General features: G+C 34.3%; 4 protein-coding genes and 1 long non-coding RNA gene across 5 annotated transcripts; all 5 read right to left on the minus strand.

Moving 5' to 3' along the window:
* Positions 1 to 20530: 20530 nt before the first annotated feature.
* LOC122601543 (NAD(P)H-quinone oxidoreductase subunit U, chloroplastic) lies at positions 20531 to 22760 on the minus strand. The gene is made up of 5 exons (XM_043774298.1): positions 22383 to 22760; positions 22207 to 22268; positions 21713 to 21802; positions 21490 to 21636; positions 20531 to 20710 (listed from the first exon to the last, which is right to left on the minus strand). The coding sequence occupies exons 1-5, from the start codon at positions 22681 to 22683 to the stop codon at positions 20615 to 20617; spliced, it is 696 nt and encodes a 231-aa protein (XP_043630233.1). The 5' UTR covers positions 22684 to 22760; the 3' UTR covers positions 20531 to 20614.
* A 345-nt stretch (positions 22761 to 23105) lies between these two features.
* On the minus strand, positions 23106 to 25592 carry LOC122601140 (receptor-like protein kinase FERONIA). Its single transcript, XM_043773909.1, has 5 exons — positions 24363 to 25592; positions 24114 to 24249; positions 23876 to 24009; positions 23646 to 23797; positions 23106 to 23499 (listed from the first exon to the last, which is right to left on the minus strand). Exon 1 carries the CDS (start codon positions 25590 to 25592, stop codon positions 24657 to 24659), a length of 936 nt encoding a protein of 311 aa, XP_043629844.1. The 3' UTR covers positions 23106 to 23499; positions 23646 to 23797; positions 23876 to 24009; positions 24114 to 24249; positions 24363 to 24656.
* On the minus strand, positions 23429 to 24552 carry LOC122601139 (serine/threonine-protein kinase PBL36-like). The gene is made up of 5 exons (XM_043773908.1): positions 24382 to 24552; positions 24114 to 24249; positions 23876 to 24009; positions 23646 to 23766; positions 23429 to 23499 (listed from the first exon to the last, which is right to left on the minus strand). The coding sequence occupies exons 1-5, from the start codon at positions 24550 to 24552 to the stop codon at positions 23429 to 23431; spliced, it is 633 nt and encodes a 210-aa protein (XP_043629843.1).
* A 17814-nt stretch (positions 25593 to 43406) lies between the features above and the next one.
* Positions 43407 to 46788, minus strand: LOC122601141 (probable serine/threonine-protein kinase PBL9). Its single transcript, XM_043773910.1, has 6 exons — positions 46076 to 46788; positions 45222 to 45988; positions 44963 to 45098; positions 44734 to 44864; positions 44482 to 44638; positions 43407 to 43672 (listed from the first exon to the last, which is right to left on the minus strand). Exons 1-6 carry the CDS (start codon positions 46485 to 46487, stop codon positions 43407 to 43409), a joined length of 1869 nt encoding a protein of 622 aa, XP_043629845.1. The 5' UTR covers positions 46488 to 46788.
* A 37-nt stretch (positions 46789 to 46825) lies between these two features.
* LOC122602315 lies at positions 46826 to 50916 on the minus strand. Its single transcript, XR_006324210.1, has 5 exons — positions 50678 to 50916; positions 50500 to 50547; positions 48917 to 49033; positions 47888 to 47941; positions 46826 to 47162 (listed from the first exon to the last, which is right to left on the minus strand). It is a non-coding gene; the product is annotated as an uncharacterized LOC122602315 (long non-coding RNA).
* Positions 50917 to 60948: the final 10032 nt, after the last annotated feature.

A 60948-nucleotide genomic window follows, 5' to 3' on the forward strand; every position in this document is an offset into this window, starting at 1 on the left:
ATCGATTGTGGAAGCACTTACAACATTGTCAAACTCCGAGTTGCAAACACTCTTCACTTAGACATCAATTCCATTCCCCAATTTGACGTTATGGTTGGAAATGGTGCCTTCATTCAATGTCAAGGTTTCTGTCCATCCGTTGATTGTCAAGTACAAAAGGCTGCGTTCTCCATTCCTGTTTATGTTTTACCAGTGGAAGGTGCTGATGTGGTTTTAGGCATCACTTGGCTGGCATCTCTGGGTCGCCTCTCCGCGGACTTTTCGATACCAGAAATTTCTTTCACTAAAGATGGCCAAAACCATACAATCCGGGGAGAAACATTGGGACGTCCTTGTTCACCTAGTTCACTCTCAACACTTCTCCGTCATGACTCCATTGCATCTCTCCATACTTTGACATGTTCCCCCACACAACCTGTTACAACTACTAATTCCTCCACACCACCACCTTCAGACCCTGTCATTCACCAGTTTCTACAACAATTTTCCAAGCTTTTTGATGAACCACACTCGCTACCACCCAACCGCACACATGACCACCACATTCCCCTATCTAACAACAATCAACCCATCAATGTTAAACCTTACCGTTATCCACATTACCAAAAGCAGATAATGTCCCAACTCATCACTGAAATGTTACAAAATGGCATTATTAGACCCAGCCAGAGTCCATTCTCTTCGCCGGTGCTGTTAGTAAAAAAGAAAGATGGTTCATGGCGTTTTTGTGTCGATTATAGAGCATTAAACGCGGTTACGGTTCGAGATCGTTTTCCTATTCCAACGATTGACGAATTATTAGACGAACTTCATGGTGCTACAATCTTTTCAAAAATCGACTTACGCTCCGGGTACCATCAAATACGGGTTTCACATGAAGATATTCATAAAACCGCCTTTCGCACCACCGATGGGCATTATGAATTTCTTGTCATGCCGTTTGGGCTCACAAACGCTCCCTCGACGTTTCAATCAGCCATGAACGATTTGTTTCGAAAGGTATTACGTCAATTTGTCTTGGTTTTCTTTGATGACATCTTGATATATAGTTCCAACCAAGCTGATCATTATGAGCATCTTAAGTTTGTCTTCACTACTCTTATTCACAATCAGTATCATGCCAAGGGATCCAAATGTGTTTTTGGGGTTCACGAGATATCATTCTTAGGTCATAGAATTTCAAGTGTTGGGGTTGCCCCGGAACCGGATAAAATTCAGGCCATACAACAGTGGCCAATGCCTTCGTCTTTCACTACTTTACGAGCCTTTTTGGGTCTAACCGGTTATTATCGTCGTTTTGTCCCTGGTTATGCTCGCATTGCTTCTCCGCTGACTGATCTTTTGAAACACAAAGAATTCACGTGGAATTCTGAAGCTACCTTAGCCTTTAATTCTCTCAAATCCCATATGAAAACACTCATCACCTTAGCCTTACCAAATTTTTCAAACCCTTTCGATGTTACAACAGATGCTTCAGGTTTTGCTATAGGTGCGGTCCTATCTCAAAACAATAAACCCATTTCATTTTTCAGCAAAAAGCTTTGTCCTACAATGCAATCCCAATCAACATATACCAAAGAGCTTTATGCTATAACCGAATCAGTGAAAAAGTGGAGACAATACCTTTTGGGCAGCCGTTTTCGAATTTATACTGATCACCACAGCTTAAAACACATTCTCACACAAACCATTCAAACTCCTGAACAGCAGAAATGGGTTACTAAGTTGATGGGATATGACTTCGAAATTCACTTTAAACCGGGTAAGGAAAATAATGTGGCAGACGCTCTTAGCCGACTTGATATTCCATCAATTTTGGCTTTTTCATATCCAACAGCAACCTGGTTAAATGAAATTCGATCTTATTTTGTTAATGATGATGTGGGTCGCCAACTGATACAAGATATCCAGGCTGATTCTGCGAGTTTTCCACATCATCGGGTTCGTGATGGTCTTGTTTATATTCATGGAAAGCTTTTGGTACCACCAGTTGCGGACATTCGACATCGTTTGTTACATGAATTTCACTCTTCTTTCACTGGTGGCCATGCTGGTATTAATTCAACAATCAAAAGGCTTTCTGGCAGTTTCACTTGGTTGGGGTTAAAAAAAAGATGTTACCGACTTTGTTAAGTCTTGTGCAGTTTGCCAAAGCATTAAAACGCCTAACCATAAACCGTATGGTTTGCTTCAGCCTTTACCGACTCCGGAACATCAGTGGCATGATATATCCATGGATTTTATTACCAATCTTCCACCATCGAAAGGGAAAACGGCTATATGGGTTATTGTTGATCGTCTATCTAAGTTTGCCCATTTTATTGCGCTTCCAGCAGGGTACACTTCTTTTTCTTTAGCTTCTATTTTCATGCGTGAGGTGTATCGTCTTCATGGGTTGCCAAAGTCTATCGTTTCTGATCGAGATCGTGTTTTCATTAGTGGTTTTTGGAAGGAGTTATTCAAGCTTATGGGTACTCAATTATTACACTCCAGTGCTTACCATCCGGAAACAGATGGACAGACTGAAGTGGTAAATCGGGGCCTCGAAATGTATCTGCGGGCATTTGTTTTCAATCAACCAAAGAAGTGGGAACGATATCTGTACTTGGCTGAATTCTCATATAATACAGCTCATCATTCGGCTATTAAAATGTCCCCATTTAAAGCTTTATATGGCAGAGATGTTTCTTCAATTCATGAGTATATCCCAGGTGAAACAAAAACAGCTTCGATTGAGACTTCTCTTCTGGAACATCAACGTATCATTGAGCAGCTCAAAGTTTCAATTGAAGCTGCTAAAGAAAAGATGGTCAAGTATGCTAACAAGAAAAGGTTAGATAAAGAGTTCAACGTTGATGATTATGTGTATTTACGACTTCAAAATTATCGTCAGTCATCAGTTGCAAGTCGCTCAAGTCACAAACTGTCAAGGCGTTTTTATGGACCTTACAAGATTCTGGAACGTATTGGCAAAGTGGCGTACAGATTGGAATTGCCTCAAAAGTCTCGCATACATCCGGTGTTTCATGTTTCTTTGCTTAAGCAATGCCACGGAAACAACTTAAGTGACAAAGGTGATTTAGACCAATTTGGCCCTGAAATTGAAGTTAGTCCTTTGCCAGAATCTATTTTGGATGTCCGCGTAGATAACAAAGGTAAAACTCAGCTGTTAATTAAATGGGAGAAGAAGTCTATTGAAGAAGCAACGTGGGAGGACAAAGAGGAGTTGGAAGGAATGTTTCCAAATTTCTCTAGCATTGCGGACAATGAAGTTTCTCAAGAGGAGGGGGATGATGCGGACCATTCCTCTATTAGCCCAGTACCAGTCCAGCCCAGTGTTCGGCCCAAGAGACAGATTACTAAACCGGCCCGTTTTCAGACCTGAAGTTTATTTGCTATTTTGTTTAGTTATCTTTCAATAGTCGTTTACTTAGTCTTGCATTGTTTACCCAGTCTTGCATGATTTCCTTGTTTCTAGCATAGTGGATGCATGTTAGTAGTAGTGGCATAGAATAAGGGTCATGGGTGGTTAATCCATTGAACTCCTGCATGTTTAAATTTCGGTTTTGCATTATGAGAATATACAGAAAATTGTCCCAAAAATGTTCTCTCTTTTCTCTCTAGTGCTTGGAGCCTAATCCCCTCTAAGGATTATCTATCACTCTAGCTCACAATTCGGGATTTCTAGTCGGTTTGTTGCGATAAAGCCCACGATTAATTTTTTAAGTTATATATTTTCCTTTTTCAAACTTCTGAATTATATTCTATTAGTTTTTTTATTCAATGGACCATTACTTTTTATTTTGATATTATCTATACTATATTATAAAGAAAATAACTCCCATTATTAAAGTTCCATGACAGAAATTGTCGAAAATATCCTTAATGGTTTAATTACACTATTAGTCCTTTGTTTTTTAAAATATATTTAGTATTCCTTTACATCATCAATTATCTACACCACTCGACGTCACTTCTACCACCAACAGTCGCCTCCACCACCACACTCTCGCCGCCATAACAACCGCCGCATTGCGCGGGTAACGTGCTAGTATATAATAGTATACGGAATAAAAATTTAGATTAGTCCATTATATAGCTATATGAACCTCAATATATATAATAATATTTAAACTCCATATCTATCTAATTAACTAGTACTAATATCCTTGCGTAATGCTCGGTTCGATTCATAAGTACCTAAATTTGTATTTCATTCTATTTATAATAAACTTTATATATAAAGTATGAACAATATAATGTGCAAGCTCAAACATATATAAATTATAATTGCATTAATTGTTATCATATTTATACACTTGGTGTTTTGACAATGAAATACAATACGTATATACATTTAGTTCTTGTTTATTAAAGAAGTAAAGGTGAATTAATATACTACGATTGTAAACTTCTTATTTGACGGGAAACAATTTATAACTTTTCTTAACATTTCTTAAACAATTTATATCATTGATTTCATGATTTGGATAGCATGTTTTTGGATTCTTTAGCTTTTCCAAATGACATAATCATAAAAACATGTTTCTCATAATTCTGTTGTTAGATTAAATCGCCAAATTCATCATGAATTCGATCCGACAAAGTGAAATTGATAATACGCCCACTTGGAAAAAAAATGTTAATAAGTATATGAAAATCATAATTGATATACCGAAAATGACAGTAAAAAAAATATCAAAAAACGCTTACTGATAATATCCTCTATGTAAAATAAGAAGTGATGGATATATATATATGGTTTGGGAAATCTCAAAATATGAGAACTCTAGAGGGAGTTGGATACTTTTAGCAACGGAAAAGGATTATTATCAAAGATCCATTCCAATATTATAATTAAATACGGATCTTATCTTATCAAGGAGGATTAGTTCAAATACAATAAGGAAATCGTTTATACTTTTTTAAAAAATAAATATCATTAAAAAGACACTTGTCACTTTAATGTATCGCCATGTGTGGTAAAAGAAGATTACAATCTTGTTTTAGTTTATTGGTAGATTATTAGTCTTTATTTATTTATTTATTGTAATTGGTTTATAAAAATTATTATTGACCAAGTAATTTGTTACGTAATATGATGCAGGCCCAAGTGTTGAAGAGAAGACTCTGTTATATAAGAGGCTCAAGATAGAACTTCTAATGTGCTTCACTAAAATGAGCATAAATTTTGCTCCAGGGCTCCAATTTCGGGCCTAAAAACGCCATTTTCTATGAGTTATGAACATTTTTTTTTATGTTTATCGAGTTTATTTGGATTTTCTTTTTGTTATTACTTTCGGCCCATTTGTTTGTTTAGGCCCGTTTCAAATTTTGCATTATTTATGTTCCTGTAAACCTAGAACATGATCGGTTTTTATGATATTACAAAAATCGATATTCTCTTTATCATTGTGTGATAGTTTGAATTAACCCTAATTTTAGGTATTCTTTTGAATCAATGAATATTAGAAGAATTGTTTATGGTATTCTTTTTTAATCAACAGGTTTGATTATCTTCTTAAATTTTCGTCTACGTCTATGGTTCTTATTTTTTTTTAACTCTGCGTATATGTAAGTAAACTACAGAGTCATATGCATATACATTGGTATGAACTTGGCAGGACATCTCAGGTTGTAAACTTTCATATTGCTGAGGTTAACTTGTCATGACGGTCGGAGATTTGCAAGATACAAATGGTGTTGGGCCAAAACAGGCTGCTATGTGATTCTCCATGGGGGCATTTTTAAGGGTACGGAGTACCCATACTTAATACAATTTAATCGACTAGATCAATCATAGGATATGCAGTATATCTAACAGAGGACATATACAAACAAAGTTTAGGAAACCCTACTAATTTAGAGTTGTTGGAGCCTGGTTAGCCCATCTTTAGAATTTGTACCACATATTGAACATTGAACAGAAGTCTATATGGAGAGAAACACTATCTATTCTTGAATCTGCATAGGTATATATAGGTAAGTAAATCTGCTAGTGTAGGCTTAATAGATAGGACTAATTTGTAATTCTTTTTAACTGAAATACTAATAAAATTTACCGTTGCATTGTTATTGTTACCTAAACGCGTTTTAACCCCCATTTATATGACCTCATTATTAGATTGTAGGATAGAATGATAGATGATGTTGGAGGTGGGAGAAGTTTTAATTCAGGAAGGGAAAGCGGAACTTCTAATCGTCTTGAGAGGGTTTCAAGGCCGACCTTGCCAGTTCATTCCGAAAAAATGAACGTTGTACATGTGGCAAAATCTGATGCTAATATTAATTGTGAGATTGTAAGACGTAGCGTACCCAGTGTATGAAATGGCAGAAGTCCAAATGGAATGAAGTCTAGTGCTAAAGAATCAGCTTCTGCTATCATTCCAGAAGCTCCAGATGCCTCGAGCACAAGGGGGTTAGACTTCAATGTAGTTGAAAAGGATCAGATTCCCAAGTCCTTGCAGCCACCTTTGTTGTCCATCCAAAATGGTTCACATGTTGTCGACCCCAGTTTGGATAACCACCCTTGTCAGATAGTAAATGAACCCCAATAAGTCACTGCTTCTGAGCAGATGACTGTGTCCGGTGCTGATTCTTATGTGGTTCCTGAAGAAGAATCTGAGTTGAAAACATCAGCTCCAAAGCTTGATGTGATGTTAGAGAAGTTGGCCATATCTTCTTATCAGCCTGTTATTTTCCATGATCAGCTTCAAGTCCCTGATAATTTTAGAGGCTTGTTCACATTTGGAAGTTTGGATGCTGCTTCTGATGATTCTAGTCCTCTATCTGTGACTGAATCTTCTCAGCAAAATGGTGAACTTATCACAGAACCTTTTTTGAGCGATCAAGATGATTTCCCAACAGCTCCGGAAGGTGAATCTCAAGATCATCCACTGCCACAACTTTCTGAACAAGTATTGCCTTTTGAAGATAACTCCTCCGATCTTCCTGTAGAACACGAGAATACAGAGCTGGAGTCTACTTCCCCTACTGCAGGATTTCAAAATCCAGTTCAACTTTTGAACAAGTATTGCCTTATGAAGCTAAAATCTCTTCTGATCCTCCTGTAGAACATGATTAAAAGCTGGAGTCAACTCCCTCTACTGCAGGGTTTCAGAATCCAGCTCTACCACCAAGATTTGGTTATATGCCACATGTGATTGGTCCACATTTTGTACAACTTGATGTACCCGAGCTTCAGAGTGGGAATTCTGTAGCTGCATCTGTGTCGGGCCCAACACTCCTGTTTCTTTATTTCAGGCGACCATATCCAAGCTAGATTCCTTGTAATCCATACTTCCACATATGTATTTGCCACACAATGCTCACTTGTTGAACCATGGTGTGTTCCCTCTGCAACAACCTACTGGCAACGTACATCTACAGGCAGTGGCAGGAGGGAAGTTCACTGCTTCACAGTACAAACAAGCAAATAATGAAGATCTTAATGTATCTCAGCGAAAGGAGAACAATACTCACTCAGTTGTTCAACAGGTTGATGATCGCAAGTTTGGGGTCCAGCAGCTGGCAGGGATGCACCCATTTTAGTGCCCAACTATTTCTGCAACTTCCCTCAAGGACAACACATGGCTTTTTTTTTGTTAACAAGCGTCAAATGATTTATTATAGATAACTTAAGTTAAAATACTAGAAAATCAAAAGATGATCCATAAAGGAAGCAAATACAAAAACAATCTACATGATGCTTAATTTCCTTGAATATATGTTTGATTTTTTAACACCTAACCCATTATAACTGTAGAGCCGGCCATGGGTGTGTAGATGGCCGGGTTCAGCTTGTTCCTGTAAAAATTTGGCCAAATTAGAAAGTGTGCTTTGTGAAGAAAGGCAAACCAAACTGGATGGGTTGTAGCCAATACTGGTTTGGTTCAGGCGGTTTTGGCAGTATGAGTCGAGTTCTTTCTGGAGAATGGAGTCGTTTTCTAATCGAATCTTTTGCTCTTTTCCTTAAGGCATTGAATGCTGGCCGTCTTGTATTGTTTAACGCTAAAGCTTCTTTAGTCCTTGTTTTCTGTACTTTGAAAACTTGGTTATTGGTAGTTACTTACATCATGAAATAAGCACTGAATCATTTACGTCGATCGAATTAGCTAAGAATTGACTGATATAGACTCTTAAGTTATCATTGTCACTACTTTAATCAGTTACATACAAACAGGTTTACTAGATATATGCCCGTGTATATGTATGTACAGAGTCATATACACTTGTATGAGCTTGGAGGCTGGCATAATATGATGATCGACATCTCAGATTTGCATATTATGTCCAGGACAGATATGGAGCCGGTTGAAAACTTTGATTATGGCAAGGTTAACTTGTCACGTTGGTCGGAAATTTGCACGATACAAATGGTGTTGGCCTGTTGGGCCAAACCAGGCTGCTATGTGTTTCTACGTACTTTAAGCATTTTTTAAGCATCAGGTCAAAAGAGCTACATGACCAAAGAAGCTCACTTTTCTCGAAACGATATACTATTTGCGCATCCACTTTGGTCAAAAGTTATGATTGCATCAAAACAGGACAGTTGGAGACTAAAGACATACTTGAAGTATTTCAGACTTCAAGAAGTAAAATGGCCAAGGAATGATGATCATATGTCTCTTAGTGACTAATTCAAAAAATTACCTTTTTTCTGATAATTTTTTACATTCTCTCATTTTGGCATCAACTACATGTGTGTTTGAATGTTTGCTCTGTTAACATAGTCTTTCCTTGTCCGATTTTCTATTCATTAAGCCTATATATGTATAACGAATGCATGATAATTAGAAATTTTGGTTGCTAGCAAAGAGTTATATACTGTATATCAAATATGTGTTGAAGATGAAGGTTAAAAGAAACTAAATATTGACATTGCCTTAAAAGAGTAAATTAACCAATTAGATCAATCATATGCAGTATATTTAACTCAATTTGAACAAAATAATGAAAGAACATTGAACAGAGTTATATATACATACTAACACCATCTAATCTTGAATATATATCGAGTACAAAACTAAACATGGAAGTCGAAAAATTCCAAAACTAAAAACACAGAGTTCTTTTACGGCAAAGCGCGTTACTCCTCATCTTTTTGATCAATCTGCTGTGAGCTGGCTTCTTCATAATCTGTCGCCCAGCTTTGGGGAGGGGTCGTTGCTTCCCAAGCTCGTGCACTTCAATTACCTGAATTCTCTGTTTCTTCATGGCGTCTTCCGCTTCCTGGTATAATTCATACAACTTTCTCTTGGCCGCCTCCACTTTCCCCTCAATGCATGATTTTCCATCCGACGACTTCTCGTTAATCATATTCAACAATGGCTTCCTCTTCAAGTTTGTTTCTCCTTCACTAATCTTTACTGATGGACCGTTTGGAATAATGTTTGTTTTTATCGAATGAGTATGCTGAATCATTCTGTTAGGGTCCCCTGTAGTGATGTTTTCCTTGCCTAGATTAGCTGCAGGGACATTCTTGTACAAGATTCGAATAACTGGTCGATTATTCTTTTTGGGAAGAATCGGCAAGATTTGTTTCTGGTCAGCAGCCACTACTACATCTGATCCCCATTGTTCCAAGATGGAACCAACAAGATCCTTAACGTGTTTGAAAGGATGATCACGAAATCGATAAACAGAAGAACGGATGCCAGTGGTGTGAACAACATTAGAAGACAAACCCATAACTTCAAGTGGCAACAATTTGTTGAAAAGACCCCAAGAACCTGTAGAAATACTACTTTTATCATCGTCAAGAATTGCTTTGATCTTCAAAACTTCATTAATAACATCTTTTTCCGACTTTCGAGAATATGCATCCCGCATGCTCTGCTTCCACTCTTCCATCTTTAATTACTTAGAATTTGTAAGGAATAAAAACAGAACCCAGATATCGATTATTATGGAAATAAAGAATTAAAGTCGACAAGACAGAATTGAATTAAGATTGTGGGTTTGGTTTTGTGTAATTCGACGATTGGGGTTTTGTGTAATATCGAGACAGAATTGCGGATGACAACGAAATAGAGATCGAGACAGAATTGTAGATTGGGGTTTATGTCTACTTACTTAATTCGACGATGGAGGGTTTTTGGTTTAGTTAAAAAAGCAGAGATATATATAGGTAAGTAAAATCTGTAAGTGTATGCTTAATAATTACGGCTAATTTGTACTCGTCATTCTTTCTAACTGAAATACTAATACCAGTAAAATTTACCGTTGCATTGTTATTGTTACCAAAACGCGTTTTAACCCCCATTTAGCAGACCTCACTATTAAATTGTAGGATAATCGATTGAGTTTGTTTTAACGCTGTAATTAATTTTATTTCTCCAAATAGATTAAACAGCCACTGGATTAATTTTTATATTTATAAAAAATGAGACTTTATTATAACTATATATAGAAATACCAGCGCCATGATGCCGGCGAGTGGTTTCGGCAATGAGTATTGTATGTTAATATTGATATTGGAAAAAAATTTAGTTATTAATTCATGGGGTTTGCTAAGTACAATCTTATTAATCTGTAATAATAATTTAGGGTGATCATATAAGAATATACACACACTTTCTGCAGCCTTATTTCTCTCGATATATATATATATATCTTTTCCAATTAATCTGTAATAATAATTTCAGAGTTTGATTCTTCTTTGTAATAGAACATTCAACATATAGTTGGGTGATTCACACTTGAGTAGCAGGTGTGTTTATTGTTGATTGATTTAAATCTATTTGAGAATAGATTTAGGTTTCTGATTATATTTATGGTATTGAGAATTTGTTCAGACTTTTTGGATATGCGATTGTATGTTTAAGTACTAATTAATGTGATTTTAACAACCATATACAATACCATCGATTGACCCCCTCTTTTCCCAATATTACGTGAGAACAATGGAATTCTTTCAATTTTAGCATCATGATGTAACTTTTGTATGCTTTATTTCCTCCTTCATATGTAATCTTAGCATCTTGCTGGTTTTTACATATATTAATAAAATTCTAATGTTCAAAAACAAAAACAATATATATGTACTTATTTACTATATGTAAAAACTATTCACCCCTATTTATTAATATATAGAAATAACTACATGAAATTTAGCTGTGAATTGACCAAAATAATCTTAATGAACACATCTTTATAAAAAAAGAGTTATTAAAAAATAACCTATTTTTTTAACAACATGCAATGTTGTAAATATCGGTTGTATCGGTCGAGATATCGGATTCCTTCTCGGGATTGGGCAGTCGGAGAAGGGATGGCTGGATCGGGCCATATATCGAGTCAACGCTGGTCAACGTTGGAGAAATCGTTAGATTGGGTCAAATCTCGGAATATCGGTCAAATATCGGCTTGGATCGGGTCAAAGTAAAAAAAATATATATATTTTTTCACAAGCTACTAGCCTTTATATTCATATTTATATTTATTTATATTTTTCAATTTTTTTAAATAATTTATACAAAAGTTCAAAATATATGAGTTTTTAATATACACTAAATTTGTATTACATATATTTCCATAAGTTATTATTATTATTCACTATTCATCTAATCCGATATCTCCCCGATTTTTTATAATCTCCCCTCTTCCCACCTCACCGATCCGATACCGATCAATGAGTTCTACAACATTGACAACATGAATTACCTAATCTAATCTTAATGATTTAATTTACACCTAAAATCTTTATCCGACTAATATACCCATAGTCGCCAAAGTTACCACCCATCACTAATACAAAATGCAATCTGCAGCCACCATCATTGCATTGTGCGATACTGTGCTAGTTAATGAAGGTATAAAATGATTCTAAAATGATTAGCTCTTTGAAGTGACATGTCTTAGAGAGACTTTTTTCTTCAAATGCCCAACAATTTGGGAGTAAATTATTAGTAATACATGATCGATTAATAGCATTATGGTTCAAAAGGTCGCACTCAGTGGTCATTCTTCATAGTTTTCCAACTTTAACTGTATAGTTTAATATAATCCTTTTTCCTAAATTAAATATTTGAAGTTTATCTCTTTCATCCCCCAACCCCACCCCACCCCCTTTGTATCTTCAGAGTTAATGTTCAATATATGACACATTTGATTGATTTCACTCCAAACCAACATCAAATATCGTGATTGTACTTAAATTAGCATTGTAGATATAATATTGAGATAAGTATCTTTGAATGTAACAAATTTTGAACGAATGTCTATAGTAACTAAAGTTATGTGTATTGTATGTAAATAACTTGAAAATAATGAATATTGTATGTAAGAAAATGTATTCAATCAATTAAAATTAGACAAGTGACACCTCTATATGATTACCACGTATGTTTTCTTACATACGATAAACATTTTTTAAAGTTGTTTACATACAATACACACAACTTTAGTTATTTCCTACTATAGACATTCGTCCAAAGTTTGTTACATTCTAAGAAATTATCCCTATAATATTAGGTGTGTATATGGCCGGGTTGAGCTTGTTCCTATAATAGGTTAAGTTTGGGCCTAATTACGGCAAACCAAAATGGATGGCTGGTGGCCAAAACTGGTCTGATCAGCCGTTCAGGCGTTTTTGGCAAAACGAGCCGAGTTCTTTCTGGAGTCGTTTTCTAAGGGAGTCTTTTGGTCTTCTCCTTGAGGCATCGATTGGTGACCATCTTGTATTGTTAAACGATAAAAGCCACTTTAGTCCTCATTGTTTTGTGTACTTAAAATACTTGGTTATTGATTGACGTCGAAGTATCAATAAAAAATAAACCTAAATACCTTATACTAGATAGGATAAGTGGGTATCGTTCCCACGAGGAGCGTCTGTGGTTATAGTCAAGTTTTAACAATTTTTGATGGATTTTAAAGACAATACTAAAAGTAATTTTTGATAGATTTTAAAGACAATACTAAAAGTAATTTTAATTAACTAAAGCAAAGATAAAATTAATTAACTAAATTTAACTAATAAAACAAGACAAAATTAAGAAGAGAACTGGTAAACAATAATAAAAAGTGCATCCCTCCCGAATCCCAAAAGTCACATTAATTTACTTAATAAACTTTACCGAATAATTATTCAAAATTACATAGATATAATTTTATTACTTGACAAGAACAGTTTTGGGCACAACTTATGTTAATTATATGACCTGTCTTAATCCCTAAACTAGGTGGACTCGGCACAAATCATTAACTCACAATAAGTTGTCTTACGAAAATTCAAATCAAATAATAATGAATAAAATACTCAATCAGTCATATGAATTATAATATAAAAAGAAGAATATTTACGCAACCGAAAGTAAAAGTTCATCAAATAAATTAACTAACAATTGTTCATCGGGAGAAAATGCATAGTCGGACATAGTTTTAAAATCAATAACAGTTGACGAGTATTGCTCCATCTGTTCGTTCGTCTTTCTTTCTGTTCGTCCGCTCACCTCTCTTCGTTCGAAACTAGTTCCCTGTCGAATATTATATGTGATTGTCGAACTTGAAACCCCACCCAATTAATTGCTCCGGATATAATATGTGATATCCCCTCACGATTACAAATAAAAGAATATATATAACCTTTTGCTTGCCCACGTGAGGGATTCCTTTTCTCGAACCGACATCGACCATAAGATTAATGAATTATGGGCCTTCTTTACTTGTAATGTACATTCCAAGATAATAGGGCTACGAGAGTTGGGCTGGTTAGTGTAGCACGGCCCAAAGTAAGAAAATAGCTCACAATCCTTGTTCAATTAATAAAATGGTAACTCTTTGTTTCTTTCCATGTGCATGACTAAAGCAAATCTTCTTTGAGTCTTAGTGTTAACTGATCATGCTGAGCATGACACACAATCATCACGAGTGTACTCGAACAAATCACTAAATCACCATTTTAAACCATCTTTTAACATATATCAAAGTAAGCCTATTTAATAGAAAACTAATCTATATTATTATTTTTAGACCGTTAAATATATATCTAATTATGACTTATCAAACCTCCCTAACTTAAGCTTTGCTTGCCCTCAAACAAATCCATCTTTTAAAATTAATTATCCTTTAGGTACACAAATATGAAAAACATGACAATTAACAAAAAGAAGCTAAACCATTAAGTTGAAAAACAATTGAGAATGGTTAGGCATTTTTAATCTTAAATGAAAACTGAAATCTTTGTCAATACTCAAATGATTCTCAAGCCTCGATAGAACACGACTAAGCACCGCTCAAATGAAACGAAACAAATCTCACTATCACACTCCAACTAACAATCTATTGGGTTGTATAATGCATAATCACTCAACGCCTAGTCGTGATGCATACTATTTTACCATAGGCTTGTTCTAGAATCAAATCTCCACCGACGTGGCGTAAGCACCAGGTACAACCATCAAAAGAGGACTTTTAAAGTGTTGTGGTGTTATGAAACGGTCATTAAAAAATAAGGGATATGGAATATTTGAGAAAATTGTTGTAAAATATAAAATAAAATAGAAATTCAAAATTTAAAAACATAATTTAGTCCAACACAACCCGTGTCATTAGTTGCCATCTTATCCAACAAACCCAATAAAACGTTATCCCGACAATACAACTCAACAGACTGATAAAAACTGACACCATTGTGGTGTATTACATTCAAGACGACTTAAACAACTATAACATATCATTGTTGGCTTTAACTAACATACCAACTTACAATAACTTGACTTAAATGTAAGAAATATCAATTGACAGTCCAAGTTCATTTTTTCTCATTTTCTACTTTTTTTTTCCTTATGTTTTTTTGTTTTATTCCTTTTTTTTTGTGAACTACTTTTACCCTGCCTAAATGGTATTTCATTTGAACTTTACAACGCATTGACAAATCATACTTTCACTAGTTTGAATAATCTATACTTCAACAAAATTTATGACACCTCAACCTATACTCAAAAAGCCGAGAATATACCAAACCGACACAACTTGACAAACCCAAATGGAAACTGGAGAAAAATTGAAAGACTTTCAAACCTATTAGTCACTGCGGAGAATAAAAGATAAATATGCTGAAAGAAGGATTGTTACATGTTAATTAAAAAATTAATCCGGCTAATGTTTTCCCCAAACACCTTACTAATGTTTTCCATGAATAAACATGCTAAAAGAAGGATTGCTACATGTTAATTCGTATTTTACTAGTTTGGACGACAATTATAATAAATAAATAAGTCGAGGGGGTGATAGTGTAAATATAATGGGCGGTTATTCTTGTCGGGTTGAATATTCAAATATATATATCCCAAATCAGTTGTAAAAAGGGAATGAATATACAAAAATTAATCCCAATCTCTCTCTAGATTCTCTCTCTCTGATTTCCATCATACCAATTGGTATTAGAGCCGTCGTTCCTCGACGGTTTCCGATTCCGATTAGCGCTCCGATCATTTTATCCCGCTGAAATTCCGGTCAATGATTCAAATCTTCTTCTTCTAAAGTGAAGCAATGACGAGATCTCAACCGATTGAACCTAATCGTGTTCAACAACTAAATGCAGCTCAGGATACGATTATCGATCTCACAGCCGCTGTGGAAAAGCTTCAAGCGAGTGTAGCCGCCATGGAAGCTTAAAGACAACAATTCACTGCTCAAGCGGAGGTAAATCGATTTAGTAACAATCGCCTTACACAAATGGAGTTTCCAAAGTTTGAAGGTGATGACGTGGAAGGCTGGATGTATAGATGTGAACATTTCTTCACAATTGATAACACACCGGCGGCGAGTAAAATCCGATATGCTGCAATACACATGACTGGCCATGCTTTGAGCTGGCATCAAGCTTATATGCGTTTCAGTGGCCTAACAATGGATCAAATGGAATGGACGGAATATTCCAGGTCAATAACTGCTAGATTTGGTCAGAATCTGGTGGAGGATGCCATGGGAGCTTTAAAAGCTCTAACTCAAACAGGTGAACTCGATGATTACTGTGATGCTTTCGATTCATTACTGAATAAGGTGACTATATGCGAAGAATACTCTATTAGCATGTTTATAGAAGGACTTAAGCCATAAATTAAGTGCATAATCAAAATGTTTAAACCTAAGACACTTAAAGATACCTATACCTTAGCTAAGCTTCAAAATCAAAGTAATAAGGCTTTAGGTAGATCCAGTGGTGGTTTTAGCACTTCTTATAACTATAAGGCTACCAATAATAGGACAAATGCTCTTACTAGCCATGCCAAACAGCCTTTGCTCAATACTCTTGCCAGTGCTCCTAATTCCAATGCTATAGTGCCTAAGAGAGTGACTAATAAGTTTATGGATGAGAAAAGGGCAAAAGGAGAGTGTTTCTATTGTTAAATGAATAGATAGAAAAATGTAAGTAGGATTTCTTACCCTTTCAAAAGAGAGACTGCTACTGTTAGTGCTGTTATTTGAAATGCTGCAATTAGATAATCAATTCCCATTGTCGTTCCTAACGATGATACAAGACTTCATAGTTATGTTCGTGTAGCATATAAGGAGATCAGTAATGTTTCTAGCTGCTATAGATCATATATGATCTTGTAACGTATAAGGAGCTCAACAATACAAAGTTGAATAGGTCGCTATAATCATTCAGGTCAAATGGGTTGTAGCTAGTGGGCTTCTTAGGATCTTTTGGTTAATGTCAGAATGTTTCATAATCAAGTTATATATGTCTGTCTAAAAGGGTCGTAAAAGTGATATATATAGTTCTGGATAGGTCATATAAGCCATAACAGGTCTCATGGCCGGGTCGTTACTTATTTGGTAGTATATTGTCTTAGCTGTTTATCATTTGGTCAAAATGAGTCTCGAGTCATATTTTTGGTTAATATGTCACCTGTCAAATAAGTCATAACGTCTCATCTCCAACTGTTCAATTCATGACGGGCACATATAAGTCATTATGAGCCATCTCCTGTCGTTCAATCAGGTAGCATTAATGCTAAACAAGTAACCAGATCAATGTTAGTAGTATCTATCAATAGGATGACCTGATGAGCATGCCAATTAAGAAAAGTTACATTTTGACTCATCTGTGGACAGGACCATAACATATGAATCCCATTTGCTTAAATGTTATATATTCACAAATCTTAATAAACAACCCATATATTTGTCATGCATATTTGGTGATAACATATAATAGTATCTATCAATAGGAGATTAATGAAGGCAAGGTTTTGCAAAGATCCATTTCAACATATCATCCAACAACTAAATGACAATCTAAGCAATTGCAGGTTCCTTTTTTTCATTACATGTAAATTAACTATGCATGGATCTAATAATTATCCCATCTTCATAGAAAGCAAAAGGGGTTTAATTTCAAGAATATTATATACGAATATATGTTAAATGTAGTAAAAAAAAAGGGTAAATGAAGAAGGTTTTCGTTGTTAGATATACAAGGCCTACGCGGGTTCCCGTGACCATTTCAGATGCACCAGATCAACAAAGTACAGTTCCCATTCTTGTATTTGTGTGCAACATCAACTAGAACAAAAGGCCTAGCTTCCAGAAAACAAAACAATTAAATATTTTACATATGGACATATGGTAATGAGTGAGTTTTCTTGGATAGATAAGTAAACAAACGCCAGAGGCCTTTAACCATTGAAAACCCACTAGAAATTATTAACATTAAACTCACATGATTGAAAACCAATTTAACTTGGCATCTGGCCAATCCAAGTATTATTCAGGTTCGCCTGAGTTGGGTCTTGGTTGCAATTTATGATATGAAACTTAATTGGTCAGATTAAAGTTGAAGATTACATGAAATAAACGTGACTTCATATTTGTTTTTTTACTCTCAAATATTACATAATCACTAATTTTTAACTTGAAAGGTCAAGTTACAAAGTTTTAAACATTAAATTAAAACCAAATGAGAACATTAAATTTTTGACTTTTTATTATAGGTCTTCAAGGATTTTAGTGAGATCTTATGATGGATCATTATTGGTAGTTAGGAGAAAAAGATGAAGAATAATGAGAGGTGAGAGAGAGATGCGTGTGAGAATGAGATGAAGTAAGGAAATGAGTGAGTGAGTGTGTGTGGGTGGGGGTCGGCCTAGGTTACAATAGGGTGGGCTCTCGCTCCACTAATTTCGACCAATAGCTAAAAATTAACCATTTAAACGCTAAAACGAACTGATGTGACCAATTTATACCCATCGCCCACATCATTATTGGCCATTTATTTAAGTATTTTAGGTCGATTTTATGTGCATTTGGCGCGTTTATGGTGTTTATTAGTGTTTTCAGGCTCTAATCAGGTTACGCGTTCATTTGGTACATTTTCGGAAGAATTACCGGCCTTGAAGTTGATTTATGATATTGAGAGTTGTTTCAAGTGGAAAAGATGGCGAAGTGGGGATGTACCTAGCCCACTGCGCCGCAGTCCATATCCACGGCCTCAAAGTGAAATTACCCCACTGCGCCGCAGTGGGGGTTGCAAAGGATGACTGCGCCGCAGTCAATGGAAGAAGAATTTAGTACGTGGAATTGGACTGCGCCGCAGTGGGGGTTACCATAGCCACTGCGCCGCAGTCACATGAAAGTCAAAGTCAAACCCAGGTCACTGCGCCGCAGTGAGGGAAGGCAAAACCCCACTGCGCCGCAGTGGGTGCACGGGCGCAGTGGGGTGCACGGGGTTGAAGGGTTTCTGGACGAATTTGCATCAGAATTTTGGGAGTATAAATAGAAAAACAAACCCTATTTTTCCAACCTATCTAAAAGCTTTTTAGGAGCTGTTCTACAAGGGTTCTTCAATCTCCAAGCAAGTTTTTCTTAGGCGGATTCATTGAAGATTCACGAGCACCCATCTCGATCGTATCTACTTTTATTGTCTTGCAATTTTAATTTTTCAAACGATTGGTACATCATGTTTCTCTTTAACTTTAATCATTTTTTTTGAATTGATCATGAGTGGCTAAATGTTTAATTATCCACCTTGATAAAACTAGACGAATGATGTGATTGCAATATTTTTAATTCAAAAGGGTTTATTTAATTATCGTTGTTCAGTGATCTTGATGATTTAATTCTTTTCAATAATTATTATGATATTGGTTGCATATGAATTCTTCGTTGGTGGTACCAGTAGAATGTATACGTGATTTTAAAACGGTTGCTTGTCTATGAGTAATTATCACTAGTTCATGGTATGATAGTGAATATCATTATAATTCAAGAGTAACTTTATCAACGTAATTTATGACGGTTGGTGGTACCACGTTATTTTTACATAGGTGCAATGGATAATTCGATATTCAATAAAACTAATTGTTGGTAAAGTTGTCTTTGCTTAGGTGGTATCGGCTTGGGTAATTCAACTAGCAAATTGGGTGATTCGATAATTTGTTCACGGTTGGTGGTACCACGTGAGCACCTTAATCTTGTCACAATTATCTTTAAACTCAAACGAATTTGGTCTTAATTAAATGCAATCACATTTGAGGTCAAGTGAATTCAAGGTGGATGACTTTTATTATTATTGTTTGAAGTTCTTGTTTATTTTTATGCAATTTGTCTTTCAAATTCATTTTAATTTTATTGTCAAAAGGATTTTTAAAGCAACACCCGTTTTCCAAACCATTTCATCAAACAACTAGTCAATCCAATCCCTGAGAACGAGCACGGTCTTACCTCTTAGCTATATTACAAGCGGTCGGGTCCACTGTCTGATAGTGCGTAGTAGTGAGTTTTTAGGTAATTCTAATTTATAAATTTAAAGCTCGATTTTGTACATTACGAACCCATAATGACAAACAAACTTCAAATTATGGTAAGCCTCGACAAAACGCTCAAGAATTCTCATTAATTCATGAAAGTCATTTACATTTAGTTACATTTAATTGTAAGTTAAATGTAGTCAAATTATAAGTCGTCTCACATCACGAAGTATATCAACACGACCACATAGTCTCGTCTAGCATATAACACATTACCAAATTGTCAAACTAGTATTAAGCTATTTCATCTAACTAAATTAATTAGTTACTAGCACGTTTAATTCGACAGGTCAAAATAGATTAAATTTCATTAAATCATGTAACCTAAATTACCTTCACATTTATACACCTCAAATTTACAAGTCAATGGAGTAAAAATATGCAAACGTTAGAATATTTATATTTTCTAATGAAGTAGTATTAATGGAGTATATGTTGATCGATATTTTATTGATATATATTTTTTAATTATTTAAAGTTTTGATATATAACAAAGGTAATTTAGACAGACATACAAATCACTTTGGTAGATATCTCCATCCCAAATCAAAATAATCACTTCAAAGCCTGTATGTACTAATCAAAGCTTCTCCACTCTTCTCTCTTTAATTTCGAAACCAGAGAAAAAGCTTTCTGATATGCCAACAAAATAACTAAAACCCGCTCAGTTAAACTTTTATATGCCCAATTATACCCATTCAATAGAATAAATTACCCAATAAAACCGAATTTAGTTGATATGGGTATGCATTGCCAGGTATAGAATAAACAAATAAACAAGAATAAGAGTGATGCCAAATTATATGTGAGCAGATACATTATTTCCCAAATTTATACGATAAATAAGAAAAACAAAGCTAGCGATTAAAGGCAACAGACAAAGCGATTGATAGGATTATCCAAGTGAGCAGAAAATATCCGGTAAATCTTGTTGGTTGCACATCTTCAGGCTCCTGTATTATTATGACCAATATAACCAATTAAGCACAAATCGCCAGTTCTCAAGGGTCTTCAACCATAAAGCTTATAAAATATATAGGATTCATAGGCTTCGAGTATGACAAAAGTGACGTAAAGGACTTCTAGCAAACGATCATTGTTGGTGTACTTTGCATCAAGAATATGAAGCGATTGTGAAATGTAGATGAGCAATTTCAACCATATGTTAAGTAGTGAATGAGTCCAATTGGTTATTTGACCAAAAACTTGACCAGAGAAAATCAGAAAGTTGGAATTTGGGGACATAATTTTGGTCAACAAAAGTCAAATGTTGAATCTAGGATTTCAATCCTATACCAGTCTAAGTAGATAGTTAAACCAAGGGTATTTGATTTTACAACGAAGAATAGATGAATCTGCAAACCTCCAACATAACATAAAAACAAAGATTTGAGACAACCGCAACTCTGGAAATGCGATAAGTAGGTGAGGCTACAATGGTGGGATAAGATAGATCAAAGTTGGCCAGTTGGGAGATGAAGAAAGTGTATGGTATGTGAAAATTTAGTCTGTGTTAAAGATGACCCGAAGAAATTATGCCCAACAAGTTCACCACCAAAATCAGAGGAATGACCCGTTTGATACAGTTTCAAAAGCCAACCCATTGTGAACCTAACCCGTTACAACCCATCACCAATGCAACACATCATATGTCTCACAACTAATGTTAAACCTTTCATACACTGCCACAATTGTGTTCTGATAAACAATACATGAAGTTATATGTTAGTACCTGGGGTGGAGGAGTATCTGGCGAATCAACAGTTTGGGTGATGTCAACTTCGAAAGGCCAAGCATATCGATCTGGGTTTGCGCTCCTTGCCAAGCTCCAATCATACAACCTTCTGTCTTCAACCGACGACAATATTGTATATGCTTCCTGAAATGAGAAACAGGAAACATAAACCAAACAATATGTTATCAAACTCTTTGTCTAAATATACTCAAATACATACTTTCAAGAGATCAAGCTGCTTGGATAGCTCCTCTTGTTCCAATCCTTGGTTCATTAGTTCTTCAAGCTTTTGATCATACGCACCTTTAACCTAACCGCAACAAAAACATTGATTAAATTGAGTTTGGAAAGTATTTAATAATGAAGAGATATAAACATAGGGATTACAGCCGGCTTTAAAGTTATAAGTGGGAGCAATTGCTTTAGGCCCGCAAAACTTGAAGGCCTCAATCTTTTGTATAGTAATTAAGCTTATTATTTGGACTATGGGCTCGGTATCATTATATAGTTTGCATTACAATAACATAAATTGAGCTACCCGTTTTTGTTCCTTCTTTCTTTACTTTAGGGCAGTAGGCCCCCAAATTTGATATCATTTAAGACCAAAAAAAACCTTAAGCCGACAGGATTAGTGCCCCAGAATGTAATGAATAATACACAAGTGGTTATAAAGTGTAGCATGTACTTATATAAGATAAGATTAGATAAACTAACCTGGTCATATGGACATCCTCTTTTTAGTCCAAGTATACCATAATAATCTACATCTACAATGGCTGCACACTAAATAGAAACTCAATCCATCATCTGCCAACATTTCTCAAAACTAAAATTTTCATTCATATCTCACAAAAAGCAGAAATTCATAGAAAGTTATCTAAAAAGAGTACCAATTCCACGAAGAGCTTTTTCGACATTAAGAGCAGAAATCAAAGAAGGCGGTCCCTTTGGTACTTCAATTTGACCCTCCTCTGTCGACTCTTCAACCTCTGTTGCTGTCCCTAATTCTGGCGATGCCGGTGAACCATCAGCCGAACTCCTGACCATCAGTCTAGCATTCTGTTTTTTTGTAAAACTGATGCTATAATTGCTAGAGAAACTTGTCCCGACCACTACCACGTGTGGTCGGACGAGATAAGTACTCGCCGCCGTAGCGGAAGTGGTAGTAGTTGAAGACATTGCCGTGGACATATGTTGTGTCAAGACTTAACGTTTTATTGTTTCATTGGAGTTTGTTTTGGCGCTTGTAATGTAAATCCAAAAGATTGGGAAGTAAGAGATAACGTGAAGGTGTATAACCACCAGTCCTTTAATTTTCAACTATATTAACTATTTCAATGTTTAAGAGATATGCGAAAATGGCCCCTGTGTGTTAACACTTTTTGCAGGATGCGTCCTTTTTCAAGACTTTTTAGCCTCAGAACCATGTCACCTTACTTTCTTTGCACCCTTAATCCAATTTAACGCTTCCATCCATCATCCTCCAATATTAAAATCATCTTTTTTCTACATGGCGACATTTTTAAATATTGTTGGAGTCACGGGCCCTTACTCACACACAAGACACACTCAGTATATGTAAGTAAATATGATGAAAATTTTAACGAGAGTTAGGAAAAGGAAATTACTACTGCTTCTCACAAAATGTAAAAGCTAGGCTACATGAAAATTAACTACAACCACCTATTTATAAGCTTAAGGATAGAAAAAAAGTAATGGTAGTTCAAAACGGATTTATAAGCTAAAGGAATATTTGGACCCTGTATATATTCCATAGCACTACTCATCCAAAACCCTTACGATTTCTTCCATGAAAGGACGCTTAATTGGATCAGGACAAAGACAGTTTGAAACAAGTAAAGCGAACTTGAACGCTCCTTTTGGAGGTTTTTCTTCCTGTCGAAGTTGTGGGTCGATAATCTTTCCCAAATTCGCCTTATATATGTGTTAGTAATGGAGTAGCCCATTCTATCAAATTTGATATGTACTCATCAAATGCCTTCATCCCTGTAAGTATTTACAGCATTATCACTCCAAAAGCATTATCACAAAGACCGTGTTATGAATTGGTGTATCATGTCAAATTATGAAAATGAGTGAAGTCACGTCTTTATATATGATAAAACAATTGGAACTTTTAAAACAAAACATACCAGGTCCGCTCGAAATGACTTCAGTAGCACCACACTGCCACATACGTTGAACACTGCCACTCTGGCGAAGCGTAACATCTATCAGTGAAGTCTGAATTTTCAAATGTACAGAAGTACCCCACTTCATAATTCGAAAGCCGGGCATTAACATTCTGAAATAAACAAGAAACGACGCACTTCATAATTGAAGTAGTTGCATAATGCAATAACTTAAGGATAGTCTAATTTACCTTGTCCACCAATATAACAGCAGTCTTAAACTGTTTATACGACAATCGCTTTCTCCGATGCAAGAAAGACAGGTGTGCGGCCCCTATAGCTATCTTCAACCGGGCAACCCAAGAAAGAGGAGAGGTTCGTATCTCTGCATATACGCTAATTTAATGATTTAAGTTCTGAAAACCAACCAGCTTACATGTGGAGTAGAATGACTTCTCAGCAGAGTTAAAAGAAAAAAAATATTATTACCTCTAAAAAGAAGTTTGTCTAAACCAGCATCTGGATTTAGCTCATAGACGAGATATATACGATTACCAACACTTTGATGATATCCCAACAGGTTGACAAGATTCTGATTAATGAACTCTTCTACTTTGAAATCTACCTGCAGGTGATAGATGTCAAGTAAACTACAGTATAATATAATGAAAATTAAACATCAATATTGTACGAGGTTCATACATCTAGTTCCACATGATCGGTTTTAAATAGATATACCGTGTCTGATTGCAAGTACCTCCCATTCTCTGGTCCATGCCATCTTAACATAAATCTCCAAACCATCACCACTTTCTTCTGGGGCATATGTATTTTCATGGACCCATCCTTTGTAAATGGTTTCAAGCAATGATCTGGAATACTCTTTGTGCTGTAAATTGTTTGTTGCCTTTTTCAATTCAGCATACATGAAATTTCTTGGACTTCTGTTGTTAAATATCCTAATACCTTTCTATGAAAATGGAGCTGCCACCATGTTAGGTTTGCCTGTGTGAAAAACTCTTACCTTGTCAATTAATCCTCCTTCACCTTTCTTTGTTTTGACATAATCGACTCAAGCTTGACCACAACCTCAGACATCGTTGGACGGATTTTTGGTTGATTATGTAAACACTGTCCTGCTATGCTTATAAAATCTTTCGAGCATCTTTTTGAGATCTGTCCCACCAGCCTAGAATCGATAAGTTGGCTTAGTTTTCCTTTTTTAATTTTATCTTGAGCCCAAACTGCTAAACTCCATTGCTCTTCATCCAGGGTTGGATCGACGGCTTTCTTCCCGCACAGAACCTCAAACAGTACAACACCAAAAGCATAAACATCAGATTTTCTTGTCAGTTTACCGCTATTGGAATAACATGGATCCATATACCCAAATGTCCCTTTGAGTCCAGTGCTCACGAAAGTTCTTGTCTGATTTATTGGGCCAACTTTAGCCAATCCAAAGTCTGCAATTTTCGCATCAAAGTTTGCATCCAACAAAATATTGGAGGTCTTCACATCACGATGTATGACCCCATATCGAGTTGCTGTACCTGTGTGGAGGTAATCTAATCCACGAGCCGCGCCTATACAAATCTTTAGTCTTTGTAACCAAGATATATCTGTACGGTTGTCTTTGTGGAGATGATCATCAAGGGTTCCATTAGGCATAAATTCATAAGCCAGAATCATCTCTTCACCTTCGTTGCAATAACCAATGAGCGGCACTAGATTACCATGTCGCAGCTTAGAAAGTACCTCAACTTCAGCTTCAAATTCACCGGCTCCTTGGCTGGACTTGGAATCCAACCGCTTGATTGCAATTTCACTTGCCAACCCGATCTCCTTGCTACGACATCTATATACCTTCCCGAATCCCCCATAGCCAATAACTAATGTGTCATGGAAATTTTCAGTTGCAACTTTAATCTCAGCAAAGGTAAAACGTCTACAAGTTTGCTCTGGTAACATCATTAGATTTGAATCTTCAAAATATATCTGGTAAGAGTTTACACTTGAAAAAAAAAAAAAAATTCCTAATTATGATTATTTTTCTTTAGTTTATGAAAAGTAGATTATTAAGTCTTCTGCAAATATGTGAACTACCATGAGGTAAGAAACTGATGGCTTTCTGGATATTCATCCAAGACCAGTCATTTTATTTTAGTTTTTAAGTCAAGTTCTATGGGTCAAGTGTTTTTTCTTATCATTCATTTCAAAAATTCGACGTAGACCTCGGGGCCTAAGTCAAGTTGAATTGCAAAAAATGTAAATTTAGTTCAATGGAATCCATGAATTAGAATTTGATGCTTATATATTCAGAACTTATTTGACAAAACTTATTCAATGGGCTCTAAATATTATAATATCTCTCTTTTGTATAATTGACTCTCTTCTCTTATATCATACTGTAAAACTTTTATTCAGTAATGCTATCTATTAGTCAAAAAATATATAAACATGAAACAAAATACAATTGTGATCGTTTAATTTACACACCAATAGACTGCAGGTTATACCCATCAACCACTAGATTCTGGGTTTGATACTTTGATTCCATTGAGAACAAATAGCAAATATGTAAGGATGTATTAGTTGTCAATTTTTTGCCAAACAACTTACAAATAAAAGTTTAAAAACAAATCTTCAACCAATTAAATCAAGTCGTTTTTTTCTTTTTCTTCTCTCTCTTTGTTGATTGATTCACATTACATGCCACATGTTTCTGTAACAATTTGTTTGTAAGCATTCCTCGAATGTGAATTTGAGAAGCAGTTGGATGGATTTAGCCGAAAAGGGCCTCACGAAAGCATGAGAAATATACAGTAAGTTAACTTTTTATATGTGTTTTTATAAATAACTTATTATTTATTCTATCTACCTTTAGATCCCCAAAAAATATGAACAAGTACCATCATGCAAATAAAATATAACATCATTTTATTCAATTCATTATCTTTATACAAAGTCAAAGAGATTAACTACGAGAGGAGTTGATAACCTACGGGTTAACATTGGCAGAAAACTTCATACCCAAGGTGCAATGGTCGCCTATGGTACACATGTAGTAATGGACACCAGGGCTTAATTTAACACTAGCAGGCCCATTGGTGTACATTTGAATAGGATTAGCTCCATCACATTGCTCATAAGCTTCTTTTGTTACTTCTGCGACCGTGTGATTCCCACTGGTAAATCTAAAGTAGAGAAAATCATTAACTCGAAAATCTTGGTTCGATGCCCATACGTTATAGTAGAAGAAAACACTTGGTACGGTCCAACCTAAGGTATTGCCCACAAAAAGCTGTTTTGCGGATGATCCATGGAAATTCATGGTTGCAACCAGCATGCCCATAAGGATAAGCGAATACAACTTTAGTGTCTTCATTTCTTTGATCTCGAAATAGTAGATAGCTAGCCACTCGAAACCTAATAGAATTATGGGAGATTGAAATATGTGTTGGTTTTATAAGAACGTGAAAACTTATGGAGTTAATTACATAATTTAATGGTAATTAATGGTAGTTAATTTATATTACATAATTTAATGTTTGTAATTTGGTTTTTAATATATTACATACATAATTTAATGGTACTTAGTTGCTATTATCAGTTTTTATTAATTTGGAAAGAAATATGTTTAAAAGTTGTTAAATGCTTTAGATTTTATCTATTTATTATTATTAAGTTTATTTATGGATGGTAGTTAAATGTTTTAGATTTGTCGCCGTGTTGGTGCAACTGAATATTAATTCTGTTTTGTTTCGATAAAAAGGCTAGTACTCTCTAATCAATTAAATATGGGTCATGATTCTTCATATTGATATTGACGATGAATAAGATTAGTTTTGAATTTACCCTATTTTATCTTATAAGTTAATGTAAAAGATCTCCATAAATTATAAACATGACAAAATGAGTGTCATGTATATGTTTGAATTTGGTAATTGGTTTGAGTCTGAGTTGGGTATTATGCAACTTGACAAGATGCTATAGTCTAGAGGTTTCAGTATCGTTTTTTAATTTTAGTTTATTATGATTGGTAACTACTTGTTCACCATGTCTAGGTTAAATAAGGGTTGCCAGTCACATCAGAGATCAAGTCTGATTTTATTGTTCGGTTGAACTTGTTCTGGAGTCACTGTCAACTACTTCGTGTTAATCACTGTTTTCTACTTGAAATCAGAGCTTGTGTCCTTGTATATTGGTATTAGAGCCATTAGTATGGTCTCACGGACAATTGTTCATGTTGATGCTGACTTACAGCACTACCGTGGGGCTAATTATGCATGCTGGATAGTATTGATCAAGCAATGATAAGTATATGGGAGGAAATTCAGCCGAGTAAAGTGGTGGCATGACAGAATATTGAGATGTGTAGGGGTCTAATAGCTATTGATAAAAAACTTGTCGAACTCCTTTATTAACAAATCAAGAAAAGTTAAAGCAGCCTATGCCACAGTGTGAGCCGACCATTCCCATGTAAACCACAACTTCAATACAGCCCCAGGAGTTTGGACTTCCAAAGTAACAGGTCTTAAGTGGAATGAAGAATGAAGATGAGTTGAAAGAAATGGTGAGTAGGGTGGCACCGCACATCAGGGCCATGAACAACTAATAGGAAAGGATGGCCTTTCACTCATGCTCGTATGACATTTATACAACATGAAGTTTTATCCAATTAACAATTCCTTTTCTCTACTCAAAATGGTCGAGAAACAGACAGCTGATTATGGACTTAGAGACATACAACATATCGTTCCAAAATCTGACCTTCCATATGAGTTTATTGTTGCACCAAGTTATGTGAAACTAAAAAGACGTGTTATGAATTGGAGGCATCGCGTCCTTTCTGAGCAGCCTTGGAATGGTTTTGGACATGTTTTTGGGGCTGTTTTGGGGTCTTCCAGTCATACCCACCGATATACGAAAGAAGGAAAGATATAGGATCCTGGAATTACGCTAGGCACGACACCTTGAGGACAAGGTGTTTTTTGGGGCAAGAGTAATGATACAATGGTCGGGGATTTAGTGTCGTTTTTCAATATTAGTTTATTATTATTGGTAAATACTTATTAACCAAGTTAGGATGTTTCAACTAAATAAGGGCTACTAGCCACATTATTAGAGATTAGGTCTGATTTTATTAAGTTCAGTTGAACGTGTTTTCGAGTTTTTGAAGCTCAAATCCACTCGGTTTAATTACCCCTTGAACAGCATGATGTTTTGCACTCCAGCACCATCAAGTGCATGAAACAATCATCTTCTAATAAAGTTCCCTTAGGTTCAAAACTTCAAGTATATGAAGTGTGTAGGATAAAGGGCATTTGGCTTTCTACTTAATATGGATACCCTTTAAAAACAATCTGACTTAACAGTAAAGACTTCGATATTTATAAGCAAATGAAATAACTATAGTAGATGAACATATAAATAAGGGAGTAAAACTTAACCTCATTAAAGAGCAGTGTCTTATTGGTTAAAGAATCTGTGAAACGACTTCCGTAACATCAAGCAATTTTGCTCCAGAAAGTACACTTGGAAAGTAGTCAATACCTGTTAGAGAGAAGAAAGATAAGTATATCCATCAAAGACAGACGGTGTGAAGCAGATAATACATCTTCCATGCTAAAAAATAACAGATCAAACTTTTTGCAAATCTGTTCCGGTTTATTGTCCTGTTGTCAATTTTCAAAGTGTATGTTGACAAGGATAAAGTTGGCCAGCCAGCTACTTTAGTCTTCTCGAAATGGAAGCAGAGGACTTGATTGAGGCATGTATATAAGTATATTGTCTAGTTGACCCAGGTATTGAATGGGCAACTCTCGCGGGGATGCTTTTGAAGGTTTGAAATTATCATACCTATGTGAAACACCTTACACATTTTGCAATGACACTCATTTTTTAGATTATTTTGGAGTTCCTAATTGCAGAAATTGATGTTATCAGGATAAAATTAAAAAAAAAAAAATCTCCCAACATAAATCATAAATGAATTTATGGAACTATAGGGACAAAGAGACGGTAAGACTACTTACGTCTATCAAGTGTCCAGCCTTTGTCCCATATCTGCACGGGATTTGCTACAAAATCTGCACATATGTGATGCATGATATGTCGTGACAAAGTTGTAAAGACCTTTAACAACTAAATGGTAAATAGCTAGAAGTATCAAACTAGACCTCTACTGTTAAGCTTTACCAACTGGTAAGCTCTAATTTTGTTTATAAATGGCTAAACAATTAGGTTATTTGAACTTGATATATGAATATGATGTTCTTTGCACTTCCAGACCTGTTATATTGCGTTTTAAGCTGCACATTTTCATTGGTCAAAAGAGGATGTAAATGACCTGATGTTAGAACAAGGGGGGGACAGACAGGGCTTTTTATCTTGGAAATCTCAGGATTAAACAACTCGCTATATTTGAAGCATAGATGCAAGTTAATAGAACAGCTAAATCAGTAGTTTAGCTATAGAAAATGTCAATTTAGTTATAGAAGGATCTATTCGGGTAAATGGGTAAAACCTATCCGAAGTGTTTGTTTATGCATAAAATCTTCTAAATCGTTTACTATTTATCTAATGAAGCAAAACTATATTAACAAAAAACAACCTATAATTGTTAAAGAAAGGTGTTTCGGATTGACATTACCCACCACTGCAACTTGTAACAAAAACGATATAGTTTTTTTTAATGGCATTCTATTCTACTTCTACTCCTAAATTACACATATGCCTGGAAACCAAGACTCTCGAAAACCCCCTATTAATCCACCCACACAAATGTGAAAAGTGGGACTCAAACCCAGGTGGATCCTCCCAAGGTCAAAGACCTTACCAATGGGCCACCAATATTTTAACCCGTGAAAAAACATTACGTGTTTCATTTCAAACCCTTTTTCTCTGTTACCCACCCAGTAAAAGTGTAAAACCCATCCATTTTGTCAACCTATATACTATGAATATACAAGTGAGACTACTAATGAGACGTGTAGGAAAACGACACCTGGTGATAATTACAAGGCATTTACATGAAATCATTGAGCCAGCGGGACCTTTTTAAGCATCACATATTCAGGACCACAAGGCAACCCAATTTCCTACCCGCCTGGTATACATGAAGCCGTCTTTTACTTATTTAAGGATAGTTTTGATTCACTTAATGGACTTCACCTGCACAGATTATATGATTGTTTCAAGGTGCCTTAATATAAAGAAAGTTATACTGAGCAAAGAAAGTCAGAAGGTTCACTTCTTCAAAACATATGAACCCACAAGTAGAATTTATTAAACTAAAACAAATGAGTACTTTTGAGGTTTCTATGGATAAATTTGAAGTATTGTGGGCATAGACAGTCACTAGACAAGAAGGATTCACCGATGAATATTTGATGTCTAGTGGGCTGAAGAAAAAGTGAAAGGTGATTTTGGCTACTCTGACTAATTTCAAAGAGGTAGTAAATTAGTAATGCTAATTAAACAAACTAAATTAGCCTTCAGAATACAGAAGCAAGGCCCAATTTTGTATATATCAAGAACTCTCAAAACTATCCACAAACCACCAACTCACTAGTTAGATCATATCTTCGTTCCTACACCAATCTAATAAGTCAATTTTTAACAGCTAAAATACACCGAAACCAACTAAGAACAAAATGTTAACAAGTGCTGAATTTTCATGAATGAATAACTTAGGTACTTTGGTTCCAGTCTGACGAAAAGTGTCATCCTTGACCTTTCTATTTCCTGCACAAAATTGAAAACAACAAGACCTATCATAAAAGTTGAATAATTTTAGCCCAGTTTATTGATTTGGGTATATTAGCTATGTCGGCCGGTCACATGAATAATATTAGCTTAATTATCAAATACTAGCTGATGTAAAATAACATGGTTGCGATTAATCACATACAAGAACCACGTGGATTTAAAAAAAATCAAGAAGACCCCGACAACTATTTATGAAGACAATGCCGCTTGCTTTGCTCAGATCAAACAACACATGTCAATATTACAACACAAGTGCAAGGTTCCCACAACACGTTATCAGCACGAATTTGTCCCCCGGTTTCCTGCATGCAATCCAACGATCTTCAATCTGTTTTTCTCTAGCAATTCATCATCAACTTCCGGGTATATATATTTTCTAAATAAAAGTTTTTTCTTTACTATGAACGTGACAAAATTTAAAAAAAAAAAAAAAAAATGGCCCTAAATTATTTTTCTTAACCCTTAATGAAAATCAAATTAAAAAGGTAAAAGATTTCATGTTTGGCTCACTGAAAAAATTATTTATCTATGCAAGATTTATCAGTTTATCAGAAAGCAAAAATACAGGATATATGTATTATTCATGTTTATAATTTACTTATCTATGAGTGATTTTTATGGGTACGATCTTGGGGGTATTTGGTAGAAGTGAATCAAAGAGAATGGAAATGTAATAGAAAATGAATACAGTGAGAAAAAGAATGAGTATTTGAAAAGAGAATCGATTCCGTCGTTTGGTACAATTAGAGAATGAATATATAAAAAATACTAAATTTTAAATAATAATCAAATTTAATACATATAACATCACTGAAACAAAAAAAAAATTAAAAAATTTCCATTCCCATCAATTCTCTGGGAATGGAATCGATTCCCTATTCTCGATTCCCTTTCTCATTCTCCATTACAACCAAACATGAGAAGTGTTTCTCATTCCATTTCCACCATTTCCATTCCATTGTACCAAACACTCCTAGTTACAAGATATGAGCATAGATTGTTGAATATCAAATACAATAATTTGATTTTTTTTTCTTAGGCAAAATTCAATATAGGAAAAAACGAATTTATCATAATAATATGATCTATGGCATGTCAGGATAAAGAGAAAAAAAAAAATGTTTACAATGAAGGATTGCTTGAAACGGAAATTGGTATGGTTGAATTGCAAGGATCAAATAGGAGAGCTGCTGTTCGAGTTCATGCTGATAACGTGCTGTGAAATCCTGGTGTTGAATCAACAATTATTATTATTAACCAACTGGATCAATGGTTGGAGCTCATGCCTCTGTTGAAACACAGGTCATGGGTTCGATTCTTATGCCCAGCAAGGCTGGAGATCCTTTTCTACCTATGGTAGAACCTGGAAGCAGCCTCTCTACCTTTGGTAAGGGTAAGACTGTCTACATATCAACCTCCCAATACACTGTCGAAGACGGTATTGGGACCCAAAACCCGTAGAAGACGGCATTGGGAGTTACTATTTTGTTGATGATGGAAAATAAATAGGTTTGCAGAGGGAATTGAGAGGAAATTTAGATCTGAGAATTAATTTGTGTGTATGTTACAATGTATATATGTCTATGAAATAGTCAGTGCTTAAGAGAAATGTTAGGAGGATATTCCGGGGTGGTAGAAAGCTATACATTATGAAATGGGAAATGATATATACGAGTATCATAGTTTTTTAATACACCTTTTTAAACATATTATATAATTTTGCAAATACGAGAATTCTGCTTTATTAGTGATTTTGGATAGTTATGTAAAAAAAAAACAAAAAAGTTCAATGGGCAAATAAAATATTTCAAAGACAGAAACATTTAATAAGGAGGAGGAAGATTTGCTTTAATAAAGAGTAGAGATAGAAAATATTAAGTTTATGGATATTTTTTTTTAACAGCGAGTTACTATATACTTGATTTAATCTCGTATCAGATACACTAAGTTATTTAGGATATACTCAGTATAAGATTAACGGGGTGCTTGGTTGGATGTATTAAGCGGTAAGGAATGGAAATGATTATCGTTGATGTTGTTTGGTTTCCTTTTCACTAAGTAATCATTACCCATTACTATATAATACACCGTTCCTTACTGAATTGGGAGTAATAAAACTAAGTAATGAATAACGTCCTAATGAACCATATTTTTATGTAACTTCCGAATTCATTTTCTCACTCTCATACGGTTTATGTAACTTCCAAATGATTTATCACAATATTTCTTTAGACTCTCTATATTGCTCTCTTTACCTAAAATACTTTGTCATCATTGGTTTAGAAGAAAGAACAATACCAAAAAACCTGGCCATCAATCTCACTTTATCATCTTTAACAAGCTTAATGTCCCTCCTAGTATCCATGGCATATTCTTTGATCATCTCTTTCGCTAGTTTTTTTGAACTAAATACTTGAATCACATAGAACCTACTTTTTACCACATGGGTTGGATCATAAATATGCTTCCTTCTCAAGTGTTTCAGTTTCTTCCTTCTATCACCTTGTGCAATATCTTTATCAGGTCCACTGTCAAACTCATCAAAATCTATAGGTACAACCTCCTATTTGTGGTGTAATTGTTGTTTTGAAGATTTTGCTTCTTTTTCAAATATATACTCAAGGTTTTTGATGTCAAGTTCATAGTCATCATTTCTTTTTTCTCAAGTGCTACACCACCACCAAGTAATCATCCTCTTCACTGTCATCATCCCCAACATCCTCTCTAGTTCAAAATCACCATCCTTACTATCATTTCCCTCTGTTCTGCTTTCATAACCTTCTTCATTTGTTTCATCCTCTTCTTTATTTGTTTCATTCTCTCCTTTATTTATTTCATTATCTTCTTCATTAGTTTCATTCTCTACATCAATAGTTTTATTCTCTACGTCAATTGTTTCATCTTGTGTTACATTTTGGTCGACATTTTATGTATTTGGTTTCTTACTCTGTTCACCAGGACCCTCAATCATCAATAGTTTTCTAACCTAGAATTCTTAAACTATAGTTGTCAACTACATTCAGCTCAGTTCCAATTTCCTTTATTAAACACCCTATTTTAGGGACAACCTGATCATCAAATGTTGTAACCAAATATTCCATATACACATTAATTTCTTGAACATAGGAACATAACTTATCATCTTAAAAGTATCCCTATGTAACACCCCAACAAGGCGGAAACATGGGCCATTAGTAGAAAAGCTGAGCGTGACATGGAAATTAAGTAGAGTTATCTAAATGCATTCAAGGATTAGGGCAATCCATACATAATTCAAATACGATTACAAGTTTCGGATCGAATAATGCACAAGGAGCACAACGCCATCAATAGTTTACAAAAATATAGATCAAATGATGGCTAACGATCCTAGGCATAACCCATAAACGGGTGCAATGAATCACGGATCCACAAAAGTCCAAGCTCAATCTTATCACATGCAATGCAATCATCCATCATGTCTTTAATTCAATTGATTACCTGAAAAGTGTACTAAAATGCGTCCACATAAAGTTGGTGAGTTCGTAGGTTTTGACTATAAGAAACAAGTGTCGGGATAACAACCATTTAACCTTGATACGAACATAATTAGATCATTAAATGATCATATAACCTTGAAACCTTGATTTGGATCGATAAACGATCACACAACCTTGAAACCTTGATTGGGTCACTAAATGATCTCATAATTGGGATCGTTAAACGATCACCAAGCCTTGAAACCTTGATTGGATCATTTAATGAACCTCATAACCTTGATATGAACATATACAATCACACAACCTTGATTCAAAATTCAAACAAGCACATAATCTTGATAAACTAACCAAACAATCATACAACCTTGATTTACAATTCAAACGATCACATAACCTTGATAAACTAGCCAAACAATCATACAACCTTAGTTCACAATTCAAACAATCACATAACCTTGATAAACTAGCCAAACAATCATACAACCTTGATTACTTACATAAACGAACACATAACGATCAAACGAGACCATGAAACACGATGTACACTTTTCACTCTGAAATCATGTAAAGAAAAGGGGCTACGAACTCACCTTAGCCTTAGAAGTCGCTAGAAAGAGATTTAAGCGGGTGAGCGGAGAGCACAACGATCACAAACCTATTACATCAACATCATAGCATCACAAGGTATCATAACGATAAGGTCTAACTAGTTATACAATTTTACAATCACCATAGGTACATTAGAAGTGACTCTAGGATGTTTGGATACAAAGGAAGAGTTTTGGTCAAATACGTTTTAATGACTTAGCACCAAAAATCGACATGAAAATCAAAGTGTTTAGATTTGAGTTTAAACAATTTGTTAACCTTAGAATGATGTTATAAGACTTCCCTTGAAGTTACAAGTCGATTGAATATGGAACGAAATGGGAACTGAAAAGTATCCGGTGAGGACAGTAGAGCACGACTCTTATGCAGAACAAAGGTCGTGCTCAGCCTCTCAGAGGCCGTGCTAAGCCTCTCAGAGGTTATGCTCCCAGTGACGAGCATAAACCCTAAATTTCCAACTAAAAACTCATCTTGACCTAACAATCGACTAGGAGAAGCTTCAAGACTCAAACTTAAACATAAATGAACATAACCCATATCACAAACTCGATCGATAACACCAAATCTTGCTCAAATCGATCCTTTACCCATTTCAACCCTAATGGAACCCTAGTTTGACCCAAACTCGTTTTTGACTTGATTCTTGACCCAAAAACACTTGAATATGACTAGAAACATGATTATAAACATGAAATGGTGAATATGAGATATTTTTAACTTACCAAATCTTCCACCAAAGTGTCAAACTCGAAAATGACCCGAATGAGGAGTTTCCTTGCACTTTGAGAACCCAACTTTTGATATGTTGTTAAGATGATGATAAAGATGAAAAACCCTAACACAATCTAACTTGAAACATTCAATAAGGTGTATTAATTTTAGTGTGAGAGAGTTGAAGGAAAAGTGTAAGAATTCTTGCATTCAATAAGAGAGAGAGAGAGAGAGAGTTAAAGGAAAATGAGTGAATGGGAGGATGGGTAGGGTGGTGTAAGGGATAAGGTTGGGTCATGGGTATGAGTTGACCCATGAATAATTCTTATACAATACTAACTAAATTTCACCATAAATAAATCTTGAACCTTTCATTAAATCACTAACTAAAACTATCAAACAACCTTGACTAGTCCACGAACATAATATACTCATACGATCATTAATGCACATAAACACCTTGAACACGATTATATCACAAGCAACTCGATCATATAACACTTAATTATACCAGTTAAGTAAAAGTACATATATTTAATGGGTCAACTAAAGTCAAATTTCGCGAATGTTACACCCTATCACATCCTAGTGGTCTAAGACCACCATCTAAATCTTTTTCAGGAAACAAGAAATGATAATACATTTAACCATTATCATACCCAATTTCTCTAATCATATTGTAACAATCGTGATTCTTGACGACCATATGTACAATTTAACTAATTTTCGAGTTGGCCAACATAGTTCAAGTGCAATTTGGAGTTCATTTAAGTGCATTGTGTTCATATAGATTAGTTTATCGTTTAAATTGGGACTTATGCGCTAGTCGAGGTCATTAGTTGTGCTTATCGAATTTACATCTTGAGATGACATTTAGATTGTTTAGCTTTACGGTGCTTGACGACATTAAATCTAGTTGGAAACATGAAATGGATCCTCCATGGGTTTCACCCAACCCTATTCTTCCCCTTCTCCCCTCTCTTCATTTCTTATCCCTTCCTTTTTTTCTTCTTGAAAGAACCACACACACACACACACACCTTCTCTTTCTCTTTCTCTAATTATTACCAATTAATGTTGTTCAACTTAGATTTGTTCAAGAATCATCATCACCATCATTATATCTTTGTCATATCAAAAATTTGGGTTTCAAAATGCAAGATTTCTAGCCATTTTGGGTCAAGTTCGGGTTTGGAGACTAGGAGAAGATGTTGGTAAGCTAAACTCATCTATATTCATCATTTTATGTTTACTTTCATGTTTCTAGTTGATTCCAAGTAAATTTGGGTCACAAATCGAGTCAAAACGCGAATTAGGGTTCTTGATGGTTCAATTAGGGTAAAAAACGATTTTGGCATGAAATTGATGTAATGAAATGAATTTGTGAAGTGGGTTGAGTCTAATTATGTTTATATATGTGTATTTATGCTTAAAAACGAGTTGGAGAGGTCCTTGGATCGATTTGTGTATGTAGCTCGACATTATGGAACTGCATGCTACTTATTGCTATCGTCATTAGTTGTTCTTGTTTATTGTGCATATTCCAACTACCGTGATTAGCTCATTTTATGTATACATGTGTGATGGACATTGATGGTCATGGATTGACATTGTGGGTCATTAGTGGACATTTGTGGTTAGTTAAGGAACATTGATCGACATGATATGCATGATGACATATAAACGGGTACATTAAGTACTTGATGACATTATACGGGTACTATACGTACTTGATGACAATTGGATGGCATGAGAACATTTTTGAGACATGGATGAACATGTTTGATGTCATATAACTTGTTGATGCTTATTTTTATCAACATTATTTACCCTTACTCTTTATACGCATTCTGGCTATTGTATAGTTCGTTTAAGGGATTCATGTGTGATTGGTTGTGCCACGAGCCAACCTAACTTGTGTACTTGTGCCTTTTAAGGACTTATTGTAAGTGTGTTCCTTGCTCATTTCCCTTATTCATATTGTGAATGGCTTTTGCATTAGTTCCTTGTCATTTGCTCCTACGAACTCACCAACCTAGTGTTGACTTTGTTTAGTACACTTTTCAAGTAATCAAGTGAATCCAAGACGTGTCGGTTGATTGATGCTTGTGCTAGAGCTTGGGTTTGGCCTTACATGGATCCAGGATTCATTTGCCCTTATTTTGCATTATGCATAATGTACTTGCTTGTTGATGTTGGATTCACCGAATCCCCATTATTTCATATAGTTCATGTCCTACGATAATCCCATGCATACGCTATATCTTTTCGGTAGTATTTTGAGCCTAGCTCGGGGTGTTACACATATCATTCAGCTCATGCATAGAAAACGTATCATACTCAATATCGTCAAAAGCTTGCATCTTTCCATTAACGTATTGTTTCTTAGGGTTTTTTGTGAACTTACCATCATAATGAATGTGGATGGTGAATATATCCTTGTAAGTATCTGCAGAAAAAAAAACAAAATTAAAATTGTTTGTTCATCAAAGAGCAAGTTGTCATCCAAGGGGATGAATGATTTATTTAAGGATTTATTGGTGATTCCCCAAAGGTATAAAGCATGGTGATGCTTAACGCCATGTAAGTGTGTTTGTGTTTGTGTGGGCGATGGAGCCATTTCACTAGAGATATGAGAATGTGTATTCCATCAAGGTTATGCCCTCTTTATATAGAGAGAACTTGTCTTGTTGAAGAAGCTGGGAGATTTGGAGGAATCCCTAATTGTATGGGAAATGATATACTTGACATGTATTGGAGATATACATGCCTTATATATTAAATGAGTGGGATAACCGTGAGTTGGCTGGGATATGGGGAAATCTCATTAATTTAGGAGAAAGATAATATCTTTCATATTTGGATAGAGATAAGCAGGCGAGGCTGTGTGACAGATGAAGGTTGCGTTCCGTCTAAGCCTGCGTATAAGCTATTCTTCGTGTAGTGTGGGGGATACACCAACAAGCCCCCAGTTTAATATAAGGAGCTGAGAAGATCGTTGTATTAAACTCGAAAAGTTTCTATAGCAATTGCTCGCTAGAGCGTCATGTTGTCTATATAACTCCTAACCCTGCTCTCACACCTCAACGACTTCGTATGTTAAGCATATCACGAAGGTTGACCAAGCCTTGTTATTTAAGCCATTATAAGGTTTAGTCAACTGTCGAGATGCAAGCGAACAAAGGTTTCATGAACAAAGGTTTCATAAGTTATATTGTGGTCTTCGTAACTTTGAGTGAAGTCTAGGGGCTACTTTGTAAAACAATGCTTTGTGTATGGGCGTGTGTATGCTTTTGAACAATGTTTGTGTATGGAACTCCTAACCCTTTCTACTCACATCAACAACTTTGTATGTTAAGCCTTTCACGAAGTTTGCCCAGGCTTTGTAGTTAAGCCATTACAAGGTTTAGGCAGCTGTTGAATGTGAGTAAGTTGGGGTTTCAGAGATCTTTTATAAAGACAAGTATCTTTTGTACCACCAGGTTTAATTCCATGGTGTTAGTTATAACCCATTTGTAGATAGGTGTGAGGTATGTGACCCATTTGTAGATGGGTGTGAATTATGTGACTGCAGTCGATTAATGTTATGCATGCTTTAGTATTGTTTTCTGTGTGTAGCTAGGTGCCTTTGTTTGAGCAACCTTTAATGCGCTTATATTGATTGTGTGTGTGAGGTTGCGATCCTCTTCACCAACACATAAATATGTGTAAAATTAAATGATTGTATTTGAAAGAAGATTAGAAAGGGATTTACATGAATTTGTTGATTCAGTTTTGGTAGGTAAATTAATTATTCATTTAGATTTAGGATTAATATATGGTAATGTAATAAAACTAAAATTAGGAAACAGTTTAGCTTGGAGTGCAAGAGAAGCTAAACCGGTTTATAGAAAGTCTAGGAAAGTTTCCAAATTATTATTAGACTAGGATTAAATCTAGGATGTTCCCCCTCCTCTATAAAAAGAGGCGGGGGAGGCTAATTTGATACACCTCAATCATTCCAATGTAAGTGGAATATCATTTGGTAAATAAACAAGGCTAGTTTTTGGGGATCTTCTTCTTCTTGGTTTTCTTTGTAGTTTGATTTGCTTTAAGGTTTGTTGGCTTTATTCTAATAGTTGTGTTTCCCTCCGTATATAATTGAGAAACTGTTTCCCTAGTGAATTGTGCAAATGGTTCCCACAGCTCTTTCTTGCAAGATCCTCCTTTTTGTGTTACCTATTCATTACCCTAGGGTGATATACTGATGTGAATGATTGCTTGATTTTGAGTCTCTCACAGAGTTGTGTAAGGATCTGTTTTTGTGTAGAGTCTTCGTGATCCATAGTTTTTTGTTGCGCAACTTGTTTGTGAGACTTCGGGCATCTTCATCTTCCGTAAATTTTTGCAGCATTTAGGATATTCACATCTTTTTTAGATATGTTAGCATAAGTGTTTGGTGGGTAATTGCCTTTTGATTTGGGTTACTGATAGTCTTTTTTGTTGACTCTAGGTTATGTATTCTGCATGTCTGCATGATGAAGGTTATTTGCAAATCTGGATCTATAGAGAGTGTTCAGCTTACAACGGGGCCATGGAATCAATTTATTTTGCTGGAGTATATATTGTTTCTGGGATCTGGGGCGAGTAAAAGTTTTCAAATGGGGTTTCCAAAGCTTTCAAAAGACTTTTGGGACCAATGCTTCGGCCTATAAGGCTAGGGAATGCTCCGGACTAACCTTCGTGACTGATGTTGTGGTAGGGTAGCAAAGGAACCTTCGAGTTTGGAGGTCGCATGAGGGCAGCTGAGTGTTATCAAGTTTGTAGTTGCGTAAGGAAACTTAGTCACATCATTTGGCATGTTGTTGTTGCTGTTTTTTTTTGTTTTTTTTTTTTTTTTTAGACTTCTCTCGGTCTTCTTTCTTTTGCGGTGACAAGTGAATGTGAAGACTTGTACCCGAATTTTTCATCCGGGTTAAGGGAGTAGTGCCATTGTGTGACTTCTACTTGTATCCTTTTTTTTTACAATTTGTTCATTTGACCTCTTGGTCCACTGATATCTTTTGTAATGCTTTTATATCGTGCTTATCGTTATTTCCATTCTCCTTTTGGAATTTATCCACGTCATATGAAGGAAGTTTGGATCTCGTAGATCTAACATCTTAAAAGACTGCGGAAGGCTGCGAACAGAACTTCGGGATCTGGAGCCATGAAGGTTGTGAAAAAGTGTGGATCTTCAAGATTTGACCCCTAAAAGGCAACGAAAAAATGTGGATCTTTAAGATCTGGGCCTTGAAAGGCTGCGAAAAATGTGGACCTTATGGATCTGAGCATGAAAGGTTGCGGAAACTCTGGACCTTCTAGATCTGGGCCTTCAAAGGCTACTGAAAATCTGGATCTCATGAATCTAAGCCTTGAAAGGCTGGTGCTTCTGGATATTTTACAAAGGGATTACATGATGATTTAGTATATTGATAATATAATAAGCGGTCGACAATTTGTGATTTGTAACTTTTTTTTTTGATTTGTGGTTGTTTTTCCAAATTAATGGTCGTATGACATGGATCGAAAATCCAATAAGGAGAAAAAAAAGTGTTGAACATAATTGCGATTAATGATGCCCGGAGATTATACTCAGGGTAGACACAGGATCTATATTGTTAGGTCCCACGGATGACGCCAATTGTTTGTTCATCAAACAGCAGGTTGTCATCCCAGGGGATGAATGATTGATTGAAAGATTTGTTGGCGATTTCCCAGAGGTATAAAGCATGGTGACGCTTAACGCCATGTAAGTGTGTTTGTGTTTGTGTGGGCGATGTAGCCATTTCACAAGAGATATGAGAATGTGTATTCCATCAAGGTTATGCCCTCTTTATATAGAGGGAACTTGTCTTGTAGAAGAAGCTCGGAGATTTGGAGGAATCCCTAACTGTAGGGGAAATGATATACTTGACATGTATTGGAGATATACATGCCTTATATATTAAATGTGTGGGATAACCGTGAGTTGGCTGATATATGGGGAAATCCCCTTAATTTTGGAGAAAGACAATAGCTTCCATATTTGGATAGAGATAAGTAGGCAAGGCTGCGTGACAGATGAAGGTTGCGTTCCGTCTAAGTCTGCGTACGTGGAGTCTGGGGATACACCAACAAAAATAAATTAAAAATGAAAAAGAAGTTGTAATAAACCCCTTAAAAAAACCCTAAATAAACTTCATTTTATGAAAACTCTATATTAATACTTACAATAAATATCTTTCAGATCAACTACTTCATATGGTTTTCTCTTATGCCTCTGTGGAACTTTCATGGGTTGACTTTTGTGTGTGTTTTTATGGGGGAATTTGAAAGGGTGGGAGTGAGAGAGAGAGCATAGAGACCATAAATAGAGAAATGGGACGGTGGTTATGCTTAAATGATGAGACCCACCATCAGTTCGGAAAAAAGATGACATTGCCCCTCACGTGACTTGCACGTAGGGTACACTTAATGGAGTCAGGGACGAAGTCGCACTACATGGATGAAAAAAAATCAAAGATTATCGGAGGGATGAAACACTCATTTTTTGAACACCACAAGAACGAAATTTGCAATTAACCCTATATAGTATAATTGAGTCAAATGTTTAATAACTTAATTTAGATTTGAAGCTAGCTAAACTGACAGATGTATCCCTAGTTTTTCCCACAGGTCTTGGGTTCGACTCTTAGTAGTGATAAGTTTGTGGATTTTTCCCTGAATCACCTGTAACGGCTTATATTCTACATCTCGTAGTCTAGAGTACATGTAGGGCTTCACCATTATACAGTGAGGTGTTTTCTGGTGTCGAATACCAACTAATTGTTAAAAGGGGAAAAAATTAGATTAATCAAAGATTGTGATTGGTTGGTTAGTTGTATTTTAGTATCTATTAAGAAAGATTAAGATTTTATAAAAGAAAAAAGGTTATACATAATATGTTGAAAATTTATTAATTAACTAAATAATAAAAAATTAAAAATATTTCTCTAAGTTGACAACTACAAATTAACTAAATTAAATATTTAGTAAGACTAAAAATTGATAGATGAAAAACCCAAAGATATAAATAATAAAAAATTAAATCAGTTGTGTTATATATAAGAAGTCATCATCAAATATTAAAGTAATTAAAAAGTAATAAAAATATCTACAAGCTAAAAGAAAGGATTATTACATCATGTTCAACCTTTCCTTTTTATAATTTTTTTTAAGAGTTGTCTTCCGTGTACATTTTATAGCACTCATACAAAATCTTTACAATTTCTTTCATGCAAGGACGCATCTTTGGATCGGAATGAAGACACTTAGAAACAAGTAAAGCGAACTTGAATGCTCCTTTTGGGGGATATTTTTCATGTCTGAGTTGTGGGTCGATAATTATTCTTAAATTTGCCTCATGTGTTAGTAATGGAGTAGCCCATTCTACCAAATTTTGTTTTTCCTGTTGTCTGTTGTCATCAAACACCTTCATTCCTGAAAGTATTTCCAACATTATCACTCCAAAAGCATAAATTTCAGTCTTCTTAAACCTGCACAAATACCATGTTATGAATTGGTGTATCATATATGACAATGAGGAAAGTCACCCATGCCATTGTATATTTACATTACCATGCATGATTTAATTCACATCTGAATATAAGCTCATGTATGCATGCCTTATCCTCATCTTACTAAAACAAAATCAACTCAACTACTTATTTACGGATCATAGATTCATAGCTCTCTAGTTATTTATATTATCATTTGCTTATGTCATAGTTTATTTATTAATTAATTAAATACATAATATTTATGATATATAATATCTACCAATAAACTAAAGTAGGATTAAAGCCTTCATTGATCGACACATGGCGTTGTATTAATTTGACATGTGTCCTTTTAGCCATATTGCATTAAAAAATTCTTTATTTTGCTAGGGTTGCAGTTAACGTGATTAAAATAGTCGCATTTTTACCATAAAATACAAGAGGGGGGCTTTTGTTATGGGAAGGTACAATAATTCAATGTATGTCAACTATAATCCTTCAGGCTGCATTTAGCATTTTGATTCTTTGCTGATATAATTTATTTTTTGAATAGAAACACCCCCACCCCCAAATAATCATCAAGTAGTGAACTCCTAACTCGTCATATTCTAAGACACGATTGTTAAATAGATGAAATATCAACATACAGCTGAAAAAAGTATAACTTAATAATATATTTAAAACATTACAGATCGTCAAATATTTATAAATGATATATGATTCAATTGGAACTTCTGAAACAAAACATACCAGATTTGTTCGAAATGATCTGTGCAGCAGCATGACGCTCCAATTGTTGGACTTTACGCAACTCTGGTGACGCGTAAAATCTATCGGTGAAGAAGTTTGAATCTTTATATATACACGATTGGTGCACTTCATAATCTGAAAGCCGAACATTAAAATACTGAAATAAAAAAGAAATGCGTCAAAAAAATTAACCACAACTGATGGTACTTAGTAGTTGCAAAATATAAGCATGTTGAAGATGGTCTAATTTACATCGTCTACCAGTATAACAGCAGTCATGAATTGTCTATATGACGCTTGCTTTCTCTGATGTAAGAAAGATAGGCCTTGTGCAGCTCCTATAGCTATCTTCAACCGGGAAACCCAAGAAAGAGGAGATGTACCTATCTCCACATATACGTTATTGTAATCCTTAAGGTCTCAAAATCTTTGTGGAGTAGAATGACTTCTCAATAGAATTGAAACAAGAAACTATTTTTACCTCTAAAAAGAAGTTTGTCTAAACTAGCATCTGGAATTAGCTCATAGACAAGATATAAACTATTATTAGCAGTTTGACAATATCCCAACAGGTTGACAAGGTTCGGATGAATGAATTCTTCTACTTTGAAACCTATCTGCGAATGAAACATGTCAAATATACTCGATATAAGATTAAAAAGATGGAAATGCATATGCGCATAGGCACTATGTATGCATTAATTAATATTAAACATCACCTAATGTAAGATCAAAAGTACCTTCCGTTTTCCAGTGTACGCCTGTCTAACATACAACGCCAAACCATCACCACTTTCGGCTGGAGCATATTTCTCTTCATCTAGCCATCCTTTGTAAATGATTTCATGCAAAGATCTGGAATACTCTTTGTGTCGGAAGTTGTTTGTTGCATCTTTCAATTCAGCATACGTAAAAATTCTTGGACATCTGCTGCTGATTATCTTAATACCTTTTTTTGTTAACAAAATATCATTAGCACTTCTTTCAGATTGGCTTCCCACTGCAGGAGATGCCATCATGTTAAGTTTGCCCGTGAGAAAAAACCTTACCTTGTCAATTAATCCTCCTTTACCAGCACTAATATCAGCATTTTTTCTTTCTTGTGACATAATAGACTCAAGCTTGACCACAACCTCCGACATCGTTGGGCGCATTTTTGGTTGATTTTGTAAGCACTGTCCTGCTATGCTTACAAACTCTTTCAAACATTTTTTTGAGATTTGTCCCATCAGTCTAGAATCGATAAGTTGGCTTAGTCTACCTTCTTTGATTTGGTCTTGAGCCCAAACTGCTAAACTCCATTGATCTTTGTCAATGGTTGGATCAACGGCTTTCTTCCCACACAGAACCTCAAACAGTACAATTCCAAAGGCATAAACATCAGATTTTCTTGTCAGTTTTCCGCTATAGAAGTAACATGGATCCATATACCCAAATGTCCCTTTGACTCCGGTTCTCACAGAACTCCGTGTCTGGTTTATTGGGCCAACTTTAGCCAATCCAAAGTCTGCAATTTTAGCAGCAAAGTTTGAATCCAACAAAATATTAGAGGTTTTCACATCACGATGTATGACCCCATGTTGAGTTGCTGTACCTGTGTGGAGGTAATCTAATCCACGAGCCGTGCCTACACAAATCTTTAGTCTTTGTAACCAAGATAGATCGCCTTTGAAGAGATGATATCCAAGAGTTCCATTTGGCATAAATTCATAAACCAGGATCATCTCTCCGCCTTCATTGCAATAGCCGATTAGTGGCACTAGATTACCATGCCGCAGCTTCGAAAGTACCTCAACTTCCGCTTCAAATTCACTGGCTCCTTGGATGGACTTGGAATCCAAGCGTTTGATTGCAATTTCACTGACCAACCCAATTTTCTTGCTACGACATCCATATACCGTCCCGAATCCCCCATGGCCAATAACCAATGTCTTGTGGAATTTTTTGGTTGCAAGTTTAATCTCAGAAAGGGTAAAACGTCGACAAGTTTGCTCTGGTAACATCATTAGATTTGAATCTTCAAAATATATTTGGTATAATTACAGATTTAAACTTAGTCAAATGATCATGATTTTTTTTTCTTTTTCTTTTCCCTGTGATATTTGTTGATAAGTTTTAGGGCAAAGATGGAACTTGAAGAAATGTATAGTAAAAATAATATATTAAAAGGGAAAATTAAAAGAAATATTGGAATAGACAAGAAGGGCGGTAACTTTTAGGCTGATTTGAAATATTCACTTTGGTATCTACAAACCTTTTATATTTTATCTTTCAAATTTTATATTCTTTCGATAGATATATTTTTTATACTATGATATTTTTATGTCTTATAAATTACTTCATTAGTGCATTTTTAGTTTATTATATAATATTATTATGCTTATTTTATAATAACATAAATGACTCTCTTGATATAGTTTTCTAATTTCACAAAAATTTTATTCACTATCTGTTTATGTCAGAAAAAAATCAGCTTGGTGCTAACGGTATTTGAGGTAATCTACCAGCTAACAGACAACAGGTATAACCATTGAAATGTGTGCGGATGAACATATAAAAAAGAAGTACGAGTAAAACTTAGCCTCAAGAAGGAGCAGCGTCATTTGGTTTAAGAATCTGTAAAACGACTTTGGTAACATCAACCAATTTTGCTCCACGAAGTACTATCAAGGAGTCAAAACCTGTTAGAGAGAATAAAGATAATAATATCCATCAAAGACAGATAGTGTGAAGCATAATAAAAAGACTATAGATCAAAACTTTTTTGCAGAATTTGTCCTGTTGTCATTTTATAAGTAATCTGCATTATGTCATGCTTTTCAAGTTTTAGTAGGATTTTAAGCCTTTGCGAAATTTCAAAGTTTATGTTGGCAGGGTAAAGGGTAAGGTTGAAACTTAGTATTTTCTATTGACAAGGATAAAGTTGGCCCAACGGCTACTCCTAACCTTCTAGAAATGGAAGACTTGATTGAGGTATGTGTATAGCCTAGTTGACCCATCTATTCAACAGGCAACTCTTGCGGTGATGCTTATGAATTGGGTAATGGGTAAAAGAGGCTTTTTCATGTGTCAAAATGGGTTGAATGATTTTCAGTGAAATACATTTTCTATAAAAGATCTTGAAGTTTTATGTTCAACATTTGTTACATAATAAGATATATGGGCAAATTGGGTAATGGTTGAAATAATCATATTTTAGTGCATGCCACCTTGACCCGAAAACAACGTGTACTCTTTCTAATGAAAGGGTTGAAATGCTATTGAAAACAAGTTGTGTAATGACACTCATTTCTTCATTTATTTTGGAGTTTCTTGTTGCAGACAATTGATTTTATTGTTTCAGAAAAAATCTCCAAAGATAAAGGAAGTTATAGAACTTTAGGAACAAAGAGATGGTTAGACTTACGTTCATCAAGTGTCCAGCCTTTGTCCCAATTCTGCGCAGGATATCCTACAAAATCTGCACATATGTGATGAATGATACTTCGTGAGAAATTTATATCTGTTTACCTTTAGCAACTAAAAGGTTAATAGCTAGAGATCTCAAACTAGACAGAGACAGAGCTATTTCTACTTTTAAGCTTTAGAAACTGGTAAGTTCTGCTTTTGTTTCTAAGTGAGTATATGGATTTCATGTTCTTTGCACTTCCAGCCCTGTTATACTGCCTTTTAAGCTGCACATTTTCATTGGTCAAAAGAGGATGTAAATGACCCGACCTTAGAAGGAGGGGGAGAAGGGCACGGCTTTTTCTCTTGGAGATCTCAGGATAGAACTCACTTTATTTGATACATAGATGCAAGTCAATCGAACATATAAATCAATTGCTTAGCTATAGAAAATTACATTCGAGTATATACATTAATGGTAATTTTGTAGATTTCAGGTATAGAAGGATCCATTCAGGTATTTGTATTATCTTGAGTAAGTCAAACATGTGAAAATAAATTTAAGAAAATAAGGCAATAAGTCTAACAATCATGTTTCCTATGCATAACACCTTCTAAATCGTTCACTCAAATTAGATTATCAACTAAAACTAAAATTGTAATCATATTAACACATAAAAGCCTATAAATGTTGAATAAATGTGTCTCAGATTGACATTACCACCACTGCAACCTGTAACAAACATGATCCATTTTAACCCGTAAAAAATACATTATGTGTTCTATTTAAACCCTAACCCACCCATCTTGTCAAACCTATAGTAAGAATATATAACTTGATACTTATACTAATATTGAGAAGAATTGTGGGAAAAAAGACGACTGTTATAAATTACAAAGGCATTAACATAACCGCATTGAGCTGGGGTTAAAAACCTTTTTAAACAACGATTAACATCCAAAACCATAAGCCAACCCTATTTCTTACCAACCTGCTATACATTCCTAAGCAAAAACCATATGGAATGCCAGTAAAGTGACCCCATACCATTGCTTTCCATCGTGCATCACAAATAGCTGCTAGATTACATTAGCCCACAAAAACACTTGTGATCTCATGACGCAGTTTTCTGAGGATAGTTTTGATCCGCTTACTCGACTTCACCTGCACGGATTATATTTGTGCATCAAATTGCCTGATATATTAAACAAAGACAGTCGGGATGTTTATTTCTTCCAGCCATATGAACCCACAACGAGAATTCATTAAACTAAGACAAACAATACTGTTGAGGTCTATATGGATGAATCTGAAGTAATGTGGGCATACATAGTCCGATAGTCGCTAGTCAAGAAGGATTAAATGATGAATATATCATGGCTGGTTTCATTGGTGGGCTGAAGGAAACGAAAAATGTGATTATGGCTACTCTGACTACTTTCAAAGAGGTAGTAATGCTAACCAAACAAGCTAAATTAACATTTAGAATACTCAAGCAAGGCCTAATTTTGGAAATTCAAGGTAATCTCGAAACTATCCACAAACCACCAGCTCACAATTTAGATCTTATCTTCGTCCCTACACCGATTACAATTTTAATGTGGGTTATACTAGGGCTATAACAGGTCACACGAACCTGTTAAGACACGAACCTATTAAGGTCAAACACGAACACGATCTGTTAACAAATAGTGTCATTTTTTCCAAACACGAACACGACACGGAAATTAACAGGTGCACCTTTTAATACGTGTTAACATGTATTTGATAGAATTATTGACTTTTACTTAAAAAAACCCTTTTTTTCTTACGGCTTATATAATATATAGCGATAATCTGAGTAGTTAAGGACCAAAATTTCGGTGTTTCGGTCAAGGTCTGGTATTTGAAATATCGGTTATTTCAGTGGTATTTCGGTAATCTTAATATTATGAAAAATATTATATATAACTATATATGTACCAAAAAGATTGCAATTATACATACAAATAGCAATTATATTAAGTTAATACTCAATCTAAATATCAAAGTCAAGTTTAAAAGTGTCAATGTTTAATAGATTAGCGTTAATACTTCAAAAAATTAGTTTTTTTATATGTTGTTTTTTAGTTTGGACAAAAATAATTTAAATAAAAAATAAAAAAATCTAAAAAACTGGTATACCACCGAAATTTGACCGATTTCGGTGAGATTTCGGTAAATTTCACCGAAAATCTCGGTACCGAAAATTTGGACAAAAATCTATACCGGTATACCAGTGCAGGACCGAAAATCGAAATACCACCGGTATACCACCGAAATTGACTACATAGGCGATAATAATCCTTGCATTACAAAAGTTCATAGACATCTTCACTAGTACAGATCATAATATCAATTCTTAGTATTTTATATATATGGATAACCTTAACATGTCTTAACAGGTCCTGATAGGTCCAGTCCTGTTAAGACAGGAAACCTATTAAGGTCAAACAGGTAATTTGAACAGGCCGTGTGGTGTTAACAGGTTTCGTGTCAGAATTGCCAGCACTTCTACATCAATTTTCCAACAACTAAAATACCCTCAAAACAACTAAAAACAAAATGTTAAAAAGCGCAAGTTCATGAAAGAAGAAGAATCAAGAATGTACATTGGTTCTATTTTGACGAAAAGTGTCATCCTTGACCTTATAAATTTCCTGCACAAAAACCGAAAAAAGACTAATAAAAGTTGAATAATATTAGCTCAGTTATTGATATCGCAGCTGTGATGGGTCGGTTACGTAAATAATATTAGCGCAATTATTATATATCAATGATGTTACATACCATGGTTGCGATCAATGATTAATCACATACAAGAACCATGAGGATTTAAACATATCAAGAAGACGCCGACAGCCATTGGCGGATGCAGTGTTGTACTAGGGAGGTCACTTCCCCACCCTGAGATTTTGCTAAAAAAATTTTATTATATAGTCCTACTTATTTTACATTTTTACATAAACTCTCAATATAAAGCCCAAAGCTTTTTAATCAAGTGTATCTAAACAATTACTTGGCCCAACTTGAAAAAACATCATGTTCCAACTTCAAAGAAACATCATGTTTATTGGCGATGTTCTGTTTCACCCTTTGATTTGCTATACAATTCTTATGAGTGTAATTATTTGAGATTTCAATACAGTATTTATGTTGTTTGGTAATCTTTCTTTGTAGTTATATAAATTATTGTTTCATGAATATTCCGTCGCTATTATATATATATACTAGGTCTTTGACCAACGCGATGCGCGGTATATTATTAAAGTTGATTGAAGTTTTAGCTTACAATTCTTATGTAGACATTACTAATTGTTAACTTTTTGTTGTAGTGTCATTGACGGAAACAACACGATGTCAAATATAAAATATAAGATACATCTTATATAATTAATAATATAATACTCATTTTTTTGTAGTTTATTATGGTCAACTTTCATGTTTTAGAAAAATATAAATTTAAAAATCCTTATAAATTACCCCCATTTTTGGTTATGCGCAATTCAAAAATAATTTTCCAAGTGCACACCTGGTCCTAAGCACAACAATGCCAAAAACAATTTTTCACCTACAAACTTGACCCTAAACGCATTCAATCAGATATTCACAATTTGTTATATTCCATGGCTACACTGATTCTCGCATTTAGATAAGTACATTTTCAAATCCCTAATGTGAACATAATAACTAATTCATGACCATATATCCATACATATTAAATGTTGATCTAAACATATCAATATATTTTGAAGCTCAAAGTTGAGCTAAAGTTAGCCTCAATCCCATAATCACAAATCACCAAAATATCATGCATCGAAAGTAATAGCTTTGAGTCTTCTTTTTAGCCATCCCGAATCTTGGATGAGCCATCACTTAAGATGTGCACATCAAAAAATACATATATTAAACATTATAATTAAATCAAATTAAAACGCAATTAATTGATCACCTGAAAAATATCGTTCATTCTTGAATCTAGCAATGCTCAACCACAATATATAAAAAAATTAAAATATCAAAATTACAAAAAGTCTCCTGTTTTGGCTTTCAATACACCCTTGTATGTAAAACCTATCGAATTTAAAGGGATAATCATTAAATTTGTGTATAAGCAATAGAATAAGAAAACTGCCCGTGTATAAGCAAAACCAAATCTGTATAAGCTAATTTCACAACTAAAACTAATCATATACACAAATTCAATATAAATAAAGCTATATCCAAAAACAATAACAAAAAAGAAAGAGTAAGAATAATAAGATAAACAGCAAAGGTATTATATTTTTCGGTGGGAAGTTGAATATTTGGATGGGGTAATTTAAGGGATTTTGTGACCCAAAAATATGATTTGATTTGATATGAATATAAACAATATAATTTTTTTTGTACGGGATATTAATTTTCGAGATATGTATAAGATTTGATTTGATATTTTTTGATGTATGGGTAGGTAATATCTTTTTCTAAATAAAAAGATTTAAAATCATACAATATAAAGACTTCTTATTTTTTTTAATATATATTGACAATAATAAGTGAGAATTAAAAAGTTTGAAATATTTTTGCCAAATAACATAGATTTGATGAATCAATGTTCAAAAAAATTCCGATTAATCAATAGTATGGAGTTACTTTTAAATTTTGATATTTCTATAAGTATAATAAGAAAAAATAATATATAGTTAAAAAATTTGAAAATGCCACATAAGATAAAATCCTACATGGCAATTTTATAAAATAGGTTTAAACTTTTAAAAACTTTACAATCGTTCGGATTCCTACTGTTTTAATAATTATATAGATATATATACTAGTGTTTAGACCCGTCCAATGGACGGGTAGTCTTAAGATATATTAATCAAAGCTACAAAATTAGAATTCAAATATATTTTATAGATATACCGAAATCAACTTGGAAATTTGCTACCTCGAAAATTATTCAGGAAAAAAAAAAGAACCCAACCAAGGACATTCAAACGTCGATCAAATGATGTGGAGACGACAAAATCCCTATGACCAATATAACAACTTAATCAATACGAAAACTAAAGAAGGAAACATATGAAAAATAACTCTATATAAATATTCATTCCAGTTTACCCTTTTTATTCAACTTTAGTTAAATAAAAAGTTAGCAGTTTGTTATATCAACACAAACAACAATTTTAAACTAAACGATTATCGTACGTGAGTTGTATTATAGATTGTCAATAAAACCGAAAAGTGTAAGTTAATCATTTTTAAATTTGGTGAAATAGTCTATTGGTGATGGAAAACCAAAAAATGTTAAAAAATTATTTTTAAGTGTAAGTTGGTGATAGAAAAACAAAAAGTATAATTAATTATTTTTAAATTGGGTTAAAGTGTAAATCGGTGATAAAATATCAAAAAGTGTAAGTTAATTATTTTTAATTGGGTTAAAGTGTAAATTGGTGATGGGAAATAAAAAAGTGTAAATTAGTTATTTAAGATTGGGGTTAAAGTGTAAATTGGTGATGAAAAATCAAAAAGTGTAAATTAATTTAGATTAATATTAAAAAAATTAGAGGATTAATAAGGATGGAGGATTAGGCTAAAGGAGGGGTATTAGGGGTGTCAAGTGTACCCTCAACCCCTTTTTTTAGTTATATTATATATATATATATATATATATATATTATATGCTACTGCTTCAATATTATTTGCGCATGTTGTGTTTGTTAACGTTAGGAAGTGCCTACAATGTTAATGTTGTTTAGTTAATTTTTTGCCCCCCGTAAACAAAATTCCTGGATTCCGACGGCTATTTATAAAGACGATGCCGCGAAACGAAGCACATTTCACCATAAAGTCTATGATGATTTAAATGTGAAGTCTATAATACAAGAGCAAGGTTCCCACATCACGTTATCAGCACGAACTTGCCCCCGGTTTCCTCAAGCAACATACGGGTAAATACTTTCTTTTCGTTTTTTCTTTACTCAACGTGACAATTTTGAAATGGAAATCTCTTTCTCTCTGTTCTCTATCTCTATCTCTATCTTTATCTCTATTAAAACAAGGTTCCTTGAATCTAAAATATTTTAAAAAGTTGCCAAGTGGCAACCTCTCCCTTTCTTTAAAAAAAAACACACCCGCTTAATATAACTTAACAAAATTTACACGTAGGCTTTAAATAAAAAGATTTAGAAAATAATTCAATTTTTTAGGCTCAAATTATAATCTCTATCTCTATCTATATTAAAACAGGGTTCCTTGCATCTAAAATGTTTTAAAAAGTTGTCTCCCCCTTTCTTTCAAAAAAAACACCCGCTTAACGTAACTTAACAAAATTTACTCGGAGGCTTTAAACAAAAAGATTTAGAAAATAATTCAATGTTTTTTTTAGGCTCAAATTATAATCTCTATCTCTAGCTCTATTAAAACAGGGTTCCTTGCATCTAAAATGTTTTAAAATGTTGTCAAGTGGCAACCTCCCCCTTTCTTTCAAAAACAAAATACCCGCTTAACGTAACTTAACCAAATTTACACGGAGGCTTTAAGCAAAAAGATTTAGAAAATAGTTCAATGTTTTTTTTAGGCTCAAATTATAATCTCTATCTCTATTAAAACAGGGTTCCTTGCATCTAAAATGTTTTAAAATGTTGTCAAGTGGCAACCTCCCCCTTTCTTTCAAAAACAAAACACCCGCTTAACGTAACTTAACAAAATTTACACAGAGGCTTTAAACAAAAAGATTTAGAAACTAATTCAATGTTTTTTTTATGCTCAAATTATAATCCCTTCTGATGAAGATATGGGCTCCAGACATCAATTTTTCTTCCTTTGATGAAGATTTTGAAAATCAACATTAAAAGGGATGTTTCTTCTCCATGACTTTACTATTTTTTCGCTCTTCTCATATTTAGGGTTTCAATTTGAAGATGTTTTTTGCTCTTGGCCGGACGGAATTTGCATGGAATTTTCCCCGGAAAAACAGGTATTGAAAGTTTCAAATTAGGATTATATTTTGTTTTTCTTTTTGGCTTATAGTTATATTTTTTTTATAAAATGCAAATTTAGATCTATTCTCTGTTCTTATCTTATTTTTAACTAATTTTTGTTGATTATCTGTTCCGAGCTCGCCTCCCGTCAAACGTTTTTTTATATATAAAATGCAATTTTAGAACTATTCTCTGTGGTGGTTTTGTTGGATGAGATATTTAGGTTGCCTGGGATTGACGACATGGAATTTTGGGGTAAAAGTTTTATGCCAGATTCATTCTTCTCCTTCCAGATTTATACCTAATTTATGGATAGGTAAGTATTTTTTTGATCAATTTTTTGTGTTCCTTATTGGATAATTTTTATGATTCTTTCTTTAACCACTGTATAGTTAATTAGGGCATCATTTGTGTGAACATCGATTTCACTTTGGGTCATACACATAAGATTTAAACTTCATATGACCACTGTATAACAATATTATCAAAGGCTATATTAATAGCAACCAGGTCAAATTATTGTGCTTAACTTGTGTTTACCATCTGATTTGGCTACCCATATTTTTAATGTGAATGGCACAAAAATCTTGCTAAGTGGACTGCAACAATATTAGATAACCTAGATGGTTGTATAATGTATCTAATCATATGTAGTCTATGTAACAAATCAAATTTAATCTTACTTTTCAAATTATGGGTTAAAACAACTTATTTCCACTACCGAGGACATACTTTCTGTTTGTATATAAGCAACATACAAGTTGAACGGCAACCAACTTGTGGTTAGTGTTAGTCATTTTTCATTTCACTTATTTAAAATGTAAAGCAATTGAAACCTAAATCATTCGCATTCTTTCTTTATGACTTTTGCCAGACTATTCCTACAAGCTTTGTTTGAAGATATCAACTGAAACTGAATTCATGTCTTCCAACTTTTGTATTGTAGGGTAAACACAACTGCGAGCTAAACAATACAATGACACTAGACGCTAATACTATTAAAAATATATAGTCAAGCACAAAAAGTTCCGCCTTCAGTAACACTTAACGCCAATTTTATGCATTTGAAGGTGTTGACACATTATGTATAAGGTCCATAAGGAAACTTGCTACCCTCTTTGTCTTGTCTTATGAAGTGTTTATTATCATGTACGATGTATGCATCTAACTCAATAATGCTGATTTATTTGATTGAATATACTACACTTTTAGCTCTCAATGGATATGTTGTAAGCAACATTTGTTTGCTACTGAGATTGTATATGTAATAAGCTGATTTTACTATAACAGGATTACCGATAACCAAGTTATAAGGTTTCGGGAGACGCCTGATGAGATGAGAGTATAAGCTCATATGATTAATTGGTCGATTCTGATAAACTTGGTGGTGTTGAGGTAAACTTCAACATGAAATTGAAATGTGTTGGAACTTTATTTACTGTGCTCGGTAGCTTTCATTTTTAAACTGACTTTTATTTTTGTTGAAAAGATCACTGTTATATACCGGGCTATGAGTGCGAGGATTGGTCAAACTCAAAGGATGTGAACTCTTCGGCTTATTTAAGATACTCTTTACAGGTGGATTCCGAACTTTATTTGCATCTACCTGCATACGTACCAAAGGAGTTCTCCCTGAACTCTCCACTAGGTTAGTACATGACTTTGATCATTAGTGACAAAATGGACAAGTATATATCAATATGATTGTATCTTTTTCGTGTAACAGCTTCTTGAGCAAATATCTATCTTTTTTGGAGTAGTTGATCTTGGCGTCTTTCCAAATACGGTTGTTAAAAAGGAAGTCTCTCTTGGTGGGTATTGATCATTATTATTTTGTGTCCTAAACATGTTACTTCTCAGCTGACTTTTAAAAATGAATGTATAGGAATTCCTGTTTTTCCTGGGATGCATGTTGTAACCAAAGTTTCCGATATAACCAAGGTATTCCTTAACTTTCATGTATTCAAATTAGATGGGTTAGGTCGGTCATGTCAGGCTGACATGATACGGGAAAGTGATTCCCATGCTCGGATTCGATTCTCATAATGGGTTAAGAAAATATATCTAGAGGCTTTCCGGCTTCTTGAAGTTGCCCTGCAGTAGCACATCATGCTACTGGTAAACATTGATTTTATAAAACAAGATATATATTGCCTCCACCATTAATTTTACATTTAATAAAGAGAGCTCTTTCAAAATATATCTCTTCTAACATGATGGTTCTCTCAACAGGAACCATGAACATGGACCCCATTACGAATGGTGTGTTAGAAAGTGAAAGAATGAGAAAGGATGCAAGTGAAAGAATGAGAAAAAACTATTTGGTTGGTTGTATAAAAAAGATGCAGCTGAGAGGTTGATATATCATATATATAGTTTATTAAATGTTTTCTTTCGATTTTAGCAACATTGCGAACTTGACACCAAAAATGTATATATTTTTACACTATCATTGTTTTAGGATTCATGATAATGGATAAAGCATTTTCATGGAATTGAAGTTTTGATATCTAATATTGGAACTTATTCACATGGCTACTTTCATATGAAATTAATTTTGATTCACTACTTTTATATCAAGTTCCCGTATAGCCATGACACATATAACGTATTTATGCTTTTAATAAACATATTTTTCGAAACTTTTATATAAACGCCCGAATTGAATCCGGGTTAATTAGCTAGTAATACATATATCATAGTTGTTGACCGAGTTACCAAATAATACACCTTTTTAAAGGTATCATATAACATTGTGTATTGAATATATGTGACAAGCAATATTAAACACTTTTTGATTTATTGAATACAACTAGATTATAACCAGTTTGAAACGTGAAAAACTAATAAAAGATTATAAGTTTATTTACTGAAATGATACCTGGACTATCCATCATATTACTGGTTTCATACCTAAAACTTTAAAATTACTCTCATCATAACCCAACTTTTCAATTCTCCACTCGGACAATACCTGAACCTGACGGGCGTCAGTTTGACGGTTAATTTGGAGTATGACTACCGTAAATATTTAACTATAGGTAGGTAATTAGTAATATGGTACATAGTTCAGGTACCATTTATGTAATTAACCATTAATATTATTAGTATTATTATTATTATAATTATTGTTGTTGTTGTTGTTGTTGTTGTTGTTGTTATTATGATTGTTGTTGTTTTTTTTAATCACACAAACTATTATTTAGAAATAAAGAATTTACTTTTATTTTATAAAAGAATACTTTATTTTTATAAAAAAAGTGTATTGTAAAAATTTATTTATTTTATTAAAAACTATTAATATATCAAATTATAGATCCATGATGATTTTAATTATATATTTCATATTTATTTATTTTTTATATAAAAAAAATAAGTAAATCGGAAGATGTATCCTAATTTCATGTAAAGCATTGATAAATGTACTTGAAGTCTTGAATGGATACAACCACATGGAGTTGATTAAATCTGATTTGAGTTAATTCAAACCTTACATGATAGTTGTACAGGTACTAATGTAATACAAGAAATTAAGATATCATTTCTGGTTTACCCCTTTAAAAAAGAAAATTTAAAATAAAAAAATAAAAATTTCATAAAAGTAAAAACTTTGTACTAAAAATGATTACATAAATGGTGCCTGGACTATGCACTATATTACTGATTACCTACCTATAGTTTAAAATTTACGGTAATCATATCCCAAATTAACGGTCAAACTGACACCTATCACGTTCAGGTTTTTGTCCGAGTGGAGAATTAATAACTTAGGGTATGATGAGAGTAATTTTAAAGTTTTAGGTAGGAAACTAGTAATTGATAACGCTTAAATTATACATATTTAATTTAGCGTTATTGTGCAATTTAACGTATAATTATAACTCATTTGAATGTAAATTAATGTACTTTAGTTACTTATTGTGTGTATAAGTGATTTTACAGGATGCAATGGATTTTGGTGAAAAAGTGCTTGAAAAGTTACAAATTGATGTTGATGCGCTGTTTTGGTAATAACTTCTTCATATGATATCCGTTTTTGACGAGTAAGCTGGCCACACGAAGATGAAAGAAAAGTCTACAACTTGCCATTTTTACTTTTACCAATGGAAGATTTTATCAAACCAGTAAAGCCACGAAATGAAGAAATACACAGCATACATTTAATGGCAATTGACATTCAAAAGCAAAAGCAAAAAGTCAAATTTGCATCACACCATATTTTCAACACCTGACATTTGCTTGACTGTTTGGAGCAAATTCCTTCTATTCACAACTGTAGCATGGCTTGATTATGTCTCCTCAATAATGAAGAAAGTTGGAGAATTTGACTATAAAAGGAAGCTTGCAGAGAACGTCCAAGGTGTGCCTGGGAAGTCTTCCATGGTCTCCAAACCATTTCCAGTCACAACCAATTCTAAATCATTGTTCCATTGTGTCAATCTTAGTTTATAGTAAAGTTGTTTAGTTTTTAAATCACCAACTCTAGTTACATTTAGTTCATCAAATTTCGTTTAAGAAACTTTCTGTCGTAAGCTGTTTGCTAAGTTCTTCATCACCAACTCTCAAATTAAGTTTGTAATAGTTGAACTATTGAAAGTTATTAGTTTTAAATGTTCTAAAAACTACTCTCGTCATTTGAATCTCTTTTCTAAGTTAAGTTCCTTAGTTTGTTCGTAAACTTCGATCTCAATTTGCATAAATCCGTATGTTAAAATTTCGTTCTAAAAGTTGTTATAAGCTCGTTTACGATCCATTAAGTAGTGTGTTAAGTTTCGTGAAGTTTCGTTACCGCTCGCATGTTCGCATGAAAAATACTTACGAGTATTTTTCGTGATTTTCGATATAGTTTACGGGTTAATTGTGAAGGGTTCAAGTTCGTTCGAGTGCCATTATAGTTAGGCTGAGGTGTAGTCTAGTCGTGTTAAAAAGCAGAATCATTGCCGGTTACCGTTGCAGCTAGTTCGAGGGAGACGAAGTAGCTAGTTTGGTAAAAACTTTCGCTTTGGTTTAACTTAGACTTTCAATAGTCTACATGCTGGTTGACGTGCATGTTTGCACGTAAGTTCTAATTCCAAGTTGCAGTATATGCCATTTTCTAGAATTGAAAGTCATTATCTTGTTTCTATTTTTCATCGATCGGTTCTTTTACAGATAAGTTATTTTAACTTATTAGTTTACTAATCGGATAATGACAGTCCGATTATAAACTGGGGTTGAAAACATTTTCTAGTTCTAAAAATCAAACAAACTCTTTTCGTTAAAAATAGTTAAAAACTATTTTTAGGCCGTAACGACTTGAAGATTTATCTTTTACTCCTCTTACGCCAAAATTTCCATTTTAGCCATTTAAAAGCTTCAAAAGATCACTTGTAGTTTGTTAAGCAACATGACAACTCAGTCACAACCCCCCAATTTTACACTTTCTTTTTAGATTAAATTTAATAGCTTTATTTACTACTAATACAAATTCCCTGTGGACGATCCTGGACTTACTACTAGCTATACTATACGCGGCAGGGTACACTGACCGTGTGTAATATAACTATAGTATATCCTCGTTTTATAAATTTAAAACTTGGGTGATTTTTACGAGCAAAACTATTCAACAAATTATACACTCAAATTACACATCAGTAATATGATGGATAGTCCAGGTACCATTTTAGTAAATAACCCAAGATTAAATTTATAAGTATAAATTAGCATCGACCAATATACTAAAACAGGATTGAAGGGTTCCCTAAGTGACATGTGGCATAATCATTGACACGTGTATTTTTAAAATATTCTTATATGTTAGTATTTGTGTAGAAATAGAATTTTATTTTTTTATTTTTTTATATATATTTTTTTTGAAAGGTGAATTTTGCTTGAGAACTTCGTGTCGCGATTCGACAGCAGGGGGTCTAACATACGTTGTCTTAACCGGGTCCGCCCGAAGGCACGACGATTAATAGGGGTAAACCCTGTCTCCTCAGATTTGAACCTGGTTATACCCAAGCCAAGTCTTCATAGAAAGACTTCCTATGTACTTCCCAAGTCTTGAACCCAAGACCTCCTGCTTGTAAGGCATGTGCTCAACCACTTGAACTAACT

This window comes from Erigeron canadensis, chromosome 5 (assembly GCF_010389155.1).
Source record: "Erigeron canadensis isolate Cc75 chromosome 5, C_canadensis_v1, whole genome shotgun sequence".
Taxonomy (NCBI): Eukaryota; Viridiplantae; Streptophyta; class Magnoliopsida; order Asterales; family Asteraceae; genus Erigeron; species Erigeron canadensis.

What these genes read in the sequence shown, in the direction of transcription:
- LOC122601543 (XM_043774298.1), bottom strand. Translation starts at nt 22,683, where the DNA reads ATGTCCACGGCAATGTCTTCAACTACTACCACTTCCGCTACGGCGGCG. An exon ending in GAGGATGTCCATATGACCAG is followed by an intron (nt 21,803 to 22,206) that starts GTTAGTTTATCT and finishes TGTTGCGGTTAG; the next exon opens with GTTAAAGGTGCGTATGATCA. An exon ending in CAGATACTCCTCCACCCCAG is followed by an intron (nt 20,711 to 21,489) that starts GTACTAACATAT and finishes ATAATAATACAG; the next exon opens with GAGCCTGAAGATGTGCAACC.
- LOC122601139 (XM_043773908.1), bottom strand. Translation starts at nt 24,552, where the DNA reads ATGTATGCTGAATTGAAAAAGGCAACAAACAATTTACAGCACAAAGAG. An exon ending in CATGGACCAGAGAATGGGAG is followed by an intron (nt 24,250 to 24,381) that starts GTACTTGCAATC and finishes TATCACCTGCAG; the next exon opens with GTAGATTTCAAAGTAGAAGA. An exon ending in CTGTTATATTGGTGGACAAG is followed by an intron (nt 23,767 to 23,875) that starts GTAAATTAGACT and finishes CGAATTATGAAG; the next exon opens with TGGGGTACTTCTGTACATTT.
- LOC122601140 (XM_043773909.1), bottom strand. Translation starts at nt 25,592, where the DNA reads ATGTTACCAGAGCAAACTTGTAGACGTTTTACCTTTGCTGAGATTAAA.
- LOC122601141 (XM_043773910.1), bottom strand. Translation starts at nt 46,487, where the DNA reads ATGATGTTACCAGAGCAAACTTGTCGACGTTTTACCCTTTCTGAGATT. An exon ending in AGACAAACTTCTTTTTAGAG is followed by an intron (nt 44,865 to 44,962) that starts GTAAAAATAGTT and finishes ATGTGGAGATAG; the next exon opens with GTACATCTCCTCTTTCTTGG. An exon ending in CTGTTATACTGGTAGACGAT is followed by an intron (nt 44,639 to 44,733) that starts GTAAATTAGACC and finishes TTTTTATTTCAG; the next exon opens with TATTTTAATGTTCGGCTTTC.